Below are 72,089 nucleotides of genomic sequence, written 5' to 3' on the forward strand. Positions count from 1 at the left end.
TGTTTGTTTTCTAACACGGAAACGTATTTAAAACAAATAAGTTGTGTTATTTATTTGTCTTGGGCTTTTAAAATAATTTAGTGAAATAAGAAAACATATAGTTTGATGGGTTATTTGTTGTCTAACACGGAAACATACTCAAAACACATACCTAAGCTGTAATATTTATTTTTGTTGTGCTTTTAAAACTTATTGAAACAAGAAAGGAAAGATGTGTTTGATGTGATGTTTGTTTTCGAACACGGAAACGAATTCTAAACACGAGGATTGTTTTTTTTATTTGTCTTGAGCTTTTAAGTCAATTTATGGAAATAAGAAAAAATATGGTTTGATGTGAAATTTGTTGACTAACACGGAAACGTATTCAAAATACTCAAGTTGTAATATTTATTTGTCTTGCGCTTTTAAAAAATGTATTAGAATACGAAAACATATAATTTATATTAAAACGTACACAATAACCACAACATAAACATTTTAAGCAATCCAAATAAGGAAAAACTTATTTGTTATTTATACTTGGGCTTTTCATTCTCTATAAAACTAGGATTTGTAGAGGGAAAAAACTATTCGTGTGATTTCTGAGTTCTACATTAATTTGTTGTAGCTAAAGTAGTAGATAAAATGTACTTAAAATTCATTATTTTCTTAATCGTTTCTGTTTTTATTGTAAACCCTGTTGTGGGTCCTCCAAATGAAGACACCCAGTTACTCATGAATCAAGTAATTTTTTTATATTTTCTCTGAGAATGCATACTTAATTGTGTAATTCTATTACATTGGCCAACATTTTTTTTTTGTTAAAGTAATTTTCTCTACTCAACATTAAATCCTAATTTTTATCATTGACAATTATAATTTAACATTTCATTTTATTGTAAGGGTGTGTATTTCATTTAAATCAATTGGTCGGATTCTGTAAAATGAATTTGTTTCATTTTGGAGATATATATTTTTTTTATTTGTCCGGAATTTCACCCGACTCTTGTTTGTAAACCTCAATCATGAATGTGTTTTGGCCGTATACATTTTTTTTTTTTTAGTAAATAACTAATTTAATTGTGGATAATATTGAAATAAGTTCATGGGTAAAAAGTTAAGTTAATCTTGATTCAAAGAATAATGAAAAAACTTTATTTTTATTCATGAATTTGATTTAAATGCACATTTATTGGAATCGTGCAAATCTCTGGCTTGTATCACACGTTGATGATTGTTCGGTTTATGTTGATCTCTAGTTTAAACGAATTTAAATTGCATTATCAGTTTTGTATGATGACAGTGTAATTCAATTTCAGACGCTAGATCGCGTTTACCTAAGGATTTTACAACACATCAATGCTCAGCATACTAATGCAGTTCAATATTTGATTACACTGAGCCAGTTTTTAGATTATGTGGGTTATCTCACAAACACCAGAGATACTGCGCTGCTTGTGGCACAGCAACGTTTTGGTGTCAATGTGCCATATTCAAGTAAACATTAATTTTACTTAATTTATCATTTAATAATAAATTTCAAGAAACCTTTTATATGGAGTTAACGTAAAACAGAAATGGTAGTGTTGTTGCAAAAATTGCTCGCATTTAACATTTTTTAGTCAGTATTGTGCGGTGTATAACTGCTGTTTGTATTCTAACAGTTTATATATAAATTGATCTTAATTAAGTTTTATTTTTTTTGTTTCAGAAATTATAAATCAAAACGATTTTAATGAACTTATAATAGAAATCTGCCGAAGACTCCCAACATCAGTACAAGCATACACATGTCTTATAGAGCAAGCAATAGTTTAAAAAAAAAATTGAAATGAAATTTATTAAAATTTTTGTTAAATTTATAAACGTTAATTTTCAACTAAATTAAATGTGTTTTAAACATACAGTTATTTAAATGTATTTATTTATTTAAATATAATGTTCAACGAGGGTAATGTTCCTATTGAGAGTGTACCGTTTAATTTAAATTTAAGCCAGGTTTTTCAAATTGGAGTTATGAAACTGTGTGCATTAAAAAGGAAATTCTCCACACTATAAGGTACCTAATTAATGAACAAACAGACGTTCGAATGGGTCGTGACACTGTGGAAACTATGTAAGAACTAGGAATAGACAAGTACAGGAAAAGAAACTATAGATTAGAAAAAAAAATAGGTACTTTATTGATACAGAAGTTTAAAATCTTTACCCCTGTGCCTTCGAACTTAAAGAAAATACCCTTAAATAAAGTACCACTGAAGTACAGTAAAACCTAAGATACATCATAAACCGTTCCATCCAGAAGAGGTAGTATCTTTTGTTAAATTTCTCTTGTTGGGCATAGTTAAAAGACTTAAGGTGACTTAAAGTAAAGGCTTGAATTTAATAGCTATTAATAAAATGATTCGTTAAAATAATATTTTTATCTTAATCTTTTTTTTAATAATTATTCAAAATTGTGCTGGATAAAATTGTTTTTAAATAATCCCCCCGTTTGATATGACCGTTAAATTTGATGTTTTTAAAGCTGTAAATGTTGTAGTTGAGGTGTGATTTCAGAGCACACTAGTACAGGTACACAAACACTTGCGTGCATGTCATAATGTCGATTGTTATTTTCTGTTTTATTTTTCAAAACAATTTTCTATATAATATTTTCTGTCGTTACGATTTTGGGTGGCTCGGTGGCAAACATCCGAAAGAAAAACAGCTCATCGCAAAACCAAATGGCAAGGGCCTACGTTAGATTGATAGGTACAAAATACAATATTGCCATTCACTCTGCGCCGATGAAAAAAGCCAGAATAACAAGTCATTGTACGGGTAAAAAATACTTTTTATTCATAATACACTTGCGTGTTACGTGCAAAAGGGACATGATAAAAAAATTGTTGATCTAAAAGTTTTCTATGGAATCAACCACACAGTCATGTCATGTTAAACAAATGGTCTACTCTTTGGTAGAATTGTTTGCGTTCGTGCAGTGAACTGTAGTGTGAATTTCTTTGACGTATATTAATATAAAAAAAAAAAATTGTTTGATCCAAAACTCTTTACTATACAACTGCCTGTTATTGAGCATAAGAATCATTGTGTAGTAGATTTCAGATAAAGTCGGTAGCCTTATTCAAAGCGAAAACAATGATATTAATACAATGATGAATATGAAATATTTTATTTTATTACGTCTGACAATTTATTCTCCATCGGTTTACAGCGATATCATAGATGACGTAAATATAGTTTTTTTCCAACAATTACTAATAGTAATAATATTTGTATGGCTTATTTGACCGGGAGGGCTATAGCTACAATTATTACTTATACATATTTTGCAAATCATTTGTATTACATTGCGTACAGTAAACTAAACATTTAACGTGTACCTACGGTATTCCACTATTGTTAAATCTGTTAAATATAATTGTACCTTAAAAGTAACTAATTATTTTTAAAGTTTGTCAAAAAATAAAAAATAGTATGTACCGGGCGATTGGTTAACTATGGACCAGTCAATAACTTTTTTTCGTGAATTTATTTAACTATACATTTATTGGAATTATTCAGTTTTCTGGCTTGTATCACGTCAATGATTGTTCGATTTATGTTGATCTCTAGTTTAAACGAATTTAAATTGTATCATCAGTTTTTCATGTGTAACGACGTGTAATGATATTATGTGTAATTAAATTTCAGGCCATAGATCGCACTTTTGGAAGGATTTTGAAAGATATCAATAAACGCCAAACTAATGTAGTTCAACGAAATGGCATTACTTTGGCACAGTTTGTGAATTATGTGAGCAATATTACAAATAGCAGAGCTGAAGTGCTGAGTGTGGTACATAAACAATTTGGTGACAACGTGTCATTTTCAAGTAAACATTAATTTTACTTCATTTATCATTAAACATTATAATTTTTAAGAAACTATTTATTAGTGATGGGAATCGGAAAATCCGGATTTTCACAAAAAAACGCTATTTAAGCTACTTAAAAATCATATAAGTGTTAAATAATTTTACAATATAAAGCTCTATATCTAAGTAACATTTTTTTGATAAATATGTGAAAATAAAACAAAACACCAAAGAGATAAACTGCTTTTGAATTTCGGATTTGTTGAAATCCGAAAATCCGGAATCCGAAATCCGAAAGCATTTTATAGACAAAGTTAAGAGTTTTTTTTTTAAATTTTATCAACAAATTTTACTTAGATACACATCTTTATATTGTAATAGTATTTAACAATTATATGATATTCAAATGACTTAAAAAGCGTTTTTTTGAAAAATCCGGATTTTCGGATTCTCATCACTACTATTTATATTATGGAGTTAACGTAAAATAGAAATGGTATTGTTGTTGTGAAAAATTCCTCGCATTTAAAATTTTTTAGTCAGTTGTGCGGTGTTTAACTGCTGTTTGTATTATAAAAATTTAAATAAATTGATCTTTCGTTTTTCAGTTAAAGAAAGTTTTTTTTGTTTCGGATGTGATAAATCAAAACTAGTTTAAATTATTAATGAAAGATATCTGCGATAAATTCGGGACATCAGTAACAAGCTACATAAGCTTTATAGACAATGCAATAATCGATGGAACAATAAATGATTATTTAAATCTTTGGTAAATTGACAAATGTTAATTTTCAACCTAATTAAATGTTTTTAAAACGTACAATTATTTTAATGTATTTATTTATTTAATGTTTATTTAAAATTGCTTTTAAATGAAGTCTTCGGTGTTAACATTAGTGATGAAAATATGTAAACTAATTAAGAATAGCTTGTGGGAAGCAATTAATAAAGTTTTAAAATCAAATTAAATGATGTTGTTTTTGTTTTTCGATGCATATTTTTTTTACATGAAATTGTGTACACAATAGGTGTCTGTTTAAACAAGTACACTAAACGTCACAATATCAAAGTAAATTGTTTTTCTTATTTAAATAGATAATAGCACAAGACAAATAAATGGCACAACTTAGAATATGTTTTGAGTACGTTTCCGTGATTAGAAATAAATGTACAATTACTGAACACAATAATAACGACGGTAGAACTATAAAATATTTCAAAAAAGGTTTTAAAGGAATTAAAAAAAAAAAACCAGTACGGTGGGTTTGGAGCATAAGCCCAAAAACTATACTTATAAAAGCGTAAGTATAATAAAATGGTTCATGGCCGCGCTCGAGGGTTTCAAATAGTAAGTGCCATGCGACCAATTTCAGCAATACAAGTCTTCGTACAAAAACACACAACTTTATTCAAAACCGTTTTAATAGGATTAGGCGACTAATTAAGTATAAAATATCAAACGCGGTCGACTACAAAAATAATTTTTTGTTGTAAATAATTTCAACGCATGCAAACTTCACACGGCTTTTATGATTTATTTACCAAGCGTTACCGTAAAAATGAATTTTTTTCTTTTTTTCGCTTTAAATGTTATACGTTTAACAATGAATATTTAATTTATCGTACAGCCATTAATTGTGTTGTACAAGGGCCACGCAAATCGTTTGCAAATATATTACGTTTGTATTGGTGGGTATATTTTCAAAACGTACCCATTATTTTTTAATCATTATTGTTTTTTTTTTCTGTATAATCAGGTGAAATTAAAATTTTTTTTTTTACAAGGCCGACGCAGGTATTTCACTGGATAATTTCGTTCGTTACAGTCAATCACAATCCTACCAGTTGTTCTCGACGTTTAACCTTCGCCGCAGTAGTATAGATACCTATTCAACCTACCTACCTACCTAATATACCTACCTACTCTTATTCGCATCGTTATGGCAAATATCTGTTTTAGCTTAATTATTGTTGTATCTGTCTGTGTTGCCTGTACGTTTGCAACTGGTATGTATCTTGTATTTATCGTTTAACCAGAACCCATAGATTAAAATATATTATTATATACCTATTGTGTGTATACTTACTCAATCTATGACTTATTAATTATTTATTTTTTTGTTTTTTTTAGGTACGCCTTCATTCTACAAAAATGACATAATTGTATATCAACGTGGATACAGTAATTATAATCAAGTTTATCTTAATAATATTCATAATATTATGTCAATGTCATATTAGTATAATATAGATAGAATAATTTATTACCCGAGCCCAAATTGAGGAACTAACGCCTGCCATGTCCATCCCTAAGTATTTCTATGGTAACATTAGAGTAATAACCCATTTAAATGACACTGAAAAACAATACTAAAACCCCGTTTTTCGTTCCGCGGTTTAAATTTTGAATAATTTTTAAATCGGAATTTTTCATAATACATACAAAATATACATAGTGTACTTAATATATAGAGTATATATACTTATGCTACGATTTCTATCAGTTTTATAGACCCTAATTTACATCAGGCTATCTATAAAATTGTATTACAATGTAATAGTTTTTTTTTTATTGTCATTTTAATAGATTAATAATTTTAAAATGTCAATACCTACCTCGTGTAAAAAAAAAAAAAATGGTTCAGCTAATAGAAACATTTATTTTTAAGCAGAATTATATGAAAAGACGTTATGTTTCTTTAATCCGAAAACCTAAAATTAATTAAGGTCCGTTTTATAACTTTCTGTTAATAAATATATTGTCTTTATTTTACCTCTTACAAAATAATTGTGCACATGCGGCATAATGCTGTTAAAGTGTTATTAAAATATTGGATAGCTATCATTTGCCTTTAATTAATAACGCTTTCTGTTTCCCTTAAGAATACATTTAATGTCAATTTAAAACAGTCACAAAAGTGTTATTAAAATATTGAAGTTATTTTTTTTTATTCCAGAAAAGGGCGGTATCATGTTTGTAAAAGAAGGTAAAAGTATAAATAATATACCTAGGTTGGTAGATAACATTTTAATTAGGTATATTTTCTTTGCAGATGGTGTAAATCCGATGGGTAAGGGTAATTTAGGTAATGTATGAAATGTTTTAATATAGGTTAAAATATTATTCAATAAGATCAACACTAGGTAGAGCAGTTTATTTAAAAACAATTTATTAAAAAATAATGTAATTTTTTTTTTCGGTTCAGTTAATAAGTCTAATGCTGTATAATGAAATTTAACCTTAAACCAATATATGGAGGGGGGGGGTGCCCACCCTTTGCTACACCTATGACAAAATATTAAAACACAGACATTTTTACTGTTGTCTAGTAAAACCATTGAGTATATATTGTATGGTAATATCAACTCAATGGTAAAACACATAATATGTATGCTGTATAATAAAATAACTTTTCTGCTTTATAGATTTGCTGTTCACTATAAAACCAAAGTGAGTATTACTATTCATATCAACGCTTTCGGTAGAAAAAATATGTTTAACTTGTTCTTTATTAATTTTATTTTTTACAAGTTCAAAATCAGTTAACCCATCATACCACCAATAATTTTAATCAACCAATTATCTCATACAGGAAAATTGAGTTCTTTTTTGTTCTACTCTAGCTCAGATAATTTTTTTATGATATTACACATATTTCAATACAATTTAATACAATTGAGGGCCACTTGCATTTTTTAGGAAATAGCTAGTATGCTGTTGCATTGGATGTTTAAAATATAAAGATATATAACTTTTTTTTAATTACTTTATGGTTTCAGTAAAGCTGCCTACAATAGTATTCTCCAAAAGCTTAAAGAAAATGGAATAACTAGTCCTAAGTACGACGAATTTTTTACTTTTTCAGTACCTGAATTACAAATTATTAACCTTACTAAGATGTAATTATTAACTTATAACAATTTATAGATGTCGACATTGTTGTGGTTATATTATTTTGTTACCATTATTCAAACTTGATAATTCTAAGATATAAAAAAAAAGATAAACTTATTCTAAAAAGTATGAGTAAAACTAACATAATGTAATCATAATAATTGTCGAAATAATAGTACATTTTATTTTATATAAATTCAAAATAAAATGTATTATTATTTCTACAATATTATGATTATAATTATATGATTTCTAATAAAATATAATTATGTTTTTTTTCGCTGTAATTTTGCTTTAGAACTTCTTTATTACCTTTGCAACCTATACCATAAATGCTCGACCAATTTGGTCTTCTAATTTTATTTATAAAGGGTATTTTAACATCATATTTCATCATATACATTTTGTGTTATTTAAACAAAAAAAATGTTGGTTGAGATTTAAAATGTGTTAAGTAGGTATTTTTCTGGGGCAGCTAAAATCATTTTATTGGGTGCTGACAGTTTAAAAAAATTCAATATTACTACTTATTTGAGCCCATTTAAGATCCAAAATAGATCTCATACTATTTTATAGTACCTAAGGAACATAAAAATTAAAATAATAATTGTTTGCATGAATTACAAGGTTATAAAACAACAAAGTACAAAACAAATATATATTTTGGGCGGATTCTTGCACAAATATCTATAAATACAATTGATTATAATATATCAACTTGATTTTTTTCTCATTATTTAGTGTAGAAAAAGTACTCTTAGTATGATATATTATTTATTTTTGATTCGTTGTATGTTGGTGAGTTGAAACAGTTGATAAAAACTCTTACCAATTGCACACACCTAAAATAAATATATTATTTTGTCAACTGCATGTAGGTATGTCGAAGAAACAACTCAAGCACATAAGTAACATTATTTTTAAACTTAAATGACCACGATGAAGCTATAAAATGTGACGGTTTAAAAAATAGCGATTGTAAAACAAACCCTTAGTATGGTTATCATTATCGAACTTGCACACTTGATGCAACAAGACGCAGCAATAATACCTGTACACAATTAATATTGTTTTTAAAAATAATCATAGACGCATACAACGAAGGTAAGTTTTGAAATATGCATACTATAATTGCACAAATTCAAATATCTATCACATACACGTATAACAGAAGTAGTTTAAACAAAAAATACTTACACCTATCTTTTGAATTTTCATAGCAAGTTGAGAACGACGCTAGTTCTACATAGAGCTATAAAAAGATTTGTTAAGTATTTTAAAAGCCAGGAGTCCAATATCAAATTCTACAAATAAAAACTATGTTATGTATATTTTAATGACTGTAATTAAAACTCGGTATATTGGCATGAGTGGGAACTCTAAATTTTTCGAAAATTTTATGGCTAATATCAAAAATAAAATCAACAATGATTGATCTCCGTTTTTTTCGGTGAAATATTATTTAAAAATCACATGATTATCATTTACAATATGAATTTTAAATACTTCATTTGAAAATACTGTTAAATGACGCAATATCCTACATTTTCGGTCAATCAGTATCGTGCCAAATCCTTTCTCATTCCTTACCCTCGAGCATCCCCAAAAGCAAGCACCAGAGCACACACCAACCCCTGTCTGCTCAAGGTTTATAAATTAAAACTTACACCGATTTTACATACTTAACATAATGTAAAAACTGAATAAATTATTATACTTAAATAATAACTGAAAAGTTATTTTATCATCGGCTAAGCTAACTAATCCTTCGAATATTCAAATAGTAATAATAATTAATTTACAAATATTTTTTTTTCAACTATTCGAATCTTTAAAAATTAGGTATTCGAATCCGACTATTCGAATATACGAATCCTTCGAAGATTCGAATCCAAATTACAACACTAATACATACACCGGAGTGATCTATTTTACATATTAATTTGGCATTAGTTTGGTAAGAAATTTGCGAAAATTAGTTTGTGTCGTACTTAAAAAACCATACGGGTTGATTTATACTGCACAAAAATTAATGCCGGGTATGACATTTAAACACGTTATGTACCGTCGGACAAACGCCAGTCTACCCAAGGCCGTCCCCGATGGTTAGATTCACTATTGTGAAGCTAACTGCCAAGTACAAACAAATAAAAAAGCTAAGCATTGGTAGTATTATGTTGAAAAAAAAACTGCTGTATATATCAATAACAATTGGAACTTAAGAAGGATATTATAAAAAATAGTGTAAAAACGCAAGGTTTGAAAGTGTAATCTGCATAGCTTTAAAGAAATAATATGCAATGTATTTCGTTTTGTCGGATAAAAAAATATTAGTACCTGGCACGGGAGGCAACAACTAGTAGCTTATGAATTAAGACCTAAAAGTTAAGCAAGGGGACAATTCGTTGTTTTTCGGAGGCAACTAGTATGCGCACATTTCAAGGGACCTACCTATACACAATAATTATGTATTTCGTTTATTATACGGTGTACACATAGGCGCAATTTCAATAAAAATGTTGAGGGTGTTTAAGCTCTGCATTTTCCAGGTTTTAAAATTTTAACTATTGTGGTTAATGGTTTTGTTGAGCAAGAATGTTGTACAAACATTTATCATGTTAAATTTGTTTTACAATAATGTTGGTTTTTTATAACATTTTTATATAAAGACGTTTTAAGACGTAAACACGAAAAATATTAGACGGTGCCCGTTTTAAACTTAGGTGTGCTAACGCCCCCTAATTGCGCCTGTGCATACTCTTTATGTATGTAGTACAAATATACTAATAGTAGTATAAAAAGACAGAAGACTAAAAATTATGACAACCTAAAATACATAAAATAGTCATTATTTTATTTTACGTTCCGCTAAACTATAGGAGGTTACAGTTTTAAAGTTAAATCAAATTTTAAATAAAAAATAAGTCGAAAAAAATAAGGAAGTAGTAGTTAAGAATCGAACCCCGCACCCTTCATCAAATCGAAGGCAGCACTACGGACTGCAACCATAACGACGATATTTTTTTTTCATAATTCCGCACCTTTCAAACAGCGGTCGTATGTGCGTTCAGGTACGCATTATTAACACAGACGTGCGTGTCTCTGGACACAAGTCACACGCCATACGGCTATACAAGTAAAAGAATGGAAAAAATATTGTTCCAAGCATTTTACTCGTGTACCTATGTAAAATAAAAATGAAACTGTGCCCTGTATTCGTTGGATATATTGTATTTATACTACTCGAAACAAAAACAACGACCGCCCGTCGGCGTGGAACGATGCGGCGGTCGGATGTACGACGTAACAACTGATAAAATTGAACAGTCACCCTGTATATTCCGGATTCTTACTTTCCGCACAAATACGGTCTACCTAATTTAATTCTCGATTCCGGAAAAATACTTTCCGTGATGTTTACGGTTTGGTTTTTTTTCCGTATTTTCACGGTCAGTGACTATGCGGTCCGAATATTTATGGATTCCATGACATTTCTGTAAGTAATATCATTTTTTCCTGATTCTTACAAACGAATTATTCGCATGTTCAACAAGACTGACGTCAGCTGAAATTACCGTTTGATGTTTGACAATAACAAGCGCCTTTGTAAAAAATTCGTACACGTATGCCTACACACTATGATTCTTTTAAAATATATTCCGTTTAGTGTGGAAAAATATTAAACGGTATTGTAATAAATCTAGTGCTCAATATCTGTTGACGTGGTTTCCTTTATGGTGATTTTTTTTTAAAGTGCTCAACATTTGATATTATATTAACACGTATTATAACACTATGCAGCTTTATTGTTTAGCATTTATTATTTTATGGTTAAGTCCAGGTAAATAATACATTTTATTAATATACAAATTATTTATTTATTTATAATTTAATTGCAGCAACCTATAAGCGATACCTAAGTCATGTACATAATATTATGGAACATAAGGCTAACTTAAGCTAACTTATTTAAGTTCTTGTAAGAATTTTTCCTCTTTCCTGCAAAAACAAATTATTGTACTCCGATTATTCTGTTGTGGGCGATATAAGTATCATAATTATATTATTTAAAATATTAAATAAGCAAATAGATGATAAATATAAAATCGGGTGGGTGTATGCTATATGAATAAATAAATCATACAAACTCGTCATAAAAATCAGCTGTTTTATTAATTTTATTTGGCATGTTCTGATTTGAAGGTTATATGGCACGGCCTGATATTACCGATGATTCGTCTCCCGAGGCTTCGTCTTCCGAAGCCAGTCCAAATAGACGACACCGACATTTTGATCAGCGACATAGGCGACCTCTATCAAAGCGGCAGGTATGTGGTATTGAATTTGTACCATTTAACTTTATTATTTTATAAATTTGTCAAGGTTGTCTTATATACAGTTTAGTTAATACTCTAGCCCAAATTAAATTATATTCTGTTAAAATTATAATCTGTTATACCTGTGATAAGATGTTAAAAGTAAGCTGGAAGTGTGTCTCGTTTTGCTAATTCTAATTTTATTTAAAGTAGGTACTAGGTAGTACACAAAATGGCAAAATATCATATGCCACGACGCTTTCATTATGAACTATTTTTAATTTTTTTTTTATTTTAATGTGCTTTTATTTCACAATATTACATCACGACAATTACTAATCAATATAAAAAAAAAATAATAAAAAAAAAAAAAATGTAAGCAACTAATAACATGCGAAAAAAGTAATACAATTAGATAGAAACCCAGCTTTAGAAAGGAAGGATATAAGTAGAACGATACGGAGGGACTACGGGAATTTAATAGGAGTGAGGGATCCAGGGAGGTATAGCCGAACAAACTAAGATGGGAAAGTAATTTTTTCCTGTTGGGGTGCAGAGTAGGACAGTCAAGCAGAATGTGGTTAAAATTACAAGGAGCTTCATTAAGATGGAGGGTACAAAAAGGAGATGAATTTTTATCATTGCCAAAGATACCCAAATGTGCGGGCCCCCACAGAAATTTGACTTTTTTCTTGTTAAGGAAGAAGCTATATATTAGAGATTTAATGAGGTGAATAAGGGGGGGGGAGAGTGAGGAATTAAAATGGTCGGAGGACAAGGCCTGAAGGCATGACTTTTTTTTTTATCGCCGAATTGCCCAGACTGGGAAAGGAACGCTTTCGCTTTGCTTCCCTCCCAGGCCGACATCATTTATTCACAATAATTTACAATAATTTATATTTATTTACAAAAAGACCGGTTGCCAGTTCGCAGGGCGGTTTCACAATATGTACAATTACCGATTTGACAATACCATTAAAGCTGGAGGCTTTAATTATTATATTTATTAGACACTTTAAGGGTAGGGATGGCCAGTTTAGCGGCCTCCATAATACATGTAACAAAAAACTGGTAGTCATCGATTGGAAAAGGGGAAGCTACAAAAGAGAGTAAGAGACGATCAAGATATAAAGAAAAACCTGCCCAGTCTGCTTTTAAAAAAACAAATCTAGGAAGGGAACAATTTTGAGGAGGACTAGTACAAGAAGAAGAAATAGGGGATTGGGATAAACGTTTATTAATAATAGGAAAATGATCGCTACTAGAGGGACTCATCAAGTACCGACCGAAGAAGAGATAGCGAAAGGTTAGTGGAAGCAATAGATAAGTCGACAGCAGAGTTAGGATGAAGGAGACGACTGTGACGGATAGGAACTCCAGTGTTTAATAAGAACAAATTGGAGTGGGTGATGGAGAAAAAAATTTTTTCACCACGAAGGCTGATATTATTATTAGAATCCCAAGCCTGATGGTGACCGTTTAGGTCACCGCCCAAAATGAAATTGTTAATAACAAGGGAAAAAATATTACTAAGAACAGATTTGGAAGGATTTGAGGAAGGAGGGATATATATGGACTATAGGTTGAGGGAATAGGAACTATTTGAGAAGGTCTCAATACCTACGAGGTCAATAGAGTGATCTAGGCGCAAAGAACTTAGAGAGGGAGTTATAGATAAAGGGCGAATCTGAATGGATTTATGGGCTGCAATAGCAACACCACCATAGCCATCAAAACGATCTCAGAACGTATAATGTTATAACTGGGTAAATGGAACTGTGATCCTGGTAGAAGCCAGGATTCCGAAAGGAGAGCAAATGAGCATTGGTGTTCGTGTAGTAAGTGAGAAAGATCAGAAGAACGAGGGTGAATGCTACGAACATTCCATTGAAGGATTGAAAAAGAAAGAGAAGGAGAAGGGAGAGAAACGACCGTCATTAGTATATTAGAGAGTCTTCATCAGTAACAGTGTTATTAAAGTATTTTAGTATGGAAGACTCAATTAAAGTTTTAGGCCAAAAGGAGGCAGGAAGAAATTTGTTCAGCGAGGGAGACCATCCAATCCGAAGGATGATGAGAGGGGAGATTCTGACTAACATATTGTAAAAAGCTACAGTTTGAAATGAAGTGTGAACTTTGAGTTAGAAAAGAAGGAAGTGTAGGTGAATCGGCTATTGGGAGTGTAAAATCTTTTTTGTTTTTTTAGGGGAGAGGGTGAAATGTTTTTAGAAAGGGAAAAAGAAGAGGAATTTAAGCTGGATTTCTGAACAACAATATTATTCTTAAAGTTAATGGTGTCAATATTAGAAACTTCGGCATAACACAGCTTTGTTGGAAAGTCATGAGCGTCTAACCCTCGAGGCTTCAGTAAACGAGAAATTTGCAGTGGCCATTATACGCTTAATTCATTTTTGATTAGCCCATTCTGAGCAAGAACGGTCGAAGGCGGAATGATCCAGTTTACAGTTAATGCATTTTGGGGGAGGCTGTTCGAGATTATAACTACTTGAATCGATGTGATGGTTGTAAATACAACAAATAATTTAAAATAACAGCTTAACGCTTTTTTGGTAACACTTTTTTCGGTATTAATACTTTTTATTTTCGTATGTGTATTTTTAATTAATTTCAAGACTTATTTAGTTATTCAGACGTTGTTTTGGAGGTACAAGGAGAACGATTGCGCGCCCATCGTAGTATACTAGCCTCACGAAGCAAATTTTTTAGGTATTGTATTCTTGTAATTAAGTATATTCCTTTAGGCCTTTCTTCTGAGGCGGATGAAAACTGTTTTTTTTAGTTCACAATAGTTTACACTTCATTGTGACCTAAAATGAAATCCCTATTATTTATTTTTCTTATATTACTTTCACTTATTTTTAACGCTGTTACCACATTAAATATTTTGAAACCAAATGAAATATGCCGATGAACGAATTTAAAATTTGTATAAAGCTTGTTTTATACAGGGTGTCCCATTTTAAAATACTAATCGATTTGTCTCTAAAAATACTAATCCAATCAAAAAGTTGCTTATTAGAGACTTTTAGAGTACAAAGGGGGACGTTATAAAAATTTAAAAAATAGGGTCCAAAATTCAAAATGGCTGACTTACGGTCAAAAAAATGTTGTTTTTTAAATGGAAACCATGTTTTTTTTGTTAACCAAAGAAGTGTTCTTATCAAAACTAACAACTTTTGTAGGAAAATTTTTTCGGTAAAACCCATAATTTAAATGGTATAACCCATAATTTGTAAATTAAGTATCTTTAGCTATTTTTAGTTTTGTTATTTTATTTTAATGCACATGGTAACCTTGTCATGTATAGTAACCTTTGTATGTGTGGTAACCTTGGTCTACTTAATTTACAAATTATGGGTTATACCGAAAAAATTTCCTACAAAAGTTGTTAGTTTTGATAAGAACACTTCTTTGGTTAACAAAAAACAGGTTTCCATTAAAAAAAATTTTTTGACCGTAAGTCAGCCATTTTGAATTTTGGACCCTATTTTTTTAATTTTTATAACGTCCCCCTTTGTACTCTAAAAGTCTCTAATAAGCAACTTTTTGATTGGATTAGTATTTTTAGAGACAAATCGATTAGTATTTTAAAATGGGACACCCTGTATATTTGGACATTCAAAACAAATGGTTTCATCATCCCAAAAATGGTATAAATAATATCAAGTAGAATACAATTATCTTGCTTACCTCTGAGAAAGGTATCGTTCTTATCTTTTTTACTCCATAATTTAATGTTTGTATTATATAGTGTATTATTTTTAGGATCTTATTTTATGGAGGTGGTAGCAAAACTTCTGATTCGGACGTGCCAATAAAAGATGTATCATTAACTTTATTTCAAAGAATTTTTAAATATATTTATACTGGCCGAATAGATTTAAGGGATTTTAAGGTAACGAATAATCGACGTAGTTTAGCGGTTATTAAACGGCATAAATATAATTTGTATTAGTGATTTATTTGTGATCGTTTAGCCGGTAATATGTGTTCAATCTGTTAAATTAAATGATGTATTCAATTGAAAAAAGGTTAATAAAGAAAGATTAAACACATTTTTTATTATTTATTTTTCAGAATGAAGAAATTTTCGAATTACATAAGCTTTCGGATTACTTTGGGATTTCACATTTAAAACTTTCACTGAAAAAGTATTTGCAAAGAACCATTAACCAATACAATGCATGTACGTTCATTACTTTGGCAAGAATTTATAAAAACGAGGAGCTCGAAGTCGAATTCCTCAAATTTATCGATGACAACGCCGAGGAAGTATTGGATTCCAATGATTTTAGGACTTTGTCATCTGTAATGATAATTTTAAAAAAAAATAATAATAATAATATTGCTAGCGTAAGGTGAAAAGTTGAGAAACAATTGTTTTTTATTTTTAGGAAGTTCTTCAAGAAATCCTCAATCGGGACTCTTTTTATGCTAACGAATTGGTTATATTCCGTGAGGTTTGTCGCTGGGTCAATGAGAACCAAAACAAACTGAATCGTGATACAAAAATTAAAGTTTTATCGGCCGTCAGATATCCGATAATGAGTGTTGGAGAACAGTCTCAAGCTAGGGAATCACAACTGGTTAGGTCGGATATAATTTCTGCTGCCATGCAATTAAGAAGAAACACGTGGCCACAAGATAAGCCTCAATTACGGGGACGGCTAAGTATGCTTGTTGTACACATCAATTTGTATGTCACCAAATATGTTGGTTTTAATTATTGAATTTTTTAGTACTCGATGATCGTATTCGGTACGAGTCTCATAGTTCTCCACTTCCCGATTTGAATACAATTCATCAGTCTCGGGGTTTCGCGGTTAGATACATGGAAATCGGTACCAATATGATAAGGTTGACAAAACCATCATTTGTAAACTTTATAAATATAACGTTATGGGATCCTGTTGAAAGTAAAAAGTATGTTATGAACTTATAAATGTTTTATACTGAAATCATCATTATTTTAAAAAAAATTATTTGAATAATTATTCAAAACATTTGTAACTTTTATTTATTTAAAACCATTTTTATTTGTTGAGAATTTTTTTTAATCATAAGTAAAGCAAACAAATTTATCAATGATTGAAAAGTTGTTTTCTATTCTTAATGTTTATTAAGCATTAACTGTTCATATTTTGTATTCATTATTCGACAACTTTTCCACAACTCTGTTCCTAATATTTAATTTACAATCACTACTCTAAAATTTATTCAAATTGTTTGATATTGTAGGCCTTTCTCTTATTACATTGAAGTTTCAAATGACGGGCAAAATTGGAAGCGTGTTATAGATCATTCAAATGATAATTGTCAAGGAGATCAAGAACTGTGGATTCATCCACAAATTGTTCGGTATATACACATTGCTGGAACCAACAGGAGTGCTAATGCGCTTTTTCGTATTTGGAGACTCCTATACAAGACAAAAGATTAGTTACAGTAATTCGAGGAATGGCGGTTTACGTATGATTGTGGTTTGTATGTATGTTTACATGCATTTTTTTACAATTCTGATTCACATTTTTTTAACACACCTTCAAATGATAGCAGGGAATGGCTCTTTTATAACTTTAAAGAATATTCTAAATTATTCAATACAAATTAGTTCAAGATCACTCTTATTTTAATAAAAAATAAATTTGGGCCTTAAATTCATAAGTTCTGAAAAACCTAACAAAAATGGCTTATAAAATAAAATTAGAAGAATTACACTTTACAATTGCTACCATTCCAGCTCAGCATTTAACTATTAAATTAAAATAGAACTTTTAAGAATTTTAGTTGTATTTTAATATACACCTTCCTGACCTATTCATTTATGTAAAAAAACTTATTGTTTACCTAGAAATTAATTGGTGTATATTCAATATATATATATAATGATGTGTTGTGGTATAAGTATTAAGTTATTATATTATAAAATTTTTGTTTTTAAGTATGGGGTATTTATAAAAACGATTTAACTATATTTTAAGTTATCGGATCTGTTTTGTGTATAAATAAATTATATTATGTTATATAATTAATACTGGAGGCGAGTTTCTTTATACCAATTTTATCAATCAAATATTTTTGAACACATTTTGTATATTATCTTTCAGGATTTATCAATAAAAAATGCAGTATGCAAATGTTTCTCTACCTAACTAAATAGTACATTATTTTATATTTTCATAGATTTGCTTACTACTCTATTATAATTATAAGTATTGTTGACTTCTTTCTTTACCAAATACTCTTCAGTTGTAGAAATTTCATTGTTTTTGAACTGCACATCTAACGGTTTAGGTTCAATAACTTCAAACGATTTTTCAAAGGAGTGTTCTTATGTTTCATCATTTTCATGTTTAATTTTTTAAACTTCTAAACTCTATAACTGACATTTAACATTAGTTGTATTTCTGTGTGGTATATTATATACATAGAGGTTTAATAGGACAACTTGATTACATCATTTTAACTTTTTTATTTAATAACAAATATTTGTAATAATAATAATATAATACAGAAGACAGCTAATGGCCTAATTTGACGTAGCTTATATATAATAAATTTTGGTTTTGATATTGGTTTTGTTTTAATACTGATTCTGATATTGAGTGGTTCACAATAAAATTATCACCCTGTAAATTTTAAAGTAAAAAGTGCATACCTATACCCCAGGACTTTGCTATATTATATAAAAGGCCACAATTAAAATACAAACGTTAACGGTAATAAATAATACTTGTACAAAACTAATCAATTAATTAGTCATTAGACATACTTATAGAATTAATAACTTTTTTCGAAGTGTTCTTGCATAATTGTTTGGCTTGTACAGTTTAGATTATAAATGTACCGTTTCTGTGTTTGATTGTTTACCAATTGTAAAATGAGATAACCTAAAACATATATAAGATACAAAATACAATTTATTTTCTATAAAAAAGACTAAGGTAAAATAAAAAGTTTACAAACAAACACAACAAATAGTCTGAATTTTAATTTATTTAAATTAGATGAATAACACAATACTACAAGTTTTACTTGTACTTAAGTAGCTAAGACGACAAAGATTAAATCTAGAAGATAGACCATTTTACCGACTAGAATAATTTAAAGTAGCGTTGATGCCGTATCACTCGACTCAACTCCGAGTAAACAAATAGTAATAAACGAACACTTATAGATTATGATTCTATTTATTCACTATCAGTATTCTAAGTTAATGGAAGACAGCAAACACGGTAATAGTGTAATTAAATTCGAAATACAAAACGGTAGGTACTCACACAACGTAAAACCGTAAACAGCTGTGACCAGGGCTGCTAATTTATATTTATAATAAATTAATTACAGGCCAGTTAAAACTCAATTGTAACTCAAAAACGAAATACGACGCAACACGTTAGGCATTTATCACAGAATCCGACCAAGTTATTAAGATTAAAATCTAGAGATGCTCCCGAATCGGACCCGTAGCAACAATAATGAAAACAAATTGTATCTATGGCGCTTAAGCTAATTTAATTAGTTTTAATTCACAGAAAAGGCGAAATTACAAAAATAAATCTCAATTCTCAACAGCAACGCAACTTTCTTTTAACAACTAATTTGTGATTTTAATGCACACTACACAACAACGCATACGCAGACATTTTCTTGACAAATTTGTGATAGTGTGTGTGTGATAAGGAGTGATTGCCACTGGTACACCCATAGAAAACACGGTTTTAGATAAATATTATATTATCTATGATATTATATTATCTATAACCGTCTAGAAAAGTGATAGGGTATACCGTAGCGTGGAGGTAAGCTGTCACTCGTTTTAAATGGTCATTGTTTAAATACAAATCAAATACATTCGTATTTAATCAACGAAACGGCTAACAGATCAATTGTTTCCCAACTCTTGTATCAAAGCTTGTTGTAAACTTACCTTCATCGACACCCTATATAATGTATTAACTCGGTCACCTTAGACATTATCCGTAATGGAACACCTTTCGATGATTGTGTTAGAACACATAGGCCCCACACTTGTAAAATTTATATTTAATACAATAATATCAACAAAAAAAATAGGTGTTCAATAAAACCAGTCCAGTGGGATCGGTACTATGTTTAAAAACTGACCAAATCTGTGAAAAATTAGCAAGATGATCTAATTACACAACTTTTAAAATTATTTTTTCTCGACTCTGAGTCATGGCGAAAGTTTGATAATAAGTGACTTTCGTAGAAGACATTGTCTATCGTATCTATTGGACTTTTATTATTTATTGTTTTTATGACTAACTTTTTATTTTCTCTACGGTGTCTAAAAGGCAGATTTTCGATTTTGTTAATAGGAAATTATATACTGTTTTTTTTTTGTATATTGTTTACTAAATTATTGTTTATACTATACCACCAATCGTAGCCCTGACTGCTTTAAGTTATAAATAGTTACCGTTAGGTAAGGTAAACGTGCTCGAGTAGCAAAACCGAGTTTCATACGATAATATTTTAATTATTAATTGTAAAAATATATATTATACATTTTATATTGTTATTTACATTGATTTACAAGACGGTGCCATGGTTAGCATTCTGGACTTTGAATCTAGCGATCCGAGTTCAAATCTCGGTGGGACCTTGCAGCTTTTTGCATTTTTTCACACGTTTTTAAACAAATTTTCCCCACACAATATACATGTATTTGAATAAATGTACACATTTTTTATAATCCGTTAACAATGATCATAGATTTTAAAGTAAGAACCAAATTACTTTAGCTTCCGTACAAAACTAAGAACTTGTGTCCAAAATACAATGCTATACATGATATTTTTATTTTTTACAATAATGCGGTTGACTTATGACTGTGTAAAAAACAATAGATCCACGCTATAAAAACATTAATTAATTCAAAACTTGTTTTTATACGTTTCTATTTTTGCTTTACGTTTTATAATTCCAGCTGTAGTACCTAGACATTTTTTACTAATGTAAGAAAAATTGAAGTAAACTCACTGAAAGAACTTGTGTTGAAGGTATCTTTTGGTACTTGTATCTTATGACCTTTGTTGAAGGCTTACAATTGAATAAATATTCAAAAATGGCCCTTTTGACATACAAGTATAAAAGTTTTTTATCTTGGGCTATAATTGTTGTTTAATTTATTAGACTGATCTAAATCGATTATATTAGACCTATACGGGAAACCTTTGTAATTAGAACTCTTTGAAATAATTATTATAGTACCTATAGTCAATAGTGTATTCTCACGGGTGTGAGCTTTAATTCATGAGCATTAAGGGAAGACTGGTAACCAAATGTTTTGAAAAAGGTGTTTTTCTCGATTTCGAATGGGAAGGGTTGACTTTTTTAAATTTTTCGCCCAATAAAGTACAATTTCGAATTTATAGAGTTGCTAAAAATATCATGGGTGCAGACACCAAACAAAAAAACACAGCATTGTAAATACAATACCTTTTTTGAAGCTAAAAAATCTCTGTTTCATTAGTTGTGTGTAATCGTAATGTTTTAAAAAATGTGTTATAAATTTGAAAATTATTAAAAACCCTGTGATGATTCTGATTATGTAGCCGTATTGAAATATTTAATATTACACATCATTGCAGTGCATATTGTTGTGTGGTATGTGACCCACTAAGTTATTTGTTTTACGACGATTTGTTATTTTGTTTCTTCAACGGTGCAAAAACATAATGATGATTTTGACTCATTGACCTGTTCGCAATATGTATATTCGAAGCGTGATTCTTCTTTATTTTTTTATCATGTCCCTTGCGCATTTAACACACATGTGTGTAAATATAAGGTATTTTATACCCATAAAATGACTTGTTATTCTGGCTTTTTTCATCGGTGCAGAGCATACAGCGATACTGTATTTTATATCAATCTAACGTAAGGCATTTGTTTTGCGATGAGCTGTTTTTTGCTTTTGTATGTTTACCACCGAGCCAAAATCGTAACGACAGAAAATGTACTCAAACGACGATGCGCCATATACAAATAGAAATTTAGAAATTGTTTTGAAAAACAGACAATAACAATCGGCATTATGATATTTAAGCAAGTGTTTGTGTACCTACTGGTATGCTCTGAAATCAAGCCTCAACTACGAAATTTACGGTTTTTAAAACTTCATAATTATGACACAGCAAACCTGGGGATTATTTAAAAACAAATTATTCAACACAATTTTTAGTAATCATTTTTAAAAAAAGATTAAGATAATAATATTATTTTAACGAATATCCAAATAGTAATTTCATATAAATTTCTATTCGAACACATTTTAAATAGATAAAAAAAAAATTGTAAAAAGCTGCTTAAATCCATTTATAAATATTAACTTTAAATAATTTGTATTAATACTTTTATTCGATTGTTGTAAAAATTATAGCCGGATCTTTTTGATTTATTGACTTATTTTAAGTAAAATAATCGCATTTTAATATTGAAAAAAATGCAAATTTAATTTATTTAATTACAAGAAACTGAAATTTTTTTTTAATGAAATCGGGCTTCCTGCATAACATGTTTATTAACTAGCCAAAGAACTCGAATCTCTTTACAGATTTGAAATTGGACCATCTATGTAGTCGAAATTTTGTCTGGATTTTTGGTCTAAAATAAACCCAAATGGCTTTTACTCATAAAAAAAATTATTTAAACTAAAAACAATACCTCGCAACTTATACAAATTAACCGGTAAAAGTATTGGAATGGTCGAAATTAATTTTAACCTCATTTTTCTTAAACATTGCCGATACAAAACTTCTTAAAATCAGACCACGTGCAATTCCCATGTAGCGTAGTGTATTACACATGATACAGAAAAGAAAATATCTGCTGATTGAGCAATACCTAATTTTTTTAATAGAAAAGGCTAATAAAGAAGAAGTTATAGAGCATCATAATTTAAAGTTGAAAAAGATGTACATTTTTTTGGGCGTTTTTCTCGATTTCAAATGGGAAGGGTTAACTTTTTTTAATTTTTGGCCCAATAAACAATACCGCAATGATGTTAGTAGCAACACTCAAAAATGTTGAGTATTAAAGACGAATTACTCAAATCCATTAATTGATGCCGTTCATATAAATTGTCAGGTACCTAATTTATGACACTATAAATGTTTTTTTACATTTTATTATCTATGTACTTTGATAATCTATTATGTGGTCAGTATCATGTTTTAACTGAGATACTTTGTTTTTATCTATAAATGAGAAATTCAAGTTTTTGTACATTGTGCGGTTTTGTTTCCAATGTTTACATAAACAAAAATGTAGTAGTTGTCAACTGATTTCAAAGACTCTACCGACATATATTCATTATGGCTTTTCCGTTGGATTGAAATTCAAACATTATAACACTAAAAAATTGTCCCGAAGAAACGTTTAGAAAAATGTTGTTCTAAAAGTTTTCTACGGAATCAATAACACAGTCATGCCATGTTAAACAAACAGTCACTCTGGTTAAATGTTTTGTGTTTGTGCAGTGAATTGTAGTGTGAATTTCTTTGACTTATATATATATATATATATATATATATATATATATAATATTTAAAAAAATGTTTGATCCAAAACTATTTACTATAAAACTGTCTGTTATTGAGCATAAGAATCATTATGTAGTAGTTTTCAGATAAAGTTGGTAGCCTTATTGAAAGCCATAACATATTAATATAATGACGAATATAAACTATTTTATTTTTTTGTGTCTGACATTTTATACACCATCAGTCAACTCTAACCCAGATAAGGAGGTAAATATAGTTTTTTTCAACAATTACTTATACATATTTTGTAAATCATTTGTATTAAATTCGGTACAGTAAACTAAACGTTTAACATGTATGGTATTCCACTATTGTTAAATCTCTTAAGTATACTTATACCTTAAAGGTAACTAATTATTTTTAAAGTTTGTCAAAAAATAAAAATAAAAGTATGTATACAAAAGTAGCTTATGCTATAATTTTGACTAATCGATAACGAAGTTTTAAATAAGTACTTAAAGAGTTATAAGTGGCAGAGGAATAATAAAATTCAATGTTCAAATAAATATATATTTTAAATATAATTAAAAATCATTAATGATAATACTTAATATTATGACTAGACCAAATCTCGTGAGAATTTAACTTTGTATTACTGCTGCTATACCATTATTGAAAAAATATTATTTTTAAAATCTCCATATAAGGTTATAGTATTGTTAAAAATGTAAAATATGTAACAGGCACCAGCCAACAGCTAGTGGCTATAAACGTTAGTAATATTTAACTAATAAGTAATATTTGTAAAAGGGGGGTTAAAAATAAATTATTTTATGTTCTTCTCTTGGGAATATATTATTTGGATAAAAAGATAATTTTTGATATTTTTTTTAGATTTTTAAACCCATTCCTAGATATGGTTCGTGTCGATTTTATAATTTAAGCTTAAGTTTTTTTTCGTTTAATAAAAAATTATAAATTTTGGAGTACGAACGATTGAAACATGAATCATCGACCATTCCTACTAAATTCAACAAGACATTGATTATGTGTTAATTTGAAAGTGATTTTATCCGAGAGGACTAGTACAGTAGAGTATAGGCATAATGTAATCAAAGCAATGAGGAAACGGAGAGGTCACTGGTCTACAGGAATTATTATAAATAAAAGTGATACAATTGAATAGAATCACTTTCAAATAAACGCTTTGATGCTCATTTGTAAATACAGAATCTTAATTTAAAACTTTCTAACTTTGCTGGTTTATACTGTGCTTGGTTTGGACTGTACTGGCTTGAAAATACTAACTACCGATTTGCATCGAAGCGTTTTTTCGAAAGTGATTTTATCACTTTCAGATTTAAAAATTCCTGTAAACCTGTGACCTCCCCGTCCCAACTATGCTCCGTCCCCATTATGCCCCGACCCCACTGTACTGGTTTTTTAAATAGTAATCAAAGACCAAAGTGATTTTATCCGAGAGGACTAGTACAGTAGACTATAGGCAATGGGTAATGTAATCAAAGCATAGAGGCGACGGATAGGTCACAGGTCTACAGGAATTGTCATAAATAAAAGTGAACAGCTAATAATAGGCTATTTAAAGTACTCCAAATTAAAACATATGTCCCATAAATAAAAATATATTTGTTTCATTTTGGAGATACAACTTTTTTTTAGTTGGCGAATAAAAAAACGAAATTTATCTGGAATTTTATCCGACCCATGTTCGTAAACCTCAATCATAAATGAGTTTTAGTCGTACAAATTTTGTTTTAAAGTAAATAGCTAATTAAATTGTGGTTTATATAAAAATTGGTTCACGGGTAAAAATTTAAGTTCATCTTGATTAAGTGAATAATGGAAAAACTTGATTTTTTCGTGAATTTATTTAACCATACATTTATTGGAATTATGCAGTTCTCTGGCTTGTGTCACGTTAATGATTGTTCGGTTTAGGTTGCATCTCTAGCCTAAATGAATTTAAATTGTATTATTCGTTTTTTATGTAACGACGTGTAATAATATCAGTGTAATTAAATTTCAGACCGCAGAACTCCTTTTTCAAACGATTATAAAAGATATCAATCATCACCATAAGTATGCAAGTAAGTATAATAAGTATGCAACTCAATTGAATGGCATGACGCTTAGACAATTTATGGATTATATTCCTGAAGATTCCAAAAACACTGCGCAGATTGCGGCATCGCAGCGTTTTGGTCGCTTCCATTTCGACACCGACACAGTGCCATTTACACGTAAACATTAATTTTACTTCATTTATCATTAAATAATAATTTTTAAGAAACTGTTTATATGAAGTTAACATAAAATAGAAATGGTATAGTTGTCATAAAAATTCCTGGCATTTAACATTTCTTTTAGTCAGTTATGCGGTGTATAACTGCTGTTTGTATTCTAAATAATTTGTATAAATTGATCTTTCGTTTTTAAGTTAAAGAAAGTTTTTTTTTTGTTTCAGAAATCATAGATCAAGACGATTTTTATGGTCTAATAAAAAAAATCTGTAACATATTAACCAAAGAAATAGATCAATACGCTGGACAAATAGAGGATGCAATTGCTATAAAAAACGCTAAAAAAAAGAAGCTTCAAAACAAGCTTCAGTAGAATGAAATAAAATTCATTTAAATCCTTGTTAAATAATTTAATTCAATTATTGACAAATGTTAATTTTCAACTTAATTAAATGTGTGTAAAACATACAATTATTTTAATGTATTTATTTATTTGAGTAAAACGTCCATCAGTGGTAATGAGTCCAGTACAAGTTAAAAAACGACACTTTAGGAAATTTATATACCTAATCGGCTTATTAGGTATATTATTTTTATTGATTCAAAAGTTTTAAATGTTTACCTTAGAATTAAAAAGTTTCTATATACTATTTGTAGAAAAAAATGGTAAAATGTCTGTTGTAACATGTTAAACATTATTTTTTACATTTAATTCAAAATCAAAAGTAATGATTCATCAAACAGATTTTTCAGGGTATATTTTTTTGAAAAATAATAATATTAAACGACAAACGTATAAAACTATAATTTTAGGTCATCGAAATTTAATAGTTATTAATTATGATAGAATAATTGTTTTTGATATTTCTATAAGAAGCAATTTTTTAAATAAATAAATAAATAAGACTACATTTGTTATCTAACACGGATACGTATAGCTGTGTTATTCATTTGTCTTGGACTTTAAAAACAATATATTTAAATAAGATAAATTATAGATTGAAGTGATGATTTCGTATACCTGTTCAAACTGTTGCCTGTTATTCATACATCAATTAAACATTAGGTACCTTTCAGGTATGATTTCTGATTTATACAGTTGCTATTACAACTGTATGTTATAAAATTGCGTTCAAACAAACTCCACGGTGTTAATATTAGTGATGAAAATATATATACTAATTAAGAATAGCCTGTGGGAAGCAATTCATATAGTGCAGGATTGGAATAAAAAATTAGAAAACCATAACCCAAAATGATATAAAATCTATTTATTTGAGGAAAATCCGTGTAAATATGAAGTAACTTTAAAGACAACAGACTCCTGAAAATGTTCGGTAAACTTGGGTATAAATCTGAAGCTTATCAAACTACGAAAAATGCGTTGATTTTTTTATGAAATTTTTGCATCGTGTCCATGTAAGGGTAGGTAATTTGTAATTTTCACAAAATTTTACACAATTTACAATTTTTTATAAAATATCTCGATTTTTCATGTTTATTTATTTTGGCTAAAAGATGTATTAAATCTTTTACACCAGTCTTGCTCCAAAATATCTCACCTCCAAAACAAACACAAGGGAAACAAAATAACGTTAATAATGACTTTGTGGTAGTTTCACGAGCACAAAGCCATTTGAACTTTTGATAAAGCCCAGTATTAAAACGACGAGTGTATTCATTTTGTCCTTTTTTTTGGTTGAATTGGGTAAACTTGGTAAAGGTCTACCTAATTTTTTTATTTTCCATTTTTTTTTTTCTAATGAAATACATTAAAATCGCACATAGCCACGAGCCGTCACTGATATAGCGTTAAAATCAAATTAAATGATGTTATGGTTTTTGAATGCATGTTTTTTTACATGAAATTGTGTATAAAATTGGTGACTGTTTGAACAAGTACACTAAAACAATATCAAAGTACGTTTTTTCTTATTTCAATTTACAGTTTTAGACAAATAAATGGCACGACTTACAATATGTTTTGAGAACGTTCCCGTGCAAGAAAATAAGTACACATTTACTGTATAAAGTAATAACGATAATAAAATAGTTCATGGCCGCGTTAGATAGATTCAAATAAGTGCCATGCGACCGATTTCAGCAATTTAAGTCCTCGTACAAAAACATTAAGTTACAAAATCTATCAATTTCTTTTTCAAAATGACTGTTAATTAATTATTTTGTATAATTTTCCCCCAAAAAAAAAAAAAAGTGGTGACTATCATATGTTTGAAAGATATTTGATACACACTAAATTTAGTCTTAACTTTAGGACTTAGTTACAATTTGTCCCACCCCCTCCCCTATAAAAATCGTTATTAGAGGAGTTTCTACTTCTTTGACCGTAAACGTATTGTTTACTGTTTTCTTGGTTTTTTTTTCAACAAAATATAGTGATAGAATATACTGAATATATTTAGAATGCAACGTGCGTTTTGGTCTACACCAATATTAACCTTAAGTGATTCTAGGAGGGAGGGGGGAGGACACTAGGGTTTTATACACCTCATAGACAATATTGAAAATATTTTAGTATTAGGGTGGGTACGATTAGGGTTGATCTTCTATCTATACAAATGCATTGTCATAGTTATCATTATATTATTTTAATTGACAATATAATGAAAATGTTTTCATTACCTGTTGACTGTTGATTCAATCACACATAGCAACCTGAAAATTGACTACGGTCAATGTGTAATTGTTCCCTATTTTCATGAGTTTTCTTCTTAATAAAAATAAGTTTGACTAGAGATTTTTGAGAACATTTTATGAGGTCTTGAACCAAGCAAAACTTTAGTTATGGTTACATTAACGTTTTAGAAGTGATTTAAGTTTTAATAAATACTTATACATTGTGCTTGGAATATAAATACGGTATTAAAACCTGAAGATTTGTTTCTGGAATCAACTGATTTAGTATTCTATCAATTACGATTCAGAATTAAAAACTACAGAACAAAGTTAAATGGTTACGCGGAACAACAAATCATATGGAAAAAAAATGTTTCATTAATTTTTTAACAACCTAGCAGTAATTTTTACTCAGTCTGTAGACAGTGGTATTACTATTTCTATATGCACCCGTTAAAATTAAAAACAGCTTAGGTATACAAAAATAATCTGTTTTTATTGAGAATTTTACCCATAACTAATGTAACAGAGATTTGTTTATTAATAAGTTGATAAATACTCATATAAATAATAATATATTTTTTTAATAAATGTATAATAAAAGAAACAAATGCAAAATTAATTGCGGCCAATTAATGTATTTGTGGTTAAAAACATCGTTCATAAACTATAATTCTAACAAATTTGTAATTCAAATTAATCGTCATCAATTGTATTTTTTGCATGTAATAAGAGGACTTAAAAAATATATTATCTTAATCGTAATTTTGTACTTAAAAGCTATAAATTTGGCTTAGTTAATTTAACAAGGACTCGCTCTGATGCAGACATGGGACGATTTTTTGGTATTTCGTTGTTTCTCTTTACTAATATACCTACTAAATATTATTCATAAATAATATAATATTTAGTTTAATTAAAAAATATAACTGAGAAGTAAAAACGATGAGGAGTACTATAAAACCCTAGTCCTCTCCCCACGGGGACCGTGAGGTAACGCTCCCCGTTATAATATAACAATAACTAACATTAATGTTATGGAAACGTTTTAAATTCAATTTAAATCATCAAATTCAGAGATAAGTTTTCTTGATTTAAATTTTTTTATTTTTTACCAAAATATTATTGAAACTAACATGTTAAAATAATTTGTTATTCACAAATATGAAAACTATAGATTAGATAACTTAATTAACACAAATTAATTTATTATAACCACCTTTAATTAAAGAGTAATCTCGTGTACTCAAGTACAAAAGACCTAATATAATAGAAATATAAAACAAAATATATTAGTTGTCTAACTAGTTTATGCTCATTACTTATGATTTATGTTCTATGAAATATCATAGAATAAATACAATTTTTTAAAAATATATTTTTTGTAAAAACAATTGAAATCCAAAAGTAATCCATATTATGTATGTTTCAGTTCTATTTTATATTATTTATTCATTAATTTTTTTAAATTTGTATTTAAGACTTAAGTACCTACCTAGGTAAATTAAATATGATAATTTAAATATCATTGTAATATCTTTGATCCAATAAATTTTTGTTTTATTTATATTGGCCATTTTTTATACTTATATAAATTATATTATATATTATACATCAATAAAATAATAATACTCTTTGTTTAAATATATTGTATTCAATTAATTTAAATGATAGGTAACCAATAGATATACCAATTCTTAGTGGTATTGGGAGGTGTTGCCCCCCCCCCCCTTACACAAGGTATTTTTTTTAGTTAAAATATTTTTTTTATGAGTAAAAGCCATTTGGGTTTTTTTTAGACCAAAAATCCAGACAAAATTTCGACTACAAGCTTCTTGTAATTAAATAAATTAAATTTGCAATTTTTTCAATATTGATATTCGATTATATTATTTTACATAAAATAAGAATAAAGCAAAAAAATCTGGCTATAATTTTTACAACAATCGAATAACAATAATAATACAAATTATTTAAAGTTAATTATTATAAATTGATTTAAACAGCCTTTAAAATATTTTTTACCCTAGGTATTTTAAATTCATATGAAATTTGGATATCCGTTAAAATAATATTTTTATCTTAATCTTCTTTTTAATAATTGTTTAAAAACTGTGTTGAGTAATTTGTTTTTAAATATAATCCCCCCTGAAAGTACATTTTCTGATTTGAAAAACAACGGTTTGGGAAATTTGAAACCGTCACGTGACCAATCTGACAATGTATTACAATCAAAGGTGTACTCAACGAAAATCGAAAACACGTTAAATGCAAATGTATTGGATATGTATGCAAATCTCCCAAAGATATATAAAGGTATATAAAAACGAACACGGCAATCATTTTCTGTCGTTACGATTTTGGCTAGATGGTAAACATCCAAAAGAAAAACAGCTCATCGCAAAACCAAATGGCAAGGGCCTGCGTTAGATTTATAGGTACAAAATACAGTATTACTATTTACTCTGCGCCGATGAAAAAAGCCAGAACAACAAGTCACTGTATGAGCAAAAAATAATTTATATTTCCACACATGTGTTACATGCGCAAGGGACACTAAAAAATAGTCCCAATGAAACGTTTAGAAAATTGTTGTTCTAAAAGTTTTCTGTGGAGGCAACAACACAGTCATGTCATGTTAAACAAATAGTCCGCTCTTTGGTAGAATTTTTTGTGTTTGTGCAGTGAACTGTAGTGTGAATGTCTTCGACATATATCAATATTTCAAAAAAATGTTTCATCCAAAACTATTTACTATAAAACTGCCTGTTATTGAGCATAACAATCATTGTGCAGTAGATTTCAGATAAAGTCGGTAGCCTTATTGAAAGCGATAACATATTAATACAATGACGAATATAAAATTTTTTATTTTGTTGTGTCTGACATTTTATACTCCATCGGTTAACAGCGAGAGCACAGAAGAGGTAAATATAATTTTTTCCAACAATTACTAACGATAATAATAATATTCGTATGGCGTATTTGACCGGGAGGGCTGTAGCTACAATTATTACTTATACATATTTTGTAAATCATTTGTATTACATTTCGTACAGTAAACTAAACGTTTAACATGTACCTATGGTATTCCACTATTGTTAAATCTCTTAAATATAATTGTACCTTAAAAGTAACTCATTATTTTTAAAGTTTATCAAAAAAAAAAACATTGTATGTATACAAAAATAGGATATGCTAAACTTTAAATTATATTATGACTAGACCAAATCTCATGAAAATCACTGTAAACCCGTGACCACCCCGTCCTCACTGTACTGAATTTTTTTAAATAAGACTATGCTTGTTTTCGAATTTCGATGATAATCTACAATTAGTCTGGTAAGAAAATCTCTCTTAGAGATGTGAGAAAAAAACACATAAGAGTACTAAAAAGAATATTAGGGTGGTACAAAAAAAATGTTTTTTTTAATTATCTTTTGTTCTTCTTTTGAGAATATATTATTTGGATGAAAAGATAATTTTTGATATTTTTTTTTAGATTTTTAAACCCATTTTTAGATGTGGTTCGGGTCAATTTTATGTCAAAAGTTTTTTAAATTTTTTTTTTGTTCAATAAAAAAATTCTTCAAAAAAAAAAAAGAAATAAATGTTGATATTCACTTGATAAAAAATTACGAAATTGCTAATGCTACGGAAAAAAATAGATGGAAACTTTTGATATCTTGATAAAAAAAAATCACAAAACTATCCAAAAAAATTCTATCATATACTTCATTATATTACGAAAATATTACGATTTTTTCTACTTAACATTAAAAATTTTAATCCTAATTTAGATTATTGATAATTATAATTTAACATTTATTTTTATTGTGTGTATTTAATTTAAATCAATTGGTCAAATTCTGTAAAATATATTTGTTTCATTTTGGAGATTCAATTTTTATTTAGTTGGCTAATAAAAAACGATATTTATCTGGAATTTCATCCGACCCATGTTCGTAGACCTCACTTAACTGTGGATAATATAAAAATTTGTTGACGGGTAAAAAGTTGAGTTCATCTTGATTAAGTGAATAATGGAAAAACTTGATTTTTTTCGTGAATTTATTTAACTATACATTTATTGGAATTATTCGGTTCTCTGGCTTGTATCACGTTAATGGTTGTTCGATTTTTGTTGATCTCTAGTTTAATCGAATTTCAATTGTATTATCAGTTTTTTATGTAACGACGTGTAAAAAATGATATGTGTAATTAAATTTCAGATACTAGATCGCACTTTATTAAAGATTTTGACACATGTCAATCAACACCAAAGGAATATTCAAATCACTGGCATTACTTTGAGACAGTTTATGGATTATGTGGGCAAGGCCACAAATACCGAAAAAACTGTGCTGCTTGTGGTACAACAACAACGTTATCTTGTCGATGCGGCAGATAAAAGTAAACATTAATTTTACTTAATTTATCATTAAAGAATAATTTTGAAAAAACTGTTTATACTATGGAGTTAACGTAAAATAGAAATGGTATTGTTGTAATTTTTTAGTCAGTTGTGCGGTGTTTAACTGCTGTTTGTATTGTAACAATATAAATAAATTGATGTTTCGTTTTCAAGTTAAAAGAAAGTTTTTGTTTTGTTTCAGTAACGATAACTAAAAACGAATTTGAAGCATTAATAACAGATATCTGCTTAGAACTCGGTACAACAATATCAACATACACAGGCTTAATAGAAACTGCAATAGACTCAAAACAAATAAATACGATTTTAAATCTTGTTAAAATTGAAGAACGTTAATTTTCAACCTAATCAAATGTTTTTAAAACAACTATTTTAATGTATTTATTTATTTAATGTTTTTTTTTTTAATTGCTTTTAACTAAACTCTTTGGTGTTAATATTAGTGATGAAAGTATGTAAACTATTTAAGAATAGCTTGTGGGAAGCAATTAATAAAGTTTTAAAATCAAATTAAATGATGTTGTTTTGGTTTTTGGATGCATATTTTTTTACATGAAATTGTGTATACAATAGGTGACCGTTTGAACAAGTACACTAAACGTCACAATATTATCAAAGTACATTTTTTTTTCTTATTTCAATAAATAGTTTTAATAGCACAAGACAAATAAATGACACAACATAGAATATGTTATGAGTACGTTTCCGCGATAGAAACTAAATATACAATTACTGAACACAATAATAACGATATTAGATGTATACAATATATATATATAATACAATATTGCAATATTGGATGGAGATATCCAAAAGGTGTTATAGGAATTAGTAGAAACGATATCATATTAGTATCAATTAATTTTGTTTACAATATTTTGAAGTAATATATATAATATAATGTAGGTGTAACAGTTTGTGTCCGATAGAGTCACTTTTTATTGATATATTATTATTTGTTTGGACTGTTAACAAGTACATGTGTGTAAAGTTAAGTTAAAGTACAAAACTGGACATTAGATACAATAAACCAGAATAGTGGGGGTCACATCAAAAAATGTATTTATACTACTATATTCGAAATGGATTCGACAACGTACTCATAGCAGTGTTCTTTACAACTTTGTTAGTAAAGTCTAATATATTATAGTGTTAATAAATTATTAGGTATGTCTGGGAGTAAAATCCCTCGCAAATCTTCATCCAAGCTTAGTGGATTGTATAGATATTATGCTACCGACGATAATAATATCAGGAACTCAGGCTATTGGATCTACATTAATAAACACAACTACCTATACAACGGAAACCACAAAAAATTCCAAAATAATAATAACGATATTATCTGATGGTGGATATTGATATTAATTGCTAATTGGGTACCGATTATTCCTGTCTCTGTCAAACTCATGACCGACATAGCAGTTTAAACGTAACTACTGTCGTTCGCAGTAACAATCGATCAACTAATGCTATAAGGAATCTTAAACAGATTTGAATTCAAATACAAATAAATCATCAACAACAAATTGTGTACATTTTAAAACAATTTAAGTCATTTAATATTTTTAAGACTAAATTGAGTACACAAAATGGTATTAACACAAAAACATAGTATTATAGGTGAATACCATAACAATAATTCAGTGTAACATTATTAAAAGTAATGATAGGTTGATATATTGAGTATAATAAGTTTTCTGATGAGTCAACCAATAGCCATTGATTTTTTTCTTTGTCAAATCTTTCACAATGAAGTTCTCGTCCATTATTCACAAACACGTATAAGTCGTTTTTCAAGATAACAACACCTGCGTTTTATAATGTTAATTAATAAAAAAAATGTAATTTGTACTTAATTAAATAAATACAGACTTGCGCAACCCAATTTACAATCCATGGTCATGTTAGGCATTTCATCAAATTTGAAATTTTGTAAGTCAAACTTCATAACTCGTTGTACACATGATTCATCAGCACTACCACCAATGAGATAAATGACGTTATCTATTCTTGATAAACTCATACCCAAATTACACTTGGGCATTGGTTTAAGTTGTTTCCAGTGTTTATTTTCAATGTCATAGCATACTACAGTTGCAAGAGAACCACGATTAGAACTACTTTGTTCATTACGTCCACCAAACTACACAAAACCATAAAACTTGATTAAAATGCTTACAAACCATAATAGCTTGTTAAAAGAATATTTTACAATTTTTTTCTTATACAAATTAATAAAATATGAGTAGAAACTTGTCTAATAGTTGGGCATGGTATTTATGGTTAAACTGTGTTTACTTACAACATATAATTTATTATTAAATACTGCAGCACTACACTCGGAGCGAGCAGTGGGCATTGGTTCAGTAATTTCGGTCCATACTTTTGAATTTGTATTATAGTATTCTACAGAATTCGAACTTTTCCAATTTGAGTAATCACAGCCTCCCACCTATATCATACGAATAAAATATATATATTTTCTTGTATACAATGTGTATTTGTTGTGTTAACTACAATCAAATTAATACTTACGACATATATGTACTGTTTGTAAGTACAAACACCAAATGATCTTCGTGGTCGGTTCAATGGCCTTGTAGAAACCCATTGTTTTGATTCTGACTTAAGATCAAGCTCGTCTACAAGATTGGTCAATCTACCAGACTCGTTTAAACCACCAATGGCAAGTATTATCCCATTTTCAGAGACTACCATCGTTGTATCTTTACGGGGAGGCAAAAAAAATAAATGCTCGCTTGATTTCCATCTTAAGTCATTATCGTTTCTAATATCCATATACTTCACAGAGGAACCGCCACTGGTTAAATCACCATTAATTGCAAAAATAATCTGAATACACATATATACAAATGTCAGGTGATATAAGCACAAAACTAGTACACTTTGTACCTGTACCGTGTAAAAATTTAGTTTTAAAATATCTACATACATTTGATGATTCTTGAGTACATCTTCCAAGAGTAACTGGTGGTTTTGATTTGATGTAAGTTTTGGTGATATTGTCTAATATTCCTCTCATAACTAATAAAGCATAACAATAATAATGTTTATTTAAAAGACACCTCAATAATATATATCACCTATAGGCGCTATTGTATGTACAAGTAAAGGGCAACAATTTAGATTGAATGCACCCTCGATTGAAATATCAACAGTATATACGTACCATTGGTATTATTTCCCACTAATGGATGATTATAAATCCTTTGTAGTCCTTTTTTTGAAATTGAAGGTAAACGTAAATATTTCATAAAATTCGGTAAAAAGCCATTACGTTCATCTGTGTTATATCGTATCCAATCAACAATAAAATCAAATATCTATAAAAAAAAAAAAATCTTAACTTAATATTGAATAATTGTAATTGGACCAACATTCAAATAAGTAATTTTTTTATTCCTTTTTCAGTTACAATAATTATACCTTTTCCTCAGAATCAATTACTAAATCATCGCGTGCAATAAACTCGACAACATCATCAAACTCAAAGTCATAAAGTGTTTCTAACGCTTGATCCAATGTCACAATTATACTAAAAAAAATATTTTTATTATTTGATTATTTAAAAAAATGTTGCGATCATTTGTCGCACCTGATTACTCACAAGAAATATTTCAAAAAATATGACCAACAAAAATTGTAAATATTTTTGTCTGATATTAATTTGGACTTTTTCATAAAACGCACACAATTTGTAGGATTTATGTTTTTTTTAATATATTTGCAACACAATTTTCTTATACCACTTACATCATACATTTCGGCAGCCATCAATAGTTTCTAAAAAAAAATAATATTATTAGGTAAATAACAATAGAATTATAACAATATATTTTATAAACTGTACATCCTATTGCGTGTTTTCTACCTCGCAATTGTTTTCTTTAACATCCAGTTTATAAGTATATGCAAATTCGACCACCAATTCTAAAATTGTAGAATCTATTTCTTTTATAAGAATCTCATTTTCGTTTTTCTCTTTAAAATGCCCACTTAACATCTTATAAAACACATGACTCGCAGAAGCCAATACATTTCTGTGTGCTTCAATTTTTAAGCCTTCATCTGTAACCAAAGTTACATCACAAAATTCTTTGTGCCTATAAAAATAAATCAGTATTAATTTATTTATTTGCATTAGTATTTATAAATGGCTACACGATTCATATTTGAGTAAAACGTTTTCTGAAAAGCAATATTAAATATACAATAAGTATACATAAATGTGGAATAAAAACCTTTTTAATAATGTTTCTCAAAAAAAAAAAAAAAATATTGAGAATTATGAGAATTAAATAAATATCGATAATAGTGTTTAAAAAACTTTGTTTTTCTTTTTTTTGTAGTGTAAACCAAAAACAAACAAAATTTAATTAGACAAAGCCCCTTGAAATAGCCAAAGTATACGTTTTGATATTTTGAATATGTAAAAAAAATTATACATCATTTTTAAATGAGGGATTTGAATTTATAAGATTTTAAAATTCAGTAACATTATTTGTTTTTATTTTTTTTACAAATAAAGTACATTTTTAATTATTGTTTCACCTAATGTTGTAATAATAGCAAAAGTATTTACCCCAAAAAGTTTTATATATTTATATATTAAGGTGATCATTTAATCGTGAACCACTCAATATCTCATAGGGTATAATAAGAAATTCAATATTATTTTCCATAATTTTACCCCCCTCCAAACTTACTTTATTTGATAACAGTTTTCAAACTTAAAGGGTAATGCATACATTTCATTAACATTTTAAATTAAGAATAATGTACTTAAATTTTTGACTGGTCGATAACCAGTTTTGGATTAATTATTGTTGAAGTTGTCTGAGTTTAAAAGTTTAGGGCAGGAAGAAAGGTGGAGTATAGTATTATTTTAATCTGCGTGCACTTCCCTTCCTGTCCTAACTTTTAAACTCTTATAATTTGAAAACAGGTTATTAACCAGTAAAAATCTTAATTACGTTATTCTTAGTTTAAAAAGTTAATGAATTTAATGAGTTACTATTTTAGTATCAAAAATAAAAAGTTTAAAAATTATGGAAAAATTGAGATCACATTGTATAAAAACTAGGGGTGTGTCAATACTAGAACTGATACTAGATATCAGACGATATTAGTAGTATCCGTTTTATTAATATTGTTTTTTTTTTTTTGGAAACTGATATTTGGACTGATACCAAACAAATAATCAATGGTAGGTAATATGTAATAATGGTTTTATCGGGTATAAGTTTGTGATATTGGTTTCGTTTTAATACTGATTCTGATATTGAGTGGTTCACGATAAAATTATCACCCTGTAAATTTTAAAGTAAAAAGTGCATACCTATACCCCAGGACTTAGCTATATTAAATAAAAGGCCACAATTAAAATACAAACGTTAAACGGTAATAAATAATACTTGTACAAAACTAATCAATTAATGACTTACTTATAGAATTGATACATTCTTTCGAAGTGTTTTTGCATACTAACTTCCATAATTGTTTTGCTTGTATAAAGATTATAGATATACTTTTTCTATGTCTGGTTGTTAACTAATTGTAAAATTAGCTTACCTAAAACATTTATAAGATACAAAATACAATTAATTTTCTATTAAAAAGACAAGGTAAAATAAAAAGTTTACAATCAAATACAACAAATTGCCTGATTTTAAATAAAACTGTACCTCAAATTGTTAACGAGAAAAAAAATCTTGTATGAAATTAAAAATTATGAAATTGTATCGCAAATTGAAACGAAATAACGAAACACTACGCAATATTTATCATAAAATTCAAGATTCTCACGAGCCGGACCTGTAGCAACAACAATGAAAACAAATTGTTTCTATGGCGCTAAATCTACATTAACTAGTAATAATTTACAGAAATTTAGAGTGTACAAAACGAAATCTCAATTATTAACAACAACAAAATTTGTAGGTTTGTTTACACAGAAATTGTATAGACAGATTTGTGATAGTGTGTGTTTGTGAGATAACTAGTAATTGCCACAGGCGTGGTAGCGGTTATAACCATGACCACGGTTATAACCATGGGCGAGGTACACCGCAGCGTGGAGGCAAACTGTCGCGCGTTGTAGGAGGGAAACAGATCAAATTCCCAACTTAGGTTTCAAAGCTTGTTGTAAGTTTACCTTCATCGACATTCGACACCCTATAAAATGTATAAATGCGTTTACCTAAGTCTTTATACGTTTTGGAAACACCTTTCGCCGATTGTGTTAAAATACATTACAGGCCCCACACTTGTAAAATTAATATTTAATATAATTACAACAAAAAAAAAGGTGCTAAAGTAAGCCAGTACAGTGGGGAGGTCATAGATCTACAGGAATTATTATAACTGAAAGTGATAAAATCACTTTTAAATAAACGCTTTGATGCGCATCGGTGAACAGTAAATCCAAACCAAGCACAGTATATACCAGCACAATAAGAAAGAATTATAAGTAAGTGATTAGTAGTAGTCAGTAGTAGAAGTAGTAGTAGTAGTAAGTAAGGAAAATCCGGTGTTCACAGATAAAAATTAAAATATTGATAAAAACATTGCATCTAATAACAATTAGGTTTTTAAATTGGAAACCTGAAAATTATCAACGGCCAAAGCGTAATTTTTTTTGTTTTCCTTAATAAAGGAAAGGTTTGACCACAGAATTTTGAGAAAATTGTAATGTTTTAGTTCCATTCTAGATCTACTTTTCTTGAAGAAGTGATATAAAGGAGAAATGTGTATCCCTTTTAATGGACTTTCCTTGACTGATCTTTTTTCTTATATTTTTTATACAATGTAATTAAGTACTATGATACATTTTTAAATTTATTCGAGGAAAGAGAGAAAGACGCTTAATAACTGCTTAACAATTTTATATATTTTACGTTTCGGTGATTTGAGTTGGTTTTTTTATTTCTGTAGGTGGCTGCAAGTTAACGATTTGGACATTTATCAACTTAATTATAGTTTCCTTATTATGTTATTCATTTTAGGTGTCAACATTTGATTGGCACCGTTTGAATTAAAAATACAAGTACCGCCATACTGGTCACTGATGGTAGATGATGTTGGGAGTCTACGGACGATTCCTTTGCCGAAGATGACGTAGTCGGTGGTCCTACGACGTTCGACATTAATTTGGTGATCTGATTAATTGCGTTTAATCAGTGTTTTTTATGCATGATATTATGTAATTTTGTATAAACTATAAAAGATTTTCTACCAAAATGGACTATGTAGTACATTGACGTATAACCTTACCACGAATGAATACATTTTTGACGTTTATTTAGTCTGTGGTTCTTACATTACCTATATATGATTAATTTAAGGCATGGTTTGCAAAAGGGAAAAGACTCATGAAGTTTTTTAATGATTGTTCTGATTGTGTTACTATCATAATTAAAAATAACTTTCGTATCACCTAACTACTTTATGCCGTAAGTACGGAACAGTATAGTTTGCAATCAGAATTAAAGGCCAAAAAAATGAATAAGTAATTTTAGAACATGAGATTTTTTACTCATGAGATTTTATTAATAAAAAAATCATATTTTATATGAATACCATCTTATGTGACATCATTACAAGCCATAATATTTTAACAAAAATCATTCGATAGCTCTCCAGCCCTGTCAACTATATGCCATATTTTTACACAATGAAGTTCTCCCAAAGTATCATCAACAACAAAATAATATAAAAAAATAGTATTATAAGTATATACCGTAGGATTTAAGAGCAATATCATTAAAAGTAATCATATTACAAAATTTGTATGTTTGCTTTCCTGCACTGTCTACCGATTTCCATTGTCTTTCTTCTTTGTCATATCTTTCACAATGAACTGTTCCTCCATCGTTCATAAACACGAATAAGTCGTTTTTCATGATAACAACACCTGCATTTAAAAATAATTATGAGTAAAATAATGTATAACATACCTACTTGAATAAATATATACAGACTCGAGCAATCTCCAAATGTGTCCATGTTCATGTTAGGCATTTCAAACCATTTATAATGTTGTAAATCAAACTTAAAAACTCGTTTAGGTGCTCTACGACCACCAACGAGATAAATGACGTTTTCTATTCGTGATATACAAATGTTATAATTACAAATCGGCATAGGATCGAGTTGTTTCCAGTGTTTCTTTTCAAAATCATAATATTCTACAGTCGCAAGAAAATCACCATAATATCCACCAAACTACATAAAACAATAATACTTGATTACATTTTTATGAACCATAATAACTTAGCAAAATGAATATTTTATAATTATTAGTTTGTTATACAAATTAATAAAATATAAGTAGAAATTTATGTAGTAGTTATGCATGGTTTTTATGGTAAAAATGTGTTTACTTACAACATATAATTTATTATGAAAAATTGTGGAGCCGCTGTAGGCTCGAGCAGTGGGCATTGGTTCAATAATTTCGGTCCATACTTTTGAATTTATATCATAATATTCTACAGAGCTCGACAGATTCACACTTGAGAAATCAGTGCCTCCGACCTATATCATACAAAAAAAAAAAAAATATATATCTTGTAATCAATGTGTTTTCGTTATATAAACTACGATAAAATGAATACGTACAACATAGACGTATTGCTTGTGAGTACAAACACTAAAATCTTTTCGTGGTTGAATCAATGGCCTCGTAGAAATCCATTGTTTTGATTTTGACTTAAGATCAAGCTCTTCTACAAGATTGACATGATTACCAGACTCATCTAACCCGCCAACGGCAAGTATTATCCCATTTTCCGAGAGTACCATCGTTGTTAGAAAACGGAGAGGGATAAAAAATAATTGATCGCTCGATTTCCATTTTAAGTCATCACAGTTTTTAATATCCATATACTTCACACAGGAATCTTCTCCAGGGATAGGACCATTAATTGCAACAATAATCTAAATACAAATATGTACAAATTGTCAGGTGACACAAGCACAGAACTAATACAATAGTGTACCTATAACATGTAAATATATAGTTTTAATATTATGTCTACATACATTTGACGCAGGAATTCTTCGTTGTGTATTTAGAGGTTTTGTATTGTTCATTTCTTTTAACATGTCCATCATAACTAAATATAAATAACATTAAAAAAAAAAAACTGTGAGTATTTTTTTTTAAGACACAACAATAATATATATTTAAATGGTAGGCTATTGAATTGACAAATATAAAACAATAATGTGGAGCGAATGTAAACCCCGATTGAAATATCATTGTATACTTACAATCTTTGTTATTTGATAACAATGGTTCATTACAAATCCGTTTAAGTCCTTTAATTGAAATTAAAGGCAACCGTATGCATTTCATTAGATCCAAAAACATATGCTTTCGTTCATTTGTGTTATAGCTTATCCAACCAATGATGAAATCAAATACCTAAAACAAGTGTTTATATTATCAATATACATTATATATTATAATAATATATTTATGGTTTATATTATAATAAACCATTTTTCTAAAAAAAAGTTACAAAAATCATTCCTTAACTTGGCATTGTATCATTAAAAATACATAAATTTCATAACTTTCCACATCCAATCTAAAAATTACTAGCATCATTTTATTATTTTTGATTTTTAAAAGTAAGCCCTTACCAAGTTAAGGGTTATGCAAAATTCGACAATATTTTTAATGTTTATCTAGAATAACAACCTTTTCCTCAGAATCAATTACTAAATCATCATGTTTAATCATTTTAAGGACATCTTCAATTGGAAACCCATATAGTTCCGCTTCTAAAGCCGAATTCACAATCATACTATTAAAATGTAATGTTTTATTATTTTAAAAATATTTACAATCTTACGTCAAACCAGATAACTCACGTGAAATTATTTAAAAAATACGCCCAACAAAAACTATTAATTTCTTTGTTCAATTGTATTAACTCGGTAATCTTCATAATACTAACACAATTTGTAGGATTTATGTTTTTTTTAATATATTTGAAACACAATTCTCTTATACCACTTATATCATACATTTCGGCAGCCATCAATAGTTTCTAAAAAAAATAATAATATTAGTTAATTAACAATAGAGTTATAATAATATATTTTATAAATTGTAAATCCTACTATGTATTTTTTACCTCAAAATTATTTTGTTTAACATCAAGTTTAAACGTGTACGCAAAATTAACAATTGATTCTAAAGTTTCAAAATCCATGCCTTTTATAAGAATCTTATTTTTATTTCTCTCTCTAAACTGTCCATTGAACATCGTATAAAATACACAACTCGCAGAAGCTAATATAATTTTGTGTGCTGCTATTTGTAAGCCTTCATCGGTAACTAAATTTACATCACAAAATTCTTTTTCCCTAGAAAAATGTATCCATATTAATGTATTTATTTTCATTAGTGTTCAACTCCACTGTACTGGTACAATTATTATTTTTATTATAATATTGGTTTTCTAATATTTAACAGGAAATTGTTGTAATTTTCCGCAACAGTTTAAATAATATATGTGAACAATAATTAAGAAAGTACATACACCACGGAGACCGGGTACGCTACTTGAAAATGCGCATTAAAATAAAAACATTAATCGATAATAATAATTGTGCGTAGCATATTAAATAATAACAGCTCACTTATGCCTTACTTTAAGAATAGATAAAAGTTTTTGAAATATTCTTGCATGTTAACATCCATAGTTGTTGTACTTGTGTTATTTTATAAATGTACTTTTTCTATGTAAAGTAGTTTGTTTAGTGATTGTAATATTAGTCTTTCCTAAAACATAATATATCAGTTTCAAGTCAAGTTTAACACAATACAAGATGACTTTTGGATCTTTGATTAATAGTTTTTTTACACTTAGTTAAATACTAGTTAAATAACTTGAGTTTTTAAAACGTTATCAACTTTTATCTAAGTTTAAAATGTTTATGTGTAAATATTATAAAAATTCATCTTATTTATTTTACATTAAACGATTATTTTCATTCTACGAAAAGAAAACTGTACTCATAAACAAGTGATCCGACTATAGTTTAAAAACAGATAAAAAGACTTTTCAATACTTGTTTAATGTAAATTTAATTTTATATTGTTTTGGTGGACAATTTGGAGTAAAATAAATCGGTAAAATCGGGGACGCAAAAGTCAAATGATGTAAATACATATTACTAAGTTAGAAATTAGAACAATTAAATAGCGACTTACTTATTTATGTTTTCAGATTTTTACTTGTCTTAAAAACGCCCAACTTAATTCAGCAAACGTTAATATAGCAAATGACACATAAAAAGGAGTAACTTTTTTATAATTCTCGTACTTCAGTGTTTATTTTATTTTCTCATCATATCAATTGTTTGTTTATGATAACACCGGTTTAAATAGATAAGATTGTTACAGGTTACCGGTTGTGAATCATTTTAGGGGCCTCTACACCTTTCTTAGTTTTATTTTTAAGTATAATATGTATACTAGGGTGTGTCAAAATGGTTTTTTTTTTTCATTTTGCATACTGCTACCCCCTGAATGGGGGTTTTCTCCTCCTGCTGGGTGGAAGAGGTCTCAATTTGAAAAAAATATTCTGTGTATTTCATAAATCATAAATTTTGAATAAGAAGAGCTAAAATTATAATAAATATTATATGATTGCTCTGAACCTTTAAAATATAATGTGTTAAATTTTAGAAAGTAAAATTAATCTGTAGTAAATAACTATATCATTTGTGTGGATGTACCTACTAGTGGTGGGACTATTCGAATATTCGAATACTTTATTCGCACGAATATTCAAATATTTTATCATTTTCTTTGCAGGATTAATTAGATTAAAAAAAATAATTAAGAGACAACTGAGGTGTCCTTGATCTATTTTTAATAATTTTTTAACAAAATTAATATAATTATAACGAATTATTCTTTTGACATAATAAATATTATTACTTATTACAACAAATAAGATTTTAACAATTTATATAGATATATAATTACAAAACAACATAAATTTGACAAAATAAATATTACCACTTAGATTAAGAAGTTCTTTTTAGTTTTTTCATGCGAAAATTCGAATTATTTGATTACTATTCGAATAATTCGAATAGAAAAATTCGATTCGAGGTCCCAGCTCTAGTACCTACACTCTTAAGTTATTGATAACGTAACCATTTTTTGTAGGATAAATTTCTGCATTTTTTTTCAAATACAGATGAGACCATTTTATCAGAATGTGATCATTGGATATGGTTATTATGGCCAGAACACATCACGCCACTTCATTCACGCGATATCTAAAGCATATAAATAGTGTGTAGACTCCTTAGTTCAAGCATAATACAATTTTTTTGTTTTCTAACTATTACTGGTGAGTTTGAAATAATATTTTTTGTATTACAATTTTTTTTATTGGTATTATTTACGACATGTATTGGATTTGAAAATTAAACTGCTATGTAATTTATGTTCTGATTTCTAGTATTTATTCTCAAAGTTCTCCACGAACCAAAATCAAAAATGGGCGCAGAAAAGGTATCCATGAACATTGTTGTGGTCGGACAAGTGCAATCCGCCAAATCAGCCAAAACCGTCACCAAGGCCCAACCCCAAGTTTCTCAATACAATATGGTAAGTGTAAAATTAAGCTGATTTTGTAATCTTATATCACCTTTATTTAGATACACCTATATCTTTTAAACTATTAACCACAATATTCCTTTTAAAAATTACTTATGGCCATGATCATCAGTTTGTTTTATTATTTGAGTACACTTAAGTTTATAATTTTAGTATTTTTTAAATTCTATTTAATTTCTAAACTTAAAACTTCCTAAGTTTAAAATATCAGCCTTCTAGGACAACTCAGAGTGGTTTCTTTAGAGCCATATTTTCCCCTTTAATTTACGCGTTTTTTTTAAATCAAAATCTTCATAACTTCAAAACTATCATTTTTTGAATTTAAAAAAAGATTCTTAAAGCTGACACCTATTGTACCTCTTAAATACCTATGCAATATGCAATATGTGAATTGGTAGTTTAACTCCGATTAGTTCCAATGAATTTGTCTACTATAAACGATGAATGAAAATATACTTATACATATTTTTAAACTATTTTTTCTAATTTAATCAAGTTTTTTGTATCAATAAATTCAAATTTCTAGAAGAGCATTTTTAAAGTAAAAGTTTCAGCTTTCAGAGTCTTTTCTTTTAATTTTAAAAATATTTATAAGTTATGGTATTATGGCTATTTCAATGAAAAATTGATTTTTAAAAGTTAATTCAATGGGAAAATATAGCTGTATAGTGTATATGAACCACTTACAGTTGTTTGGAGAAACAATGGGGTTCAACATAAAATTGTGTTTTTTTTTATCTACTTACAATATTTAGTAATCAAGTTATCGTTCAACAATATTATGTATGTGTGTCTTTTTTACTATTAAAGGCTAAAGCTATCACAATCTATTTTTGTTGAACCCCATCGTATTTAAAATAACACAATACACTATAGTCTTTAAATCTCTGGAAGTCCATCAATATTGAATCTATTGTCTTATGTAATATTTAACATGGATAATTTAGATATTTAAAGTTATTTCACTTGTATTCAATTGATTCATTATTAACTAATGAATGTTACTTTTTTGTTCCAGAGCTGTTAATTCAACTCGTATTTCTCCATCTCAAAAATGCCATAGACCAACCAGATATCATGTGCAATATGTATAAACTTAATTTGTTGTACTTAAAATTAATCAATAAACTGGCTTTCCGTTACATGATGCGCATGTTTATTTATTTTACTCTTAATACTGTATTTTTTGTCACTTAAGAGACATACTGGTGCATTTAGCACGATGAAAGTATTTATTAAATTTAGCTATTTAATACTTTACGTTTTGCATACTACCTTGTTTGAACTTTTAAAAACATATTATTAAAGTTAAAATGTAATTGTCCCTTCTTATTTTTGAAGTTAAATTAGCTATCAAGTAGTATTTGATAATATAGTTTTCTAAATAAGAGCTTAATTTAAATTTAATAGAAAAATGACGATGTATCGAAAAAGCGTGAGCTATTATAGAAGAAAGGTTTTAAGTAACCGACAAAACATTAAAATTTTTTAATTAAGTTATAACATTTAAACATTTCTTTCCTCGCTTTCTGCCTATTTATTTTTAGGCACAATTGGGCAAAGATACTTGTTTTTATCTAGTTAAAGTTGCACTAGCTACATTCTTAAATTATAAAAAATTAACTCGAGCAAGTAAAGTTACTTAAAAAAAAATTCAACTTAAGTTAAATCAATGGTTAATAGCTTATTACCAAATTTTTCAGTAACAAATGTTTACACAAAAATTTTTAATCTTTTAACTTACAATAACATTACCTATATTATGATAACTTTATGCTCCCGATTATTATCATGGTAAATGAATCATCAACCACAAAATGTGCAAATGATTTTAAGACAATTTAAATTGAGTTCACAAAAAGATATTATTTAAAAAAAATAGTACTATAATTGAATACCACAGGATTTAAGAAAAATATCATTAAATGTAATGATATGACTTGTTGGAGATGATGACGTTCGTACCCTGTTAAACAATTGCCATTGATTTTTTCCTCTGTCATATCTTTCATAATGAAGTCTTCCTCCATTATTTGCAAACACGAATAAGTCGTTTTTCATGACACCAACACCTGCATTTTATAATATTTATGAGTAAAAAAATGAATTGTATACTCGATGAAATACATACAGACCTGAGCAATCTTCATCACATTCCATGTTCATCATTTTAGGTATTTCATCCCATTTGAAATGTTGCAAGTCGAATTTAAAAACTCGTCGAGGAGCGTTAAAACCACCAATGAGATAAATGACTCTGTCTTTTCTCGATATGCCCATGCCATAATTACATATCGGCATAGGATCGAGTTGTTCCCAGTGTTTATGTTCAAAATCATAGTGTTCTACAGATGCAAGAGAACTATGATTACGCCCACTAAGTCCACCAAACTACACAAAACAATAAAACTACATTAAAACGATTACAAACAATAAAAGCTAGTTGAATGAATATTTTACAATTATTTTTGTATTACAAATAATAACATATCATTATAAACTTGTTTAGTAGTTAGGCATGGCATTTAGAGTTAAATTGTGTTTACTTACAACATATAATTTGTTATTAAATACTGCAGCACTACATTCGGAGCGAGCAGTGGGCATTGGTTCAGTAATTTCGGTCCATACTGTTTGTAAGTACAAACACCAAATGCTCTTTGTGGTCGGTTCAATGGTTATATATCACCTAAAGGTGCTATTGTATGTACAAGTAAAGGGCAATAATTTAGATTAAATGCAGCCTTGTGATTAGAATATCAACAACATATATACATACCATCATTATTATTTCTCACTAATGGTTCATCATAAATCCTTTGTAGTCCTTTTTTTGAAATTAAAGGCAAACGTAAATATTTCATAAGAACCGATAACAAGTCATTACGTTCATCTATGTTATAGCGTATCCAACCTATGATAAAATCAAATACCTAAAATAAACTCAAAAATTATTATTAAATAATTGCAAAAGAACAAACATAAAAATAAGTCATTTTTTTTTTATTTCTTTATAAGGTACAATAATTATACCTTTTCCTCAGAATCAATTACTAAATTATCATGCGCAATAAACTCGACAACATCATCAAACTCAAAGTCATAAAGTGTTTCTAACGCTTGATCCAATTTCACAATTATACTAAAAAAAATCTGTTTTATTATTTGATTATTTAAAAAAAAATTTGCGATCATATGTTGCAACCGATTACTCACATGAAGTGGGTTAAAAAATATGACAAACAAAAATTGTAAATCTTTTCGTCTGATATTAATTCAGAAGTTTTCATAAAACTAACAAGATTTGTGTAATTTATGTTTTCTCTAATATATTCAAAACATAATTCTTGTATATATTTTAAACCATACATATCAGCAGCTATCAACAGTTTCTAAAAAATGTAACAACAAATAATTAAAAAATATTTTATAAATTGTAAATACTATTGCATATTTTCTACCACACAATTGTTTTCTTTGATATCCAGTTTAAAAGTATACGCAAATTTGACCACCAATTCTAAAATTCCAGAATCTATTTCTTTTATAAGAATCTCATTTTCGACTCTTTCTCTAAACTTTCCAATGAACATTGTATAAAATACATGACTCGCAGAGGCCAATATATTTCTGTGTGCTTCTATTTTTAAGCTTTCATTGGTAACTAAGGTTACATCACAAAGTTCTTTGTCCCTAAAAAAAAGGAATCCGTATTAATGTATTTATTTTCATTAGTAGTTATAAATAACTATATGATTTTATTATTAAAAAACTTGAAATAGCCAAAGTGAAATGAAAGATCTGAATAATAAGATATTAAAATTCAATTAATACCATTTGTTTTTTTAATTTACAAATGAAGTACATTTTAAATAATTTATCCACCTAATGTAATAATAGTAAAAGTATTTAAAAGGACGCCACACCGCCCATTTTTAAGGAGTAAAGTATAGGCAATTTTTTACAAATTCTTAACCTAAAGGTTAAAAAACTGTGATGTGTAACTATGAGTTCAGTAGTTAGGACTCTTTGTTAGTAGTTAAATTATTTATCACAGCATCCTTGACAGTCATTTAAAAATAAGGGAGATGGTAGAACACAGACAATGTTGTTGTCTATATTATGTGAAAATTTGGTTTCTTAGTTTTGATTACAGTCTTTACAACCTTTGTAAAATTAATCCGCGCAAGGCGGGTTTTTTGAAGAAAATAACGGGTTATTTTAAACCCGAAATTTAAAAAAAAATGTTTTTATACATATAGTGTGATAATTTTATCATGAACCACTCAATATCTCACAGGGTTTAATAAGAAATTTAGTTTTTTTTTTTAAGGGGCCTCTACACCAGCATTTATTAAGGAGTATTGTATAGGCAATTTCAAAAAAACATTTTGTCACTGTGTTAGTAACTGTTTACTCGTAAATGAACATTAGTGTTGGTGAGCAATTTTATGTATATAATATATATACATCATAATCTCCGTATACGGAGTCGCGACCGCGAAAGTGCGATAACAAGATAATAACTTACTATTATTGATTGCATACTATCTAAAATTTGATCGCCTAACGCGCGGACAGGTAAATGATATTACTTTAATTGTATCTGGGGTCGCATTTATATTATTTCTGTAGGAGTTTATACACTGACAAACAGAAGCACGAAGATAACGATTATTACTAGACATTAAAAATTACGAGTTTACTTACTTACTTTTGACAAATATAATAACACAACAGACTAGCAGTTATTGATGAAGATTTTAATTATAACTATAATAACAAATTAATACAATTTTAATATATAAAGATATTTTTTTGGTTTGTCAACGTTTTTCCGTTTACGTTGTATAGTACTTTATCCGAAGAATATTCCATAGAAATTCGGAACAAAATCGACTATTTTTAAAAAAAGTTATAATAAATATGTAATATGTACATTTTTATGCGTTTTCCCAATTTTGAAGGGGAAGAGGTGAACTTTCAAAAATTTTGCCCCAAGAAACTAACTTTTAGATTAGATTTCTAATATATAAAGTAAGTACATGAAGAAATCGGTTAACGGCATAGTAGATACGTCCAGACACAAAAAACAAAAATAAATACAAATAAAAACACATCATTGTAAACACAATACCTTCTCAACTACGCATCGAAGCTACAATAGCTTCGAAAAATTGTTTTTTTGGTAAAATATGCCGTTCTTAAAAATATAATACATAAGGATTCGTTTTAATCATCAAGACATAATATTATGTAACTCACGGAGCATGATCTAACTTCTCTCTGGACAGTTTTTTTTATTCAGCGAATTTAAATTCCCTTTATTCTTTATCCTGCGAGATAAGGGTTTTCTATACTTAGGTTAATACTTCCTAGTAGACTTATTATTCATTATAAGACGACCTGACGATGGATAACATCAACAACGCTAGTCTTAATTGTAGAAAAACGATCATTTTTACAATTCAGTATAAATTGCAATGCCCTGCCAATGATTCTCGTTTTAATAGTATTTTGTTATACACCGAACATGACAAAATATCTAAAAATAATATCCTTATCTGCAATTTGCGGGTGCCATGCGACGACGACGATAGCGGTCGATAAGGAATGTCACGCACTCGCAGGCACAAGTCAATAAACTGTTTGAAACCACAAAATTTGAAATTGAAATTTCACTTTAATACATCATTCTACTTCAAACATACTGTCCTTAAAAATACTTCGATTTAAATTTTTAAAAAACATTTGAATTCTTCACAACATTTTCAAGGCATCGGTCGTGGCACAATTTTAAAATTAATTTCAGTTAATTAATTATTTCAATGTAAAAAAATGCAATTTTTAAACCGATACTAAACAACAAGTGTCCTATTTTGTTCCTGTAATATTGTCGTACAGTTGATGGAATTAAAACAAATTCATTACATGATTTTTTTTTTTATACTTTAGTTTGAAATCGAAATTAAGATTTTGCGAAAATTTACGTTTACCATTGTCCTTAATAACAATGGCAGGTAACGCTCTCTTAATTTTGCCTTAAGATATTAAACTTGTTTTGTTTAGTATTTTTGTGTGCAATTACTGACTGATCTATAGATAGCGTTAAGAGCGTCTTGTACTACCAAGCGTTGTACTTTGGTTCCATTGATATGAGTGTCGTTTCCAGTCTAGAAACAATTATTTCAATGTAAAAAAATGCAATTTTTTAACTTTTTTAAACTGAAATAATTAATTAACTAAAAATAATTTTAAAATTGTGCCACGACCGATGCCTTCAAAATGTTTTGAAGAATACAAATATTTTTTCAAAACTTAAATCGGAGTATTCTTAGGAACAGTACGTTTGAATTAGAATGAGTTGTTTTCGACTAAAAAAACGCAGGTGTAGAGGCCCCTTAATAATGTGTTTATACAAAGTGATCTTAATATTTCACAAATTTCTTTGTTTTCTACTTGCAAATTTTGAAACTTAAATGGTTATGCATACATTTCATTAACTTTTTAAATTGAGAACAATGTACTAAAAATTTTGACTGGTCAAATGATTTTGACCACCCGCACTTCCCCTGTTAATTTAAAAAGATAATGAAATCATAGCATTACTATTTAAGTTTCAAAAGAAGCCATAAAAAAAAAAGAGGTTAGAAGGGAAAAACAAAAAAAAAATTGTGAAAAATTAAGATCACTTTGTATAAAAACTAGGGATGGGCCGATACTAGAATTACTAAATACTAATTTCTTATTAAACCCTATGAGATATTGAATGGTTCACGATAAAATGATCATCTTCTATATATTAATGTAAAAAGTGCAAACCTACACCCCAGGACTTCGCTATAGTATTTGAAAGGGCCCAATAAAAATACAAACATTAAAAATAAATAATACTTAGGTAGATAATATGTACTAACGGTTTTATCGGGTATAAGTTTGTGATATTGGTTTTGTTTTAATACTGATTCTGAGTGGTTCACTATAAAATTATCACCCTGTAAATATTAAAGTAAAAAGTGCATACCTATACTCCAGGACTTAGCTATATTAAATAAAAGGCCACAATTAAAATACAAACGTTAAACGGTAATAAATAATACTTGTCGAGTTTCGAGTTCCCGCCAAAATTTTAGTTTTCAATGTTCAAGTTACATCAAATCATTTATCATTCAATTGAATACCATAAGTTACTAATGTTAAATTATAAAAACATGTATGTTATAAATTATAATCCTCGAAATTCAAATTAGGGTTATATCATTAACAAACATGCTACGAGTAGAATTATTTTTTTTATAGACTAATAGAAAGATTAAATGGTCAAAATATTTTTAATCTTTATTATAGTCCACCAGTTAATAGGCTTATCAATTATCAGTTTTCACACTAAACACAGTGTTACCTGCCATTGTTATTAAGGACAATGGTAAACGTAATTTTTCGCAAAATCTTAATTTCGATTTCAAACTAAAGTATAAAAAAAAAAATCATGTTATGAATTTGTTTTAATTCCATCAACTGTACGACAATATTACAGAAACAAAATAGGACACTTGTTTAGTATCGGTTTATTTTTTATTCCATCCAACGGCAGTGTCCAATTATTAAGGCATATAATAATTATTATACTGCTTTTCATATTTTTATGATGACTGAATAATTTATCAGTCCCAGTTCTCTTGTACGTTATTATTTAATAGGTTATATTGGTTATTTTTTTAAATTATGGTCCTAGAAAAAAAAATGTACTAAAATATTCTCTATTATTCGTTAAAAAGCATATTTTATTTGTAGCATTTTGATTTTTCTTACAATGCACCATGCTGCTTATCATGTTTTTGGGTTTTGGGGCTTATCATCAAAACCGTATATTATTGTAAATTTTTCTCAGTTTGCTACATGAAGTGTAAACAGATATTTTATATAGGTTTAAATTGAATTTGTATTGAATTTCTGTTAAAACGAAATTTTTTTTTGTGTTTTCTGCTGTTGTCGTCGTTGTAAGTGTTCTTATTTGTACAAATGTCTCAAATATGAAAATATTTCACAGAAAAACAATTTTTTTTTCCGTTTGATATACATACTACATTAGTCTTTATAACATTATGCATATTGTTGTTTTCAAATTTCCACGGTATTTTTTGTCCTAGAAAATTATCTTTCTGTTAGAATACAAAACCAATTTTACATGTAATATATTTTTACTGCACTTTCGTTACATCTTAGGTAACATCTTTGTACATCTATGACAAATGTTACTTTAGGTCCAATTTTAATTCCAAAAACTAACGTTAAAAAAAAACAAATACCTAAAGAAAAATGTTCCATCACTTTCAGGAATAAAGATTAATGAATTCAATAGGTATTTAATATTTTTCAAAACAAACATGCTTAATTTAAAAGTTAATTCAATATAACATATGTCAGTAATTATTTATTAAAATTAAATTTATAAAATATATAGATATAATTATTTTTTAATGAGCTAGCATAGTGAGGTCTGAGCAAATTAGGGAGTGAGAGATCACAAGTCTTCCTTAACTATTATAACCAAATGTCATAAATCACTAGCAAATAAACTATCAGTTAATATAGTACTATCATAGTTTTTTCCCATATAAAAGTTGTTTGTATTATCAGTTTATTTAGATTCTCTTTAGTTTTAGTGTCATTTATCATAACATAACAAAGTGAATTATATATGGAACTACTCAGTATTAGTTATACTTTTATTTGTACAAACAAGTAAAACTGAATGTTACCGTTTTACAAAAAGTCATGGTCATGACTGGCATAGTATTATATCAATTTCTATCTATTTAGATCCACTTTATATTGACATGATCAGATGAACAATATGTCCATTTAAACACGATAAAACCAATGACCTGCTATTGATACAGTGACTTAATTATTTACCAATCAGTTATATTTTTCGGGTTTTCTCGGTTCTTAGGACAAAGGAGTTGCCTCTTTTTTTCTTATAACCGACTAAAGTACCAGCTGCATATGATTTCGGATGTTTGGAGGTGCTACAACAAAAAAAACAAATTCTGACAAATTCAATACCTCTCCAGTATCGCATCAATGATAAAAAAAAAATGCGCTCAAATTATTGTTGAATTTAATAAAATCATTTTATTGTGTTCAATTAAATAATATTATGTTACACTCGGATTATAATGATTTGAATTATTTTATTTTATTGTTGTAAATATTAATTGTTATGTTAAATATTTTCCAGTTATTGTTTTAGCCCGAATTTTCGCACTTCTTTGTTGTAACCGGACTTGAAAACGTGTTATACTAACGTTGTAAGCGTTAGCCCTAATTCCGGAAACACAGTGTCTAAAAACCAATTGATTTTTCCATCGAGTCGATTCTCAATAGCTTCACGCGAATTTTCGAGAACCTCTTTCTGTGTGCTTTCGGACGGTACTACGCAAGACGTCCGACTGTATGTGTCGAGTTCGATTTCAATTTTTAACAACTTGTCCAGGATAATTGACATTTGCTCAAGTAACTTGTCGTCTAAATACACGGTCTCCTTCGTCTTTACAACACGAAAGTCTATCTCATGGAAAATTAGTATTTCAAGATAACTCTTGTAGAAGTTTAGAATTTTCACGAAGTGCACGTCCGAGGTCTGAGGGGATAATCGTGGAACATACAAAACGGCGTCTTTCATGTACCTTATAACCGGATAGCTCTTTTTGACCGTTTGCACGAATGATTTGAGAAAGACAAATTTGTCTTTGGCGCTGCCCGAGTCGAAAAATCGTGCTATAGCCTTGTTGTACGACAGTAACTGTTTTAGTATTTCAACGTAGTAACAGCTCATCAAATCGTAGACGTGACGGACTTTCCGGTCTACATTAGCTTCGTCGACTTCCGTGGCCAAAAGGTCTTTAACGCCGTATTCCCTGGAGTCCACCTTAATGCTCAAGTCGCCCAAGTGACGTGACCAGGCGCCAGTGTTTGTAAACAACAGATTTGTTTGCATAACTCGTTTTGCAGAGTCATGATTTTCGATCAATACAGTAGCGTTTAATTGCGCGTTGAAATCGAAACCTAGCAGAGTGTAATTCAATATCAATAACTCGTCTATTGCGTAGTTGGCCATAGTGTATATTTTTATAACTTGGTAGACGATGTTTTGCGTTTCGCAACATATTACGTGTATTATATCGTTGACCCAGCTGTACGTGGAACTGCCGAATTTCTGTTCTTTTAAATGCGCCTTCGGACCACAGCGGTTCTGGAAAAATTCAATAGCGCTCGTTCTTAGATCGTCCAGCTTATCGAATGTTAATTGTAAACGATATTTGTCTTCGTCATTTTTTTTGAGTTCTTCATACAATTTGCCGAACCTTGTCAGCAAATGAAGGAAAACGTCGTCGTCGAACGCGGCTTGCTGAGATAACGAAGTCAAAAATAATAGTGCACTTTGCATGCGCGACACTAAAATTTCTGGATCTAATAGGTGCATAAACTTTTGCAGACAATCCCGTTTGCCGGTACTAAAATCGTAAAATCCGTTGCATGTTTTGCCAAGGGCGTACAAATACTTTTCGTACGTTAGATAGACAATAGTGTACTGACAACTCAGGAAGCGACGGGCTTGCCAGATTTTAGCATCTACGTTTGTCACCGTTACCGTATCCCGTAATCCGAGCACATCTATCCCTTGGTACCGTCCACTGTCGTCGAGGATTTCCAGTGGACTCAAACCTAGCCACGCCGGATGACTAAAGAGTTTGGCTATCTGGTGCACAGGGTCTGCCGCGGTGGAATCGAATAGCAGCATACTGTTGCACAACACGAGAAACGACAAACCGTTTAAAACGCATCGAGCTGTCATATTTATTTTTTCGCTTATTGAACGGCCTACAAGAACGGACTCCGAACGAACCACTAAAAACCCAAAGATCCGGTTAGCTGTTTACTAGATGTGAAAAGTTGTACGTGTCGTACAGGTATAGGCGCACGTTAATAGTCTATCAAACAGCGAACACAAACGATATTTGCTAAAACGAAAAGTGTATGCGGTATGTAATGTCAATAAGCATGTTTTCCGAGTAAATGGTTTTCGACAAAGCGATTTAAGAATATATTTATAGGGGCATACAATTTTTTTTTTTTTTGAGATTTATAAGACAACGTCATAGATATCGCCAATTCATGTGCAACTTTCACGTAGGTTAACCCTTTGGGATGCAGCATTTATCATGTTTGATGATTTCTTCATAAATCATACTCTACCACGTCCCTTTGCCCTTTCTACATTTTTTAAGTACAAAACATTTGCAATCTAAAACCTGATGACCTATTTAAAACAAAAACCACTTGGAATTTAAAAGAAACAGCAACAAACGAAGAGGTGTTGGACAGAGTAATGGTTAAAGTAATTTTTTAGCTTCGACGCGGGCTGTATTTTTAAAATAATGCGTTTTTATTACTGTTTTATGGGCTCACGATATCTTTTGAATCAATAAACCGATTTCTTGGTGTAGCAACTCTATTGATTACAATTTATATCTAAAAGGTATTTCGTTGGGGCAAAAATTAAAAAAAGTCACCCCTTCCCCTTCAAAATTGAGAAAAACACCGAAAAAATGTACATATTTTTTAACTTAAAATTAAGACGCTCAGTGACTTTTTGAAAAATTAGTTCCAAATTTCCATGGAACATTCTTTTATCATAGTTATACAGAGAAACACTGACAAACCCAACAAAAATTATAACCCTTTCCTCTAGAAGAGATAGAAATTGCTCATCTTTCTTCACTTGTCGAGTGGGCAATCACTGCACTTGTTTTTAAAAAGCTTTTTCATGACTGTAACCGTCAAGAGAAAAGTGATAAGAAGTTGGAGATAAGTGATAAGATATGTGATAAAATAAAAGCAATAACAGATAACATATCTAATGTTTTTTTGTACAATTTTAATACTAAACAAGTGACCATTTTGTGGCGAAACTACCCTCTCTTCAAAAATCAATGCTCGGGTAAATAAATTCTGATTTTTATATGACATTCTTTTTAGATGTTATTTTGTCTCTTTGAGATTATGCAAAATGTTGATACAGGCTATAACGGTAGAAGACTCATATACAATTGTAACTTGAACACAGCCAAAATAATAAAATCGGGTGAAAATATAGTAACCAAGTTTAAAAACTTATTATTGCAAAACAATATATTTTGAATTTGCCAGTCAGCAGTTTATTATGAGTTTGTGAAATATATGTTTTTGGTTTAGTAATAGTTTAAACAATTTACATTTGTACATTTATATTTATTTACAATCTGTATTTATAACTGTATATTTCTGCAATTTGGATTGTTGTCATTGGATTTTTTCTGTGAAAAACCAACCTTATTAATTCATAGCTTAAATAGAATTAATTTTTATAATGTTACCTAGGTTATAAAAAACAATGTAAACTAATTGTGTTTTGTATTTTCATAAGTTCTTTAAGGAATGGTATTTTATAATATAAGAATCAGGGCCGGCGTAAGGGTAAGACGACTGAGGCGGTCACCTAGGGCGCCATTCTTAGGGGGGCGCCGAAATTGCTTTTTACAAATTTACACATTTTTGTCAGTAATATTATGTTTTGAAAATATAAAATACTTATAACTTACCTAATACGGAAATATTGATAGTTATGGTTATTTCGTTTAGCCATAGATTAAAATAATATAAGTTTATTTTAAGTATAGATCAGATTTTGATAAAAGCAAAAGCAATAGCAGAAGAATTAGGGGTAGATTCTGAAATAAGAGTGAAATTACTCGACAACAAATAATATACAAGTTGAGCATAATATAATTTTTGTTAATTTGTATTTTTTTGTTGTATGAAAAAGGCGCCAGTTGGCATTTGGCCTCAGGCGTCATTTAGCTTTGCGCCGGCCCCGATAAGAACTATATATATATATATGTATAAATAACGATTAGGTTAGTTTACCTTATGATTAATGACGATGAGGACAAGAATTACAAACACTTTTGACAAACTGTAATGGCATATTGTTTAACAAACATCTATGGCCACTCTCAGAAAGTTCTAAACACGGTACAAAACGTTATTATTCTAAATCAATATTATATTTGAAAATGAATAACAAAATATAATATTTTTATATATAATGACAATAATAATAATATAATTAATACGGTAATATTAGAGGATATTTTTGCGTGTTTCCGGGCAAACCGGGTAATTTCATCCTGCACGGATGTTATTTTCAGATATCATGATGTCGTTTTTATCATACCGATTTGCTACAACAATGGTACGAAGAGCGACGTTCTGGCAACGTTGGATGATTTCGATATTAGACTTAATGGCGCAATCCCACAGCTTAATACCATAGATCCAAATCGGTTTAACGATCGATACATACAGGAGACGTTTGCTGGTTAGGTCTAGATCGGAGCGTCACCCAACTAGCCGTTACAGTTTGCGCATTTTTCTTTGATTTTCAACTTTTTCTGGCGTACATGATGTTTCCAGTAAGTCGCGAGTCAAGGTGCATTCCCAGATATTTTGCTGAATCATTTTGTGGGATTATCTGTTGATTGAGCGTGACTGGGATGTATGCGGTTTCACGTAGCGTGTAGTTGATGCTATGTTATTACAATTGCGAAATATCAATATAATATAATACTACTCTAACTAACACTAAATATTTCAGGGGTTCATAACACCCCCCCCCCCGCTTAAATGGAAGTAGGGTTTTAGACACTACTTACATAAATTTCCCATTAACTTACAAAATAAGTACGAAAGTTTACACCCTACTTTCTTTACAATTATGACACTCGGCAATTTCTGGTTTATACTGACGAGTAGTACTCTTATATCTACATAATGCATATATAGTTAGAATTATGATACGAAAATTAGAATGTATAATAGTGGAATGTGGGTATTTGGGGTAAAAGGTTCGTATGATTCAGTAAGTTTCGATTCAAGATTGATAAGATCCTTTGAATCAGCAGCTAGTTGATTCAGATCTTTAATAAAGTTATTTTCTTTTAAAGGTTCTGGTTGATATTTATCAGTGGTTTTAGTTATATTAGAGTTTAAGTTAAGAAGAGGATTTTCTGGTACGAAGTTCTGAAAGAATTTGGTAATCATGGTTTGGGATGGCAATAAGACTGAAGTGTCGGTACTAACCATACAAGTATTATCCATTGTTATTTTGCCAACGGCATTGATAGTAAACATATTCTGTAAACTACCACACTTGAGTGTTATATGAGTTTCCATTGGGGTTACAAATATCCATGAATTTTGGGTTTCTAATTTGTGATATACAGGAATGTACAATTTCCGGTATTTAAGATTACAATTAAGTATTGGATAATTTGGCTTAAAATAAAAATTCACATCACAATTGTTAGTTTTTAAATGGCGATATAGAGCCTTAGAGTATTTATACAATTTAAATCATAACAGTTTGAAAGTGGGAGGTCTGATAAAGTAAAGTAATAGTCATTGTTTCTACTTAAAGCTAAATACATAGATTCTGGTACAATAAAAATAAACTCTTGTTTCCCTTGCGGTATAGGCAAAGAGATTGGATGATATAAATTAAAATCTAAATTAGACAATAGAGGTGTCCTTAAATTAAAGATAAGAATAAAATTTATATAAACTACATCAATAGTAGTTATCTTGAACAAATCAGTTAGACTGGTGGTATGGATGGAGACAGTGAGTTTGAGATTTGATGATAAGCTAAGACGAATTTCTCGGAGTTCACGAAGTTCACGAAGTAGGATATTAGGGGGAAGAATACTGGAATGTAAATGACCACCTAGTGCAGAATTAACAACTGTAAGGAGATTCTGAGTTTCTCAACTGTACTGACTCAGTAGAATAGTTATGATGGCTGTCTGTTCGGCTATAGTAGAAATGAATTCTACTGTATTGGTCCTGACAGTACTCGATCGACTTTGGGATAATAGTTTCTGCATGTTCCGAGAGATATTCTGTTGTACTTGATCCAAATGAAGTGTTGCATTATATGTATGATGAACTACGGATAAAATATTCAGCCTCTTGATCAGAACATACTCCGAATAAGACGTTGGATATCCTACCAACGAAATTTTCTAAACCCCTCTTCTGTCGAGAGTATTGAGTGGTGTGATTTCCTTCTAGATTCAACATAGAATGAAGTGTCATATGATTGAATTCTATTTCATTCAAAAAAGGTAGAGTAATTTGAATGAATTGAGAACAGCTAAAAGACAGCAAAAGACAGCTCCTCGTGTCTTTTGAATTTTCTGATGCTACTCGATTATGAACTAAGGTTTGACTATAGTATCCCACAAGCATTGAATAACGATGATGATAAGTGGACAGATCCATATAAGAAACAAGTCGCCACATAGTCTGAGAGATATTCTTAGATATTCTGTAACAAACGTAGAGGAAGTTTGTCATTATAGTCAGTTGTTATTCATGGAAAAGTTTAACCAGATTTTTATGAAGAGTTTGCCATTCTTAATTATGATGATGTTAACAGACTCCAGTCTTTCAAAAGGACCTAACCATTTAGGAGCTAGTTTCCCTTTACTGGTTTTTTCCTGAACTAAGAATCTGTCACCTATATGTAAAGTGGGAAGGAATTGGGATTGATTATAGGAAGTTTTGGATTTTTGCTTCTTTTGTAACAATATTTTTCTAGCGAGGTTATGAGTTTCTTGCATGTTTTTCTTCAATTTAAATTGACAATCTGTATAATTGTATTGAGGTTCTGGATCTCGGGTAAATGATGTTGGGACTTGAGCTTCATATCCGTAAAGAAGTTCATATGGCTGGAACCCTGTGGCGGAATGAGTCGTTGAGTTGTAGGTGAACATAGCAAACGGAACATATAAATCCCAGTTTAGCTGGTCTTTATCGACGAAATGTTGAAGATATTCGCCTAATGTCCTATGGCTTCTCTCGAGACTGCCATTGCTTTGTGGTTTGTAAGGAGTGGTAGATGTTTTCTTTATCTTCAGTAACCGACATGTTTCTTTGAAGACATCGCTAAGAAATTCTGTGCCACATTCGGTAACGAGGTTCTGAGGAATTCCGTGAAGGCATATGAATTTGGTAACGAAATGATATGCCACAATGTTAGCTTCATGATTTTCCATGGGGACTGGCCATGAAAATTTCGTGAGGTCATCTTGTAATGTTAAGATGTAAGCATTCATAGTACCATCGAATGATGGCGGTAAAAGACGTAGGGTGGTTTCTAGGCTTATCTGGTTGTCAGCCATTCTATCAGGAGGGGGAATAGGTGAACTGAAGTTCTGATTGATAAATAAGGACTGGAAATCTGGTTGTAAAAGATATGAATCTGAATTTAAATTATTGACTATAGAAATAGAGGAATTTGACCGTTTAATATTTGGACGAGGTTGGTTGATAGAATCAGAGAAAGTATGAGAACGACCTCGGGATTTTGGTGTAGTGGGAGATTCTGGAGACTCATCACTGGGATTATGTTTTACAATAGATGTTCTGGACGGGCCTGCTTGATTAAAATCAGAAATAAGATTTTCAGGGGGCTCAGACTTAAATAAGGTGACACTACACACTGCTCTAGAAAATTATCGGCATCACCCAATTTTCCAAAAGTATTATTTAATAATTCAGTTGAACTTTGTAAAACTTTCTGTATTATTATTATTTTTTTTTTTTAAACAAATTATGTATAAATACTTAACACTAGTGCACCCTTTTTATTATTAAAAATAATAATAGTAATATATTGTTCGTGCGAAAGACAAACATAATAATAGTAATATATTATTATACGTGAGAAAAAACAATTAAAAAGAATTCTTTTTTTTATTATTATTATTTGCTTACGATTTAATAAGCATAAATTAAAATAACTTACAGTACGATGAGGTGTACTACCATAATGGACATGATGTTAGCTGCTCTGCGGAGATGGTTTGAACGAAGATGATTCGTAGATTATCTGGGGAACCAATAGTGCAAACGAAAAAAGAATCGCACGTAGGCTTGACGTTTCTTCAATGATGGTCTACGCTCCGAAGCCGGTCACGCGGAGACCACATAAACTTGATTTGTGGGTTTCGAAGTATTTGTTGAACGGTAATTTATAAAATATTACAATATACTAATCGTTAGTATGTTCACTGTTTGAACGTAGTGGATTATATTATTATACACGTATCACGTTTTAGTTTTAGTTAGTTAACGGGTGGGCCCAGAATGGGCCCATGCACTCAGACCTACAGGTCCATTGTGCACACCCTCTCACCGAAGTCCTGTTTCACATAGTTTGTCATGCCCATGTCCTGCTTAGTTAATAACCTTCTAAGTTGAATAGTCCTGATTCCTTTATAAATCTCAGTAACTCTTTAATCCCAGTATCCTTGATTTCATCCACGTATCACGTTACGTCGCGTTGTAAACACCGGCTGGTGACGGCACTAGGTTAGTGGGTCAACGGTGTTTACAGAAGTAGAACACAACGGCGGCGACGGCATGACTCGGGGTATGAGTGGGGACTGCCTGGCGGCGGCACCACAAGCCGTGAATATAATAATAATATAAACTATTACTAACCGCTGTTAATGATTTTCTTGATTTTTGATTGAAGTTTGACCGATGTTTTTGATATTTGATTGATGGATTGTCTGGATTTTCTTGATGTTCCTGGTTTAATGGATTTTCTTGGTTTGCTGGATTTTCTGGATGATGAGTCCGACTACCGTTCAAGTACTTAAAAAAAACTATTATTATGATTACTTTTTCGGCACCGGAATCCTCGGATCCGTCCGCGTCTTACACACAATATATGATGCTCTGTTATTACAATTGCGAAATATCAATATAATGTAATCAACACTAAATATTTCAGGGGTTCATAACAGTATGCTTCAGCTTTATCTTGTTCACTGCGCGCCAAAGTGCCATCTTCCTTTCGGATGGGTGGTACATGACGCGAGGTCTTTTTAATCGTCTTGTGGCTTTCCATAACGAGTAATCGGAATCGGCTGTTACAGATAAGCCACACAAATACGATTTAAATGTTTCATTTTTCACTTCTTTGATTTTATCATGTAGCAATTTGCTGACTCGGTTTTATCGGTTTTAGTTCTGTGCCAAATTCGTCTTGCTCGCAGATTTATAGCATAGGTATTATTCGTGGTTACTTTGTAACTGATTTTTGCTGAATACAAGTACCACTGTTTTGACACAGTACCGCAGTTGTCTTCTTTGGATGCACTCGTTCTTCAGCCTTTTTGGAAATGTAGAAAAGAATATTGTAGTATAATTTGTATTAAATATTGTATAAAGCGTACATTGTTTTGTTTTTGTACATTCGTCTTATGTATATTAAAATTTGAAAAAGTGACTCATTGTAGGTAGTATGTATGTAGTCTTATTGATTATACTGTATTTTAGCTGAATATGATTCAAATTGGTAAAGTTGTATAAAATAATTATTTATAATAAACAAAATATGGGGATCGGGGTGATTTAAATAGAATAATTATTTTGTTTATGTAATATAAAATTGGATAAATGTTAGGTTAATATTTAGGTTGCTGGTTTTGACGAGATTAATGTGAATGATTTAAGTAATCTTGTATCACGATTTCTTCTCAGTTTTATTCTACCTACAGTTCTTAGTTACTCTCAAATGACAGTTTGACATTAGATGCAAGCAGTTTTATAAAACAATTATGATAAATACTTGCGATATTTATATATTTCTTTGGAATATTTTAAATATTAGGCATTTTATTTTTTACCGAAATTGTTTTTTACTAACGTATTTGCTCCTTCTCACAGGTTTTTTGGAAACATGTATCGTTATGTATTTTTACAAATAACATTGCCTTTTGCGTCAAACTTTAATATAACTGTTCCTATTATATTGTATGAATAAACTAGCTAAATAATATATATTATGTTCATTTATATTTTTTTCTGTACATTTTTATATTGTGCATTGTAGTTTTCATCGTCTATCGTAGAAGTGTGTTTCAGAATAACAAAAGTTAATTAAAACATTATGCAGAAATCTACTATTTTTATAATAGTTTTCATTATAATGGGTAATTCTTATGTGTATTTTTTGTTTACAATACATTCTTAGGTTCAATACTATAATTACTATAATTGTATGGCTTCTAAATTCTAATTAAATGACAAATTATGTTGAAAGGAGTTAACGCCATAGAAAAATTATTTTTATTTCAAAATTATGTAAACGAGTATGAGTTTATATGGAAACCTTATTTTATTATTTTTATTTAGTCACACAGGGTCGACCATATCCAAGTATGTTTATAAATGATATAATACTATACATTTTACATGCAATTGTATACAAGTTTTCTATTTAACTTGTACGTCCATTGTATAATATGACCGTGTAGTAATAATTAATATACACCTAAAAGTAGATAACAGTACCATTACAGATTACATTTATTGGTTGGTTTTTGGAGTATTTACACGGTACCAAAAGTAAACAAAATATTTGTTTAAAAAAATTATTTATTTATTTTATAATGAAAAGCTACAGCCAGCAAAATATTAATACGTGTAAAAAAGGACATCTAATCAACTATTATACTGCTATAAAAAATAATGTCATTTCTTTGCTGTTAAACTATAATTTTTTTTTTGTTGGTTAGGTGAAAACAATTCGATGGAGTCACAAAAGAAGCCGGGTAATTTCACGTGGTTTTATATTATTACAAGGGCCAAAACGCCAAATACGAATAAACTTATGGAGCACTCTTCCCTGGTATTTTTTGATACTTACTTTATGTGTCTGTTCCGACGAAAGGAATCAGTAAATCAATTTTTGTTCGTTTATTTTGAACTTTTTTATATAATTTAATGATCATATTTTTAGTTTTTTCATTTAATCTTTTTTTTAATCATTTTTTATAGTATTTTGAACAAAAAGAAAAATGTTAAAAATTAGTTTCTTTTGTAAAATAATTGATTTTTATCCGAGTTAAGTCAGCAAATTGAGTTTATAATTTAGTTTATAATTTTATACTTTTAGTAGGACCAAATTTTTAATAACATAGTCAAACTAGAAATAATAATAATATATTAAATATATTCTATCCATTGTTTTTGAAAAATATCAGGAATATTTGAAATATTGGAAAATGGTTTCATGCAACGTTTTATCCGCTCACGTGTTTTTTTAGAGACATAACCGTTCTATTATTTCCCAAATAACATTGCCATTTGCGTCATATTTAAATAATACTGTTGCTATATAGTTTGAAAAACATTTGTTAAATAATGTATGTTATATACATTTCAATATTTTTTTGAAACATTTGCTTCTAGTTTTAGTAATTGTACAAGTTCTTAAAATGAAAAACTAAAAATTAGAATTATTTTAGAAAAAAGGGTCTTATCCATACTGAATTATCTGTATAATTTTCATATGTATGCAAAATATTTGATAAAAATAATGATATTATTTTATAATGAAAGGTGATCTCCCAAAAATACTAACACTTAAAGAAATGGCGGAGTTACAAAGGAAACAGGGTAATTATACGTTTTTTATACAATGTAGAATAATATGTCTATATATAAAGAATTAAACTTATTTTCAAATATATCTTAAAATATATGCATACAATATTTTGAAAATATTTATATTTCTAAACAAGCACCCAGTATTAGTCCTGACTACAATTATTGTCGAATAATGGAAATTTGACTACCTAAAGTTAAGACGAGAAATATTATTAATTATCAAATTGCTTGTCACATATATTTCAAGATGTATTTGAAAATAAATTTATTTCATTAGAAGAACATATGTTTTTCTACATTGTGAAAACAGTATCATACAACAGATAATTAAAGGTTTTTTACAATCACTTAAAGTTAGCAAAACATTAATTTAATTTGCATTACATGTTGGTTTAGATAATAGACTGGTATATGTCCAAATAGGTACACCCTGTATAGTGTAATAGAATAGAAATCATTCTTTATCTATCTTCGAGTGCTATAATGTGTAAATACAAAAGCAATCATAAAAATAAAAAATCTTTCTCAGGGACAGTCGAACGAAAAATGGTTTGTCATACATATCTTATAAACTATTTCATAATAATATTAGTTAACTGGAATTCCACATATTTTTCTATATCTATTGTTAAAACTATATTTTCTAAAAAAAAATTGAAATATGGAAATTTTAAAAAGCATATAGTATACTTTTAGATATTTAAAAATGTTTTGAAACATTATAGAGATAAAAGTTCTACTAGACCAGATAAGTCTATAAAATTCAATAGGGGTTTAATTTTTTTATGTAAAAGCTGCACTAAAGTACTAAAAAATCGTATAAAACATAATTCCTATTTAAGCTCGTTTAATTTTTATTATTTTTAAATACTATTAGGTCAATTTAAAGTTAGCAAACATTAACTTATATGTATAATTTGTTGTATTATAGCTGGCGATAAAAAGCATTCAGGTATAGTATAGACTAGAGCTACCGATTACACGTGTAACACGTGTAGTTCGAATTGACGTGAAGAAGTTCGTGTAATTATAAGTACACATGTACCTGCAACTACAAGTATTCTTAAAACTGTAAGTTTTAATAAGACCTCTTATTTACGTAATACTACTCTTTAAATAATGTTTGTGACTAAGATATAGTATTATAGCCATTGGGTCAAGTTAGTGGAATCTAGGGTCCTACAAGTGTATTAATTACACGAACTTCTAAACGTCAATTCGCACTACACGAACCTTGTCCTACATGTGTACTACACAATACACGTGTAGAATCTTCGGTCCTAGTATAGACTGTAGAGTTACCTAGTGTGAACCCTTTTCCAAACAATATAAGTTCAAAGCACCAGGAATACATGAGATGTGTTAATATTTATTTACCGGAATAAGTATAGTATCCCTCTTAACAGTTTTAAAATCGTGTAAAAAATGTTATATTTAAAGCTATTAGTTTCTTACATATTCACTATTAAAAATGTTTTATTATTAAAAATTCTCAAATATATAAAAAATGTAATTTTGTTTGTTAGGATGGAGTTTAGTAAGAAATGGTATGTTGTTCGTCACTTATTACTTTGTTTCATTTAATTTTGTTTGCACAATTGAACTATGGTACCAAAAATATTGACGAAGAAAGCTAATTTATCTTGGACATCTTAAATCTGTTGTTCATTTATTTTGAAATGTTCGATTATTAATAGTTCTATAATCGTATATCTTTGAAACAAATTAATCATGTTGTAAAATATATTGTAATTTATTATATTATAATAAACACAAATTTTATGTTCATGTACATTGTGCAATATTTCAAACTTGACAATCAATTAACAGCTTTTAATAAACCCTGTTTCGAAAATGTGACCCACTTTTACTTTAAACTAATTTAGTGTGATATTATTTTCATCAAGTATTTCGATAGTTTCGATTAGATTTCATCATTTAAAAATGAGCACTAATTAATTTGGTTTATAATCTTCGTTATATTTTAAAATACCTAATACTTTATTTGCTTAAAAGCTAGCGGATTGGTCGAAATCTTTGGATGTGGAACGCCTAAGACAACAGAAACAACCGACGATTCGAGCTCTTCCAAAAGTAATAGTTACTTATGTTTTAAAGATAATTATTTTACATAAAAAAATTAAACGTTATTAATTTGGTGATTCACTTATATAGTCTTAAAACGTAAAATAGCATCGTTTAGCATTCAATTTGGTCACTATATTTTGAGCTTGATTTAAATTCGAAAACACAGTTTCCGTTTGCTTTGTATAGAAGATTGCGTTAGTCGAATTAGCAAATGTCCCTTTTTCATATAATGGAATTTATTATTTTCTTCCAAGGAAATTCCTTGACCGTGTCTTGATAAGGTCGTACCCTTTTTTTATATAGTTTAATATAAATTATATTATTATATATCACATATTTTATGTTCATGTATATTGTGCAATATTTCAATCTTGACAATTAATTAGCAGCTTTTAATAAACCCTGTTTCGAAAATGTGACCCACTTTTACTTTTAACTAAATTAGTGTGATGTTATTTTCAACAAGTTATGTACCTAGGCATAAAGGTTAGCATAGTTGTGCGACTTCGATTAGATATCATCATTTTGTGCTCATTTAAAAATATGCACTAATTAATTTTAATTTATAATATTCGTTATATTTTAAAATACCTAACACTTTATTTGCTTAAAAGCTTGCGGATTTCGCGAAACCTTGGGATGTGGAATGCCTAAGACAACAGAATTCACTGACGGTCCGATCTCTTCCAAAGGTAATAGTTACATATGTTTTAAAAATATTTATTTTAAATAAAAAAGTTAAACGTTATTAATTTGGTGATTCACTTGTATAGTCTTAAAACATAAAATAGCTTCGTTTAGTATTCAATTTGGTTCACTATATTTTGAACTTGATTGAAATTCGAAAACACAGTTTTCGTTTGCTCTGTATAGACGATTGCGTTAGTCGAATTAGCAAATGTCCCTTTTTCATCTTATGGAATTTATTATTTTCTTTCAAGGAAATTCCTTGACCGCGTTTTGATAATGTCGTACCCATTTTTTATATACTTTAATATTACTTATATTATTATAAAACACATATTTTATGTTCATGTATATTGTGCAATTAAGGTCCAAAAATGATCTTGAAAGGTATAGTATAGACTGTAGATTTAGCATAGTTGCCTAATGTGCACTTTCTTTATTATATTTGTAAAATGTAATAATTAATTTTCTGTATACAATTAACTTAGTTCTTTTTCTATTAAAAAGGTTTCAATGTTAAAAGTCCTCAAATAAATAAAATACGTTTTTTTGTATTTTAGCGCGTCCTCCGCGCATAAAAGAATCAAACAAAGGACCTTGTACATGTTTTGTAGGTAAGTATACTAAGTTCATTACATATTTTTAAAAATAATTTTTTTAATTAATATAGTTATCCTTATTAATTTGGTGATTCACTTATACATATAACCTATTTTTTTCTTTGAAGAGAATTCCTTGACAACTGTGGTCCGTCGTAATGAAACTTGTCCTCTACTAATACTACTGTTCAAATTTTATTATTATGATTGTCATTATATTTTAAAATATAATATTTTGTTAATCATTTTCATATATAATATAAAGTTAATATAATAACGTTTTGTATCGTGTTTAGAACTTCCTGAGAGACCAAATTAAGTTGTTAACATTAATTCTGTATACCATTAAGTCAATTATTTTTTTTATCATTGTCTTTTTCCCCCCTGTGATTTTCAATGAACTCTATCTCTAACACTTTAAGTTGAAACCACCATCATTACATGAGATGTGTTAATAATCTTCTACAGGAATTAGAATAGTATCCCGCTCAACAGTTTTAAAATCGTGTAAAACATGTCACATATAAAGCTATTATTTCCTAACATATTCACTATTATAAATGTTTTATTGTTGATATTTCCTAAATAAATAAGAAATGTTTTTTTTCTTTTTTAGGGAGTGACGTTTTATCAGAAGATGGTATGTTTTTACAAAAAATATATATATTTGTTTCATTTAATTTTGTTTGTGCAATTAAACTATGGTACCAAAAATGTTGACGACAAAAGCTTATTTTTCTTGGACGTCTTAAAACTTTTGTTTGTTTGTTTTGAAATGTTCGATTTTTTTTAAAAAAATTTAATGTTGCTGTATTATATTTTTTTAAAACACGACGAACTTGACAAAAATTAACAGCTTTTAACAGAACTTTGTTTCAAAATTATGACAGACCTTTACTTTGAACTGGGTTAGTGTGATGGTATCATCAATAACTTATGGACTGGGGCATAAAGGTTAACAAAGTTATGCAAATTCTGTTAAATTTACACAATCCATGCGTGTGTGATGATTGAAATTCGAAAATCCAGTTCTGTTAGCCCTAAAAATACGTTTGCGTTTCCGAGCATTTCTTATTTACGTATCAGTTAAGTTAAGGGAATTCCTTGACCACGTTTTGATAACGTCGTTAAAACGTTACATCGCTGTCTGCTGTAATAAAACTTATTCTCTGATATTACCAATTTAATTATATTACTATTATTGTCATTATATATTAAAATAATATATTTTGTTATTCATTGTCATATGTAATATTTATTATAATAATATTTTTGTATTGTGTTTAGAACATGCTGCGAATGAATGTGTGATTAGCAATTTCCCATTACATAACTTTCGCCATTGTCGAGATTGTCCTTATCATTAATCATAAGGTAAACTAATCTAATCGTTACATAGATTATTACATACATATATAGTTCTTATACTATAAAATATCATTCCTTAGAGACTTTTTGTAAATACAAAACACAATTAGTTTACATTGTTTTTTTGTAACATTATACGAACTTATTCTATTTAAGCTATGGATTAATAAGAATTTTTTTTTTTTTTTGATAGAAAGAATTTAATGACAACAATCTAATTTCGCAGAAATATACAGTTTAAAATAAATATAAATGTAGAAAATTAAATTGTGTAAACTATTACTAAACAAAAAACATATATTTCAAGGATTCATAATAAACTTCTTCTATCTGGCAAATTTAAAATGTATTGTTTTGCATTAGTGTAAGTTTTCAAACTAGGTTACATTTTTGCACCAGATTTTATTATTGTAGCTTTGCTTAAGTACAATGTGAATATATCGTTATAGCCTGTAACAACATTTTTCATAATCTCGAAGAAGATTGTCTAGATAAATCGATGGATCAAATTAAGATATAATAATTATGATTGGACGAGGCGCTTTAAATGTGACATATTACTTTTTAACACTCGGTTTGAAGTTTATTTATATGATTTAAGCTCGAAGGTTCGGCGAAAATATAAAAGTTTATGAATCGATACACGCAATTTCAATAACAAAATAGTAAATAACTAATACAGTTTACATAAAGCTTACAAATCTACCATTCCACCCGTTAACAATTTCAAATTTAAATATATATATATATATATATTGTGCCATAGTTAACCATAGTTTTAGTTGGACCAAATTTGTTTATTTTGGAGAGTTACATAATCACCTTAAATTATAGGTTTAATAATATATTTAACATTTTGACTTGTTGTGTTCGAAAAATATCAGAAATATTTAAAATATTGGAAAATAATTTTACGCAACGCTAACCAAATTTGATTATTGCTAACGAAAATATTTAATCCGCACACGTGGTTTTTTAGATACATGAATGTTCTGTTATTTTCAAAATAACATTGCCATTTGCATTATTTATTAATAACACCTTGGTTGTATAGTTTGAATAACATTTATTATATAATGTATATTATATCTATTTAAATGTTTATCAATACAAACGTTTCCATATTATATAATTGTAAATGTTTATAAAAGGAAAAACTAAAAATTATAATCATTTTAATAAAAGATAGT

The 72,089-nt window shown here is 28.9% G+C and overlaps 7 protein-coding genes and 2 long non-coding RNA genes across 10 annotated transcripts; 7 read left to right on the forward strand and 2 right to left on the reverse strand.

Annotated features, from left to right (window-relative positions):
* The first annotated feature begins 564 nt into the window (after window positions 1-564).
* On the forward strand, window positions 565-1,797 carry LOC126845500 (uncharacterized). The gene is made up of 3 exons (XM_050584146.1): window positions 565-723; window positions 1,299-1,476; window positions 1,691-1,797. Exons 1-3 carry the CDS (start codon window positions 625-627, stop codon window positions 1,795-1,797), a joined length of 384 nt encoding a protein of 127 aa, XP_050440103.1. The 5' UTR covers window positions 565-624.
* Window positions 1,798-5,684: 3,887 nt separating this feature from the next.
* On the forward strand, window positions 5,685-7,810 carry LOC126845509 (uncharacterized). The gene is made up of 6 exons (XM_050584162.1): window positions 5,685-5,845; window positions 5,970-6,020; window positions 6,796-6,825; window positions 6,892-6,924; window positions 7,265-7,289; window positions 7,619-7,810. Exons 1-6 carry the CDS (start codon window positions 5,779-5,781, stop codon window positions 7,740-7,742), a joined length of 330 nt encoding a protein of 109 aa, XP_050440119.1. The 5' UTR covers window positions 5,685-5,778; the 3' UTR covers window positions 7,743-7,810.
* A 7,852-nt stretch (window positions 7,811-15,662) lies between these two features.
* Window positions 15,663-17,012, forward strand: LOC126845505 (BTB/POZ domain-containing protein 9-like). The gene is made up of 5 exons (XM_050584159.1): window positions 15,663-15,736; window positions 15,836-15,965; window positions 16,148-16,378; window positions 16,465-16,741; window positions 16,810-17,012. Exons 1-5 carry the CDS (start codon window positions 15,663-15,665, stop codon window positions 17,010-17,012), a joined length of 915 nt encoding a protein of 304 aa, XP_050440116.1.
* A 6,734-nt stretch (window positions 17,013-23,746) lies between these two features.
* LOC126845506 (uncharacterized) lies at window positions 23,747-26,214 on the forward strand. Its single transcript, XM_050584160.1, has 3 exons — window positions 23,747-23,847; window positions 25,628-25,841; window positions 26,066-26,214. Exons 1-3 carry the CDS (start codon window positions 23,770-23,772, stop codon window positions 26,212-26,214), a joined length of 441 nt encoding a protein of 146 aa, XP_050440117.1. The 5' UTR covers window positions 23,747-23,769.
* A 5,067-nt stretch (window positions 26,215-31,281) lies between these two features.
* On the forward strand, window positions 31,282-33,271 carry LOC126845513 (uncharacterized). The gene is made up of 3 exons (XM_050584167.1): window positions 31,282-31,405; window positions 32,711-32,891; window positions 33,095-33,271. The coding sequence occupies exons 1-3, from the start codon at window positions 31,328-31,330 to the stop codon at window positions 33,247-33,249; spliced, it is 414 nt and encodes a 137-aa protein (XP_050440124.1). The 5' UTR covers window positions 31,282-31,327; the 3' UTR covers window positions 33,250-33,271.
* Window positions 33,272-34,486: 1,215 nt separating this feature from the next.
* Window positions 34,487-44,270, reverse strand: LOC126845510 (kelch-like protein 2). Of its 2 annotated transcripts, none has more exons than XM_050584165.1 (11): window positions 44,165-44,270; window positions 43,602-43,732; window positions 43,083-43,314; window positions 36,545-36,720; window positions 36,364-36,472; window positions 36,107-36,260; window positions 35,870-35,961; window positions 35,452-35,769; window positions 35,219-35,368; window positions 34,789-35,059; window positions 34,487-34,724 (listed from the first exon to the last, which is right to left on the reverse strand). In XM_050584165.1, the coding sequence occupies exons 2-11, from the start codon at window positions 43,649-43,651 to the stop codon at window positions 34,531-34,533; spliced, it is 1,746 nt and encodes a 581-aa protein (XP_050440122.1). In that variant the 5' UTR covers window positions 43,652-43,732; window positions 44,165-44,270; the 3' UTR covers window positions 34,487-34,530. The 2 variants fall into 2 exon arrangements, with proteins under 2 accessions (XP_050440122.1, XP_050440121.1); XM_050584164.1 differs by lacking the exons at window positions 43,083-43,314; window positions 43,602-43,732; window positions 44,165-44,270 and adding exons at window positions 36,809-37,040; window positions 38,382-38,508; window positions 38,622-38,893 and having other exon boundaries at window positions 34,491-34,724.
* Window positions 40,586-42,919, reverse strand: LOC126845511 (kelch-like protein 2). The gene is made up of 8 exons (XM_050584166.1): window positions 42,817-42,919; window positions 42,644-42,749; window positions 42,211-42,364; window positions 41,980-42,053; window positions 41,557-41,874; window positions 41,323-41,472; window positions 40,917-41,160; window positions 40,586-40,849 (listed from the first exon to the last, which is right to left on the reverse strand). The coding sequence occupies exons 1-8, from the start codon at window positions 42,891-42,893 to the stop codon at window positions 40,662-40,664; spliced, it is 1,311 nt and encodes a 436-aa protein (XP_050440123.1). The 5' UTR covers window positions 42,894-42,919; the 3' UTR covers window positions 40,586-40,661.
* LOC126845512 (uncharacterized) lies at window positions 44,099-46,728 on the forward strand. The gene is made up of 4 exons (XR_007686789.1): window positions 44,099-44,113; window positions 45,162-45,317; window positions 45,429-45,577; window positions 46,605-46,728. It is a non-coding gene; the product is annotated as an uncharacterized LOC126845512 (long non-coding RNA).
* Window positions 46,729-69,509: 22,781 nt separating this feature from the next.
* On the forward strand, window positions 69,510-70,888 carry LOC126845504 (uncharacterized). The gene is made up of 3 exons (XR_007686788.1): window positions 69,510-69,546; window positions 70,148-70,171; window positions 70,819-70,888. It is a non-coding gene; the product is annotated as an uncharacterized LOC126845504 (long non-coding RNA).
* Window positions 70,889-72,089: the final 1,201 nt, after the last annotated feature.

This window comes from Adelges cooleyi, unplaced genomic scaffold (genome assembly GCF_023614345.1).
Source record: "Adelges cooleyi isolate 19-005CV unplaced genomic scaffold, UGA_ACOO_1.1 ACOO_flye_CR_arks_rails_tigmint_CR_PRNA_795, whole genome shotgun sequence".
In the NCBI taxonomy this organism is placed as follows: domain Eukaryota; kingdom Metazoa; phylum Arthropoda; class Insecta; order Hemiptera; family Adelgidae; genus Adelges; species Adelges cooleyi.

Excerpts from the sequence above, each read along its gene's own strand:
- LOC126845509 (XM_050584162.1), top strand. The coding sequence starts at position 5,779 with ATGGCAAATATCTGTTTTAGCTTAATTATTGTTGTATCTGTCTGTGTT. Across the intron at positions 5,846-5,969 it reads TGCCTGTACGTTTGCAACTG|GTACGCCTTCATTCTACAAA; the intron begins GTATGTATCTTG and ends TGTTTTTTTTAG. Across the intron at positions 6,826-6,891 it reads TATCATGTTTGTAAAAGAAG|ATGGTGTAAATCCGATGGGT; the intron begins GTAAAAGTATAA and ends TTTTCTTTGCAG.
- LOC126845505 (XM_050584159.1), top strand. The coding sequence starts at position 15,663 with ATGGGACACCCTGTATATTTGGACATTCAAAACAAATGGTTTCATCAT. Across the intron at positions 15,737-15,835 it reads AATGGTATAAATAATATCAA|GATCTTATTTTATGGAGGTG; the intron begins GTAGAATACAAT and ends TATTATTTTTAG. Across the intron at positions 15,966-16,147 it reads TAGATTTAAGGGATTTTAAG|AATGAAGAAATTTTCGAATT; the intron begins GTAACGAATAAT and ends TTTATTTTTCAG.
- LOC126845513 (XM_050584167.1), top strand. The coding sequence starts at position 31,328 with ATGACGAATATAAAATTTTTTATTTTGTTGTGTCTGACATTTTATACT. Across the intron at positions 31,406-32,710 it reads ACAGCGAGAGCACAGAAGAG|ATACTAGATCGCACTTTATT; the intron begins GTAAATATAATT and ends ATTAAATTTCAG. Across the intron at positions 32,892-33,094 it reads TGTCGATGCGGCAGATAAAA|TAACGATAACTAAAAACGAA; the intron begins GTAAACATTAAT and ends GTTTTGTTTCAG.
- LOC126845511 (XM_050584166.1), bottom strand. The coding sequence starts at position 42,893 with ATGAAGATTACCGAGTTAATACAATTGAACAAAGAAATTAATAGTTTT. Across the intron at positions 42,054-42,210 it reads GTTATCAAATAACAAAGATT|TTATGATGGACATGTTAAAA; the intron begins GTAAGTATACAA and ends ATTTATATTTAG. Across the intron at positions 40,850-40,916 it reads CACATTTGGAGATTGCTCGA|GTGTTGTTATCATGAAAAAC; the intron begins GTCTGTATATAT and ends TTTTAAATGCAG.
- LOC126845506 (XM_050584160.1), top strand. The coding sequence starts at position 23,770 with ATGACGAATATAAACTATTTTATTTTTTTGTGTCTGACATTTTATACA. Across the intron at positions 23,848-25,627 it reads ACTCTAACCCAGATAAGGAG|ACCGCAGAACTCCTTTTTCA; the intron begins GTAAATATAGTT and ends ATTAAATTTCAG. Across the intron at positions 25,842-26,065 it reads CGACACAGTGCCATTTACAC|AAATCATAGATCAAGACGAT; the intron begins GTAAACATTAAT and ends TTTTTGTTTCAG.
- LOC126845500 (XM_050584146.1), top strand. The coding sequence starts at position 625 with ATGTACTTAAAATTCATTATTTTCTTAATCGTTTCTGTTTTTATTGTA. Across the intron at positions 724-1,298 it reads CCCAGTTACTCATGAATCAA|ACGCTAGATCGCGTTTACCT; the intron begins GTAATTTTTTTA and ends ATTCAATTTCAG. Across the intron at positions 1,477-1,690 it reads TGTCAATGTGCCATATTCAA|AAATTATAAATCAAAACGAT; the intron begins GTAAACATTAAT and ends TTTTTGTTTCAG.
- LOC126845510 (XM_050584165.1), bottom strand. The coding sequence starts at position 43,651 with ATGGATGTTAACATGCAAGAATATTTCAAAAACTTTTATCTATTCTTA. Across the intron at positions 36,473-36,544 it reads TATTTTTTGAAATATTTCTT|TATAATTGTGACATTGGATC; the intron begins GTGAGTAATCAG and ends TATTTTTTTTAG. Across the intron at positions 35,060-35,218 it reads TTAATAATAAATTATATGTT|TTTGGTGGACGTAATGAACA; the intron begins GTAAGTAAACAC and ends GGTTTTGTGTAG.